The sequence below is a fragment of the Anomaloglossus baeobatrachus genome, chromosome 1 (genome assembly GCF_048569485.1).
Source record: "Anomaloglossus baeobatrachus isolate aAnoBae1 chromosome 1, aAnoBae1.hap1, whole genome shotgun sequence".
NCBI classification, from domain to species: domain Eukaryota; kingdom Metazoa; phylum Chordata; class Amphibia; order Anura; family Aromobatidae; genus Anomaloglossus; species Anomaloglossus baeobatrachus.
The window spans coordinates 694,686,331-694,758,419 of record NC_134353.1 but is presented as its reverse complement, the minus strand read 5'-3'; the positions used below and the strand labels follow the sequence as shown (position 1 = coordinate 694,758,419).

The 72,089-nt window shown below is 45.1% G+C and overlaps 1 protein-coding gene across 6 annotated transcripts; it reads left to right on the top strand.

Moving 5' to 3' along the window:
* Positions 1 to 36,880: 36,880 nt before the first annotated feature.
* On the top strand, positions 36,881 to 69,997 carry MSI1 (musashi RNA binding protein 1). 6 transcript variants are annotated; one of them, XM_075320421.1, is made up of 16 exons: positions 36,885 to 36,987; positions 38,258 to 38,298; positions 38,570 to 38,651; positions 38,744 to 38,828; positions 45,831 to 45,872; positions 46,477 to 46,569; positions 47,874 to 47,922; positions 56,955 to 57,037; positions 57,723 to 57,840; positions 59,472 to 59,552; positions 59,817 to 59,873; positions 61,258 to 61,314; positions 61,423 to 61,490; positions 61,580 to 61,734; positions 63,072 to 63,133; positions 68,783 to 69,997. In XM_075320421.1, exons 1-15 carry the CDS (start codon positions 36,929 to 36,931, stop codon positions 63,079 to 63,081), a joined length of 1,080 nt encoding a protein of 359 aa, XP_075176536.1. In that variant the 5' UTR covers positions 36,885 to 36,928; the 3' UTR covers positions 63,082 to 63,133; positions 68,783 to 69,997. The 6 variants fall into 6 exon arrangements, with proteins under 6 accessions (XP_075176574.1, XP_075176536.1, XP_075176554.1 ...); XM_075320459.1 differs by lacking the exon at positions 61,423 to 61,490 and having other exon boundaries at positions 36,881 to 36,987; XM_075320439.1 differs by lacking the exon at positions 59,817 to 59,873.
* The last annotated feature ends 2,092 nt before the right edge of the window (positions 69,998 to 72,089 follow it).

Below are 72,089 nucleotides of genomic sequence, written 5' to 3'. Positions count from 1 at the left end.
GCAGCGGTACTCACTCAGCCTGAGACGGGGACACAGTTCTCGGTAAAACACACGGCTGGAAAGACGGTTCCCACGGACGGCTGCAGTTGCTTTTCCCCAGTAGTTGACGGTGACGGTCCCTTTTCCTGCACCTAAGATGATGATGGTAGCGATCGGTTCCCACCGGTAACCCGCTCCCCGACTTGGTTATGGGCCGGAGGAGCCCTACTTTGCCCGCAGGCGCTGGCACTGAGAAACTGGTGCCCTGGCGGTGGCGGTGTCTCTCTCTAACGGTCGGACTGTTGCCTTCAATCGGGACTTGGTTGTTGGGAGACCCAGAGGTCCCCTTCACTGACGGATTTGGCAAATTCACGGCGACTCCTAGCCTTGCCGGGATCCGAAAGGCCCCTGCCAATGGTGCTGACTGCTCTTCGTATACCGCTCCGGTACCGCCGGGCCACCACCCGTCCACGGTCCTTTCAGCAACCTCCAAGCAGCCTCTCCTGCAGACAGTCACCGCCGTCTGCTAACCTTGCTGTCTCAGTCCGGGGCACACACCCGGACCAACTTCAGGCTTTCTCAACTGTCACTTTCTCTTCCACTTTTACTCCTCTCTCTTGCTCCTCTACCACTTCCTTTCACTTCCTAAACTCATCTCTCCCTAAACTGAAGTGCCTGGTTCTCCCGCCTCCAGGGCTGTGAACTCCTCGGTGGGCGGAGCCCACCGCCTGGCCCACCCCCTGGTGTGGATATCAGCCCCTGGAGGAAGGCAACAAGGATTTTTGATTATCTTTGGTGTACCTATCTGGGGTGTAGGGTGTGGTGGTGTTGTGACCTGTGACCCCTGGCTTGCCCAGGGCGTCACATTCCCCCTTAGCAAAATGCAGACCGTCCGCGGGCTGCCGGTCCAACACCGTTTTTTTCTGGAAAGATATAAAAGGTAAACATACACATAAAATAACTTCATCCCACATCTGGAGGTTCATTTCTTAAACGTTACCAACATTTTAAACGGTTGCGGCTGCTGCTCTCTCCCACCCAAGTAACCTGGCCCTGATGCTGCCCCTAAAACCCAGGCAGCACCCCTTGACCCCAGTCCTGAACCAGTTACCCGAGCGGGATCTGTCCTTCCCCTCCAGAGGGTAGCCACCGGTTCCTGTGGTGGCTGGGCCCCAGCCTGCTCCACTGCGGGCCCTCCCTCCGACCTGCCTCTCTGGAGGCGGTAACGGTTAGCTGCAACAACACATTTTATTTACAAGCCACTAATGTTTGTGGTTGCCCTGCAAGTTCACGGGCTTGTCCATAGAGAGTTCCCTATGCAATTTTTTGAAGGGTCCCCACGGGGACAACAGTGCCGGCAACGGCCGGTTCAAATCACGGTTGACAATCAGCTGAGGCTTCGGTTGATTACTTTCATTTTATCTCAAAACTTTTCAAAACTTTCAAACGCACACAGACTTCCTTTCCCAACGGGGACTGTGCAACGGTGCTCCGCTGCCCTACTCAGAGTCCTCAGCATCACCTGAGGGAAGGGGCTCAGCGCTCACACGGGACTCCTGGCTGCCCCTTAACTTGGCATCCAGCGCGAACCATCCCCTCTCCCCACAGTGCTGGGTGTACTGGACCAAGTCGCCCGGCATCAAGTTCCGACCAGGGTGCTCCTCTGGCAGGTGAGCATTCACATCCCGCCGGGCTATAAACACTTCGGCCTCCAGGCCCGGTTCATAAATAAATCCATAGCCCCGGCGGACATCAAACCGCCTCACCTGCCCTTCATACAACGGGCCCCGGACACGGAAAGTTGCCTGACGGAGGTTCTCTTTTTCCCGGATCGCACGGGCCACCAACTCCGCCTTCTTCCTTTCCCTCTCTTCAATCTCCAGGCCCAACGGTACCGGCTCCCTATCCCAGTACGGCGCTGCTGCGAGCTCCGGCGCACGGGTCGGGCCCCGCGGGACATTTTGGACAATGCCCACTGTTAGGGCTCTGGGCGGCAGGTTCCGCGGCTTCTTGGCCTTCGACGCCGCCTTGCAGCGGCAACCCGGCGCAACCTTAGCCGAGGTGTGGGGGATGGGCACAGGGGCTTTCCGCGGTTGGGCCTTCGGCACGGAACGGGTTATCAGCTCCGGCTCGGGGGACTTCTCAGGGGATGCCTCCGGTTCGGACTTCGGGGCCTTCCATGGCAGCACCTCCGGTTTGCTACGGGCTCCGGCTACAGGTCGGCCCGCCGGGGAGGGCATGCTGGGTATCGCTACCGGTTGTGGTGGCAGCGGGCCTAGTGGCGGGGTCACGGCTTCCGAGACGGGTGGCGAGGGAGGTAACAGGGCGAGAGGGTTTAGACCGGGTCCCGCAGCCGCGATGACCGGCCCTTCAAGGGCATCGGGGCGTGGGTCACTCACCCTCCCTTCCTCAGCTTCCTCCTCGCGTCTCCGCACGGTTGCTATCACGTCTGCCATGTCGGTCTCCCACTCCTCCATGAGGAGCTGCATTTTGACCTGCAGCCTCTGGTAGAGTTGCGCGGTCCGGATCTCCACCCACGACGTGGTTCCCGGCGCGGGGGCTACGGTGCTGCGGGACGGCATCCACATGTTGCTGGCGGCTTCTCACAGGAACAAGATGGCTGCAGAGTCCTGGCGTCCCTGCTTTTATAGCCGCAGCTACATGCACTCAGTCGCCATTTCGTCCCCCTTAGCCTCTTTCCGGCCCCTCCTCTATCGGGGTGGGGTTTTGGCCTTCGCGCCTCTGCTACTCGAGAAGACGCTCGAGCGGGAACTTTTCGCGCCAAAGATGGCGGCTTCTGAAATTTTCCGGCCGGACACCTCCGGCGGTAACAAGGCGCACCTCTACCCAACGGCAGAGCGGTAAGATCCTGTTCATGACGCCAAGTTGTCGCGGGCGGAGGAGGGGACGCCGTGCTCTCCCACTGCTCGGGTCCGGCTGCCGCTGCTGCGGCCTGCTGCTGCTCGGTGGCTCGAGTGATGGGCCGGATCCCGGGGACTCGAGCGGCGCTCCTCGCGCGTGAGTGAAAGGGGTTTGGTTGTTGGGATAGTTTATTGTCCGTGACGCCACCCACGGTTGTGGTGATTGTATGGACACCACCGCTGCTCTGTATGGGGATCCCGGGAGCGGTTACAGGGAGCAGCAAAGTTGTTAGTTCTCCCCTCCGTGGGTAGGGGGTGGTTGTCCCGGGGCCCAGTGATGGGGTGGGGGATGCTGGATGGCAGGGCCGGTGCAGGGCTTGGTGGGATGCAGGGACGCGGGGGCAGCGCTGTGCCTCACGGCACTGTGGTACTCACTCAGCCTGAGACGGGGACACAGTTCTCGGTAAAACACACGGCTGGAAAGACGATTCCCAGGGATGGCTGCAGTTGCTTTTCCCCAGTAGTTGACGGTGACGGTCCCTTTTCCTGCACCTAAGATGATGATGGTAGCGATGGGTTCCCACCGGTAACCCTCTCCCCGACTTGGTTATGGGCCGGAGGAGCCCTACTTTGCCCGCAGGCGCTGGCCCTGAGAAACTGGTGCCCTGGCGGTGGCGGTGTCTCTCTCTAACGGTCGGACTGTTGCCTTCAATCGGGACTTGGTTGTTGGGAGACCCAGAGGTCCCCTTCACTGATGGATTTGGCAAATTCACGGCGACTCCTAGCCTTGCCGGGATCCGAAAGGCCCCTGCCAATGGTGCTGACTGCTCTTCGTATACCGCTCCGGTACCGCCGGGCCACCACCCGTCCACGGTCCTTTCGGCAACCTCCAAGCAGCCTCTCCTGCAGACAGTCACCGCCGTCTGCTAACCTTGCTGTCTCAGTCCGGGGCACACACCCGGACCAACTTCAGGCTTTCTCAGCTGTCACTTTCTCTTCCACTTTTACTCCTCTCTCTTGCTCCTCTACCACTTCCTTTCACTTCCTAAACTCATCTCTCCCTAAACTGAACTGCCTGGTTCTCCCGCCTCCAGGGCTGTGAACTCCTCGGTGGGCGGAGCCAACCGCCTGGCCCACCCCCTGGTGTGGACATCAGCCCCTGGAGGAAGGCAACAAGGATTTTTGATTAGCTTTGGTGTACCTATCTGGGGTGTAGGGTGTGGTGGTGTTGTGACCTGTGACCCCTGGCTTGCCCAGGGCGTCACAGTTGCTTATGGCAACAGTGTTCTACGCACGCGGGAAAACAAAATGGCGGAGTCTAATGTGATATTCACAGCAACTGAGAGCAGAGGAGGGATAAAATTCTTGTTTCTGCAAGGAAAGTCCGTGAAGGATATTCATGGTGATATGTCGCAGACATCGGGGGATCAATGCCCTTCATATTCCACAGTTAAGAACTGGGTTGCCAAATGTAAAACGGATCACTTCAGCACCAATGATGAGGAACATCCTGGACGACCGAGAGTGGTTGTTGTTCCGGTGATAATCGATGCTGTGCACAACCTCATACTGGAGAATCAACGAATTTCAGCTAAAGCAATAGCAGACATCATGGGGATTTCCCGTGAACATGTTTGTGTCATTATCCATGAACATTTGGACATGAGGAAGCTATCTGCAAAGTGGGTCCCCAAATGTTTGACAACAGATCAGAGAAGCATGCGAGTGAAAACTTCCCGGTCCATTTGTCAGCGTTTCTGGACTGATAAGAGCTTCCTGGATTGATTGGTCACTATGGATGAGACCTGGATTTATTTGTATGACCCTGAAAACAAGGAGCAGTCAAAAGAGTGCAGGCACAGTGGTTCTCCTCGTCCAAAGACATTCAGGGTGCAAAAATCAGTCACTAAGGTGATGGCGTCTGTGTTCTGGGATAAGGATGGTGTGCTGCTAGTGGACTACCTTAAAAGGGTTTCACCATCAATGCAAGGTATTACATTAAACTTTTGGACCAATTGAAGGCAGCTCTGAAGGCCAAAAGGGACTGCAAGCTGTCGAAAGAAATTATTTCTAAGAATAAATGTGACATACAAATTGTCCTCATGATTGACCCGAATAGTAAGTCTTAGGGGTACTTTACACGTTGCGACATCGCTAGCAATTGCTAGCGATGTCGCATGCGATAACTCCCTCCCCCGTCGGTGGCACGATATGTAGTGATCGCTGCCGTAGCAAACATTATCGCTACGGCAGCGTCACACGCACATACCTGCTCTGCGACGTCGCTGTGACCGGCGAACCGCCTCCTTTCTAAGGGGGCGGTTCGTTCAGGCGTCACAGCGACGTCACAGCAGCGTCACTGAACCGCCGCCCAATAGAAAAGGAGGGGAGGAGATGAGCGGCCGAAACATTCCGCCCACCTCCTTCCTTCCTCCTTTTCCGGTGGACGCAGGTAAGGAGATGTTTGTCGTCACACACAGCAACGTGTGCTGCTGCAGTAACGACAAACAACATTGTACCTGCAGCAACAACGTTATTATGGAAATGAATGACGTGTCAACAAGCAACGATTTTGCACGTTTTTGTGCTCGTTGATCGTCACTCATTTGTGTCACACGCTGTGATGTCGCTACTAACGACGTGACCCCGACGATATATCGGCAGCGATGTCGCAGCGTGTAAAGTACCCCTTATACTTATTTGTTGTTGCATACAGCTGTCTATAACCCCTTGTTTATTTGTATTTTTTCACTCTTTTTTTCTTAGTTATCAATCTTTTTTTTTGGTCTTACAGTCTGTTATTTGTAGCTGTGACATATTCACCTTTACGTATTTGTCCCCTTACTGTTATCTGCACCTGCTTGCATCTTTCACTCATTGCTGTGCAATCTGGTTCTTCAGGTACCTGCCTCCTGCTGCCTTGTCATCTGCACCTGCCGGCCGTCACCCTTTCATTATTTACCTCCTAATGTCCCTCTGTTACTGTTGTCTCTACAATTGTCACTGTCCGCACATGAATTATCCCTTATGGTCTTGCATGTTTCCTGTGCTGTGATTATGATATTTAATTAGTCTCTTTAGTCGCTCTTTCTTCCAAAAAGTTTATGTTATTATTTATTTATTTTATTCCAAACTTTTATATACAGTGAGTAATGGGCGGATGTTGTGACTGTCATAGGGCAGCCCCTCTCCTTGCTAGCCACATCTGGGTGCAGTGCCCATGGGGATCCCCTGGCTCACATGGAGCTGGCTCCTAACAGATGGGCGCTTGGATCAGCTTTCCAAATCCTGAATAATTTATTAGGAACAAAATAGTTGAGTCTGTGAACAGGTCCCTCCTTCCTCTACTCTTTGTCTCTATAAAGTGCCATTGAGTGGCAGAGTTTCTAATTACAGGTCAGACAGGACAGGCCCTCCTCCCCGTCACAGTGAGTTATTTATACACCTGAATTACAGTGACGTAGCTTCTGTTGGTAGAAGCAGATTTATTTCACCTTTTAGAAAAGGCTGTATTCACTCAAACCTCATGACCCAGTTTAGATTCAGAGAGAGCCAGACCTATGGGGAGGAGCAACACTGTGGGGGGAAAGGACAGAAACTGAGGAGGAGGAGGATAGTCCGGGGAGAACTCTACTGTACTTCATTGAAAACTAATATTAGATAGTCATTGATCCATTAGTGCATACCAATAAGTGGTAGTTGCAACCAAATCATGTCTTCGCTCTCCATAAATATATGTACGTGCATGTGTTGTATTTTGAGTGTGAGGGTATATATCTATCTATTATTATTGTTATTTATTATTATAGTGCCATTTATTCCATTATCTATCAATCTATATCATCCATATCCCCCGGCAGTGTTGCAGTCATAATAATAAGGCATCAAGATATGCACATAATGCAAATATTTGTATTAATGAATGGAAGAATATGACATCATCGATATGACAACCATAGACTTCTCAGCCTGGTTAAGACATGGAATGTAAGTGCTTGAGACTAAGCATCGCCTCTGGAGGTTGGATGGGTGAAAGATTTGGACAAACTGGGTTTTAAGAGTTCCCTGGAAGTGGCCTCTGCAGTTTGTACCAAGTGAGTGATAGATGGGAGGCGCTGGGCTATGCCTGTGGGTCTCTTTCCCAGCTCCTGTTTGCTCTCCGCTCCCATTGATCAGGCATGTGGAAACATTCCGCCTCCTGTACTCCCATTGTCAGAATCATGTTGCCAAGCTGCAGCTGCCCTCAATAACTTCACCACAACCCCCACCTTTTGGGCACCGACCTGTGCCATTTACCCACTGTCCAGTTGCAGACATACTAGCATATTTAGAATGTAGACTGTTACTATTTCATGATCATAAATTGCCTGCTGAAGGCTAACACCCCATAATGCAAGATGAAGGCTAGTATATGGGAAAAACACATTCAAGTTGTACTGGGCAGTTGTGTTGCCAACAACGCTGATGTGGGTCTTTCTTTTCGAGTTCCTAATGAGATGTAATGTGATGTTCTAAGATTGGGGTCTTTGTAGGGAGGCTTTCTGGGGGGCTCCAGTATGTTCCCTGAGCTTGAAGGACACTGGAAGTGCTGAGCTCAGCTGATTAGCATAACAATCCCTGCAGATCCTCTTCATCCTGCACTAACGCTGGGCTTTTCAATCCAATTTCCAGCCTCCTTCTTTAGCTGATTACATCAACTGGGAGGAGGGGACTGACCTTAAATCGATGCAGCATCTCCACAAACAGAGTATATAGGTCACCGTGAGATGGATGGAAACAGCTTGTAACAGAGGGGACCAAGAACAGTACATAGTGATACAGAGATACAGTGTGAGAGGGAGGACAATGTGGGAGGGAAGGAGGAGTGGGAGAACATCACTGCTTGACCAGGTGATCTTGCAGGTAGAAACTCCTTAGTCCTTGAGCTGCTGCCATCCTCTAGTGCAGCTCATATAAAAAAAACACATCCTTAATCTGGGAAAATAGTCATAGACTATAGCTAAAATGTCAACACTGATGTCCTATAATTTGTCACTTCTACCAAGCTACTTAGAAAGGAATATTCTAAGTGTGTAAGTTTTGTTCGCTCAAGAGAAAATCCTAATTCCTGATACTTTAGACCCAGCTCCCCCACCTGTGAGTCAATGAATTCTTATGAATGCGCCTCTGCTTCCCACATGAGCTCACAAAGCCCTCCCTGCTCTTGTTGTCTGGAATAAAAGCTTCTATTGAGGCCCTCCCTGTAATCTCGGCAGGTCCTTCTTACCCTCTGGAATTCTTATGCGAGGCACGAGTTAAATTCAGTTTGCTAAGCTAAGAGGGAACCGGGAAGGGACCTGTGTAGCAGGACACATAGTAAAGTGTTCAAGTGTCCAACCATAAAGTCTCAACACATAGACATCTGGGTGTAGTAGGCGAATGAGCCTCCTCGTAAGATGGCAGGTGACTTAAGGCCCTGTCACACACAGAGATAAATCTGCGGCAGATCTGTGGTTGCAGTGAAATTGTGGACAATCAGTGCCAGGTTTGTGGCTGTGTACAAATGGAACAATATGTCCATGATTTCACTGCAACCACAGATCTGCCGAAGATTTATCTCTGTGTGTGACAGGGCCTTTATACTCTGTAGGACCTATTACGTCCTTTCTACAATATGGTAATAGAGATAAAACCTATAAACCCTTCAGCTGGGGATTACTATAGATATTGACTTCACATACTTTGTGGTTTCTTCAAACAATCCAATGGTATAATAATAAACTCTAAAGGCCCTGTCACACACAGAGATAAATCTGCGGCAGATCTGTGGTTGCCGTGAAATTGTGGACAATCAGTGCCAGGTTTGTGGCTGTGTACAAATGGAACAATATGTCCATGATTTCACTGCAACCACAGATCTGCCAAAGATTTATCTCTGTGTGTGACAGGGCTTTTAGTATTATTATCAATATTTAATATTAGTTGTATGTGTTTATATACAGAACTATGCTTATTATATAAGAACAAGATTATGCCGCTATAAGGTTGTGTGCACACATTGCGTAATTTCATGCGTTTATGCTGCATATTGCACTGCAACGTAAATGCATGCGTCCTGCGTCCCCAGCACAATCTTTGTAGATGGTGTATAATCCATGCGCACATTGCATTTGAGAGTGCAGTGATTTGCATGCTGAAATTTTTATCCAAATCGCTGCACTCAAAAAATCAACATGTCACTTCTTTCGTGCGCTTTGGATGCAGCTCCCACTCTGTCTATGGGCGAGGCAGCATCCAGTGCGCATGAAATCGGCATCTATTCTGCAGGCACACTGCATCCATTACGCAGTGTTTCTGCAGCGATTTGAAGCGCACATGCACTGCCAAATCGCTGCAGAATATTTGTCATGGCAGTACGCAACATGCGCACACAGCCTAAGAGATACTGTATATAGATTATACCTAATGGTGACAATGCATCATGAATCTCTCAAAATATACATGTAAAGAAGTCTATTGAAAGACCAAGTACAACTAAATAAAGAAAATAGTCAACAATGGTTAAATTATATAAATTTGATTAATCCGAAAAATGTATTAAACAGTTAAAAAAAAAAGGAAAAGGTGAAAGTGATAAAAAAAAGTGCATGGAGCACCACAAACGGACCAGCAGTGACAATACGAGCAGTTAAAAAATGCTATGAAGATACACAAAAAAGGTATATACAGTATGTGGCAATATCCAAGTATGACTATAGAAATTGTCCCTAAATAGGTATACAAAAAAACTTCATAAAATGCAAAAAGTGCATGGAGATATAATAGTTGTATATATACACACACCTCAAAAGTATATCGAAATCTGCAGGAATACATATGTTAAACAGGTCACACCAAAAAATATATAAGGGCAAATATCCGATGTGAATATGGATGACAACTGTATTATATAACAGGCATATCAAAAGTATATAAAAAAAGCATGTAAAAAACTGCTCATATAACATGCATGGCTAAAGGAACAGGCAAAGCACGTATAGCATATATAAAGAATGATTTTCCAAGTCAAAGGTGCATACCTGAAGCCATTACCTGCCGCTGCTGTGCTTCACCAGGACCCTACACATGTTTCGGCGTGTAGCCTTCTTCAGGCAGGTTATTATATAAGAAGTATGGACAAGCTTTCTTGAAAGTCAAATTCATCTAGGCCTGAATCGTTAATAAAGTCAGCAGTATGCCGCCTTTTCATGTATCGTATTGTCTGCTTTTGCTTTAGCAAGTTGTAGCTCGAGACGAAGAGAAAAATGCTCAAAGAGGGAAAAGTGCGATTCTGCTGATGGTTATTTCTCCTTTTATTTCACCCTTAGAGATTCATTACTTTTTACCTACTGAAATTATCTGCTATATACTTTAATGGCTTTACAATGTTTGTTCAGTTGAGGCAAATGCTTATATTGCTAGCTGCTGTGAGGTGCCTAAAGCCAATAAATGGAAACAGCAAGAAAAGCTTTAATTTGGGCAAAATAGTGTTGTGGGTAATAGCACCCAATAATATTTCACACACACGTTAAACCTCAATTGCCATACCAGTAAAAGTAATGTGCCTTAATTACATTATTTCATGGTCTTTCTTTCTTTCTTTCTTTCTTTCTTTCTTTCTTTCTTTCTTTCTTTCTTTCTATACAGAAAAAGCTTGGCACACCAGAATGAATATAAGGACTTTATAATAAAGGCAATCCAAAATGTAATGTTTCGACCCCTATATTTGGGTCTTCATCAGACACAATAGATTCTTGAGTAGGAATATGCGCTGTTCTATATAGATATAATGGCGCAGTATAGCAGGGCATCTTACATTTTATCTATACAGAACAGCAATCTGATTTTTCTATAGATCTCACAGTGATTTTTACCGTGTCACCATCTTAAAGCATATTCCTACTCAAGATTCTGTTGTGTCTGATGAAGACCCAAATATAGGGGTCGAAACATTACATTTTGGATTTTTTGGATTGCCTGTATAATAAAGTCCTTATATTCATTTTGGTGTGCCAAGCTTTTTTTTGTATCTAATGACAGGTTTGAACCCTTCTTGAGCACCTCAAATTCCAAGTGTGCCATAAACCTTACTCTACTAATATATCTATCTAGTTATCTGTCAATCTATCTACTCATTATTTTGCAACAGGAGATTGTATTACTTTAAGATCTGCATTTATTTTTATTTTGTTTTGTGAGCTGTCATCCCTAGACAGCTTTGTAGATGGTAGAACATTTCCTCATGCAGCGGGTGGTCCACCTTCTATTCCAGCCCTAAATTGCGCTGTCAGAATGGCCCAGGCAGCTTGTTGCCCAAGCTCCAACCCAGTCTACACCATGTTCCAAATTATTATGCAAATTGGATTTAAGTGTCATAGTGATTATTTTTTTTTTTTTTTTTCAATGAAACTCATTCAGGGTATTGTGTCTCAGGGTTCTTTGGATCACTGAAATCAATCTCAGATACCTGTGATAATTAGTTTGCCAGGTGAACCCAATGAAAGGAAAACTGGATGTTCCCCAATATTAAGCAGGTCACAGTTTTCAAGTAACATGGGAAAGAAAAAGGATCTCTCTGCTGCCGAAAAGCATCAAATAGTGCAATGCCTTGGACAAGGGATGAAAACATTGGATATTTCACGAAAAGTTAAGCGTGATGATCGTACTGTGAAGAGATTTGTGGATGATTCTGAACACATACGTGTTCGTGCTGATAAAGGCAGAATGAGGAAGGTTTTCTGCCAGGCAAGTCCATCGGTTTAAGGCTATGTGCGCACTTTGCGTCGAGGTAGTTGCAGTACTAAACGCATTCTGTGGCAGAAATTGTCTTTGGTTTTGACCACAAAAATGCTATAAATACGCTTATGTTTTTACCGCGTTTTTACCGCGATTTACATGTTTTTTCATTGCTTAAAGTCAGATGCGTTTTGAATACAAATACACTGCTAAATAAAGTTTAAACATTCAAACACTATGAAAAAAACGTAAAAAAATGATAACAAATATGATTAAAATCATACACAAAATAACAAATTTTATTAAAATTATAACTGTTATAATAATTATGCATAAAATAACGTTAATTTATGGATTTTCAATATTTTAATTGTCTGACTATGTGTGTGTGTAAAGGGACATATTATTCCCTTATTATAAAGTCAAAAACGCATGCATTTATTTTGCCAATAAAGCATGTTTTTGGCATCAAAAAAGCATGTAAAACGCTGGGATTTTGATTTAGGTTGCGTTTTGAAAGTTCTCATTGACTCTAATGTTAGCAAAACGCTGCCAAAATGGCAAAACAATTGACATGCTGCTTCTTTAAACGCTGATTTTTTGACAAATTTTCTGCAACTGAAACGCTGAGTTTTTAACAGCATTGTGCGCACAAGAAATCCCAATTTCCCATAGACTTTGCTTGAAAATCAAATTGCATGCATTTTGGCATTAAAACGCTGCAGTTCAAAAAGGTGCGGAAACGCATGAAAAAAACGCAAAGTGCGCACATAACCTTAGAGTGCAGCTGCTAAAAAGCCATTACAAACCAGCAAACAGAAATTTGAAGCTTCTGGAGTCCCTCCAACTTCAAGGTGTAGGATCCTTCAAAGGCTTGTTGTGGTGCATAAACCTACTATTTGGCCACCCGTAACCAGTGCTCACAAGCAGAAATGGTTGCAGTGGGCCCAGACATACATGAAGACTAATTTTCAAACAGTCTTGTTTACTGATGAGTGTCGAGCAACCCTGGATGATCCAGATGGAAGGAGTAGTGGATGGTTGGTGGATGGCCACCATGTCCCAACAAGGTTGCGACATCAGCAAGGAGGTGGAGGAGTCATGTTTTGGGCCGGAATCATGGGGAGACATCTGGTAGGCCCCTTTAGGGTTCCTGAAGGTGCAAAAATGACCTCTGCAAAGTATATAGAGTTTCTGATTGATAAGTTTCTTCCATAGTACAAAAAGCAGAAACGTGCCTTCAGGAGCAAAATCATCTTCATGCATGCCAATGCATCATCTCATGCTGCAAAGAATACCTCTGTGTCATTGGCTGCTATGGGCATGGTGTGGCCACCATCTTCCCCTGACCTCAACCCTTAAGGCCGCTTTACCCGCTACGATTTATCTAACGATCTCATGAGCGACGTGACACGCCCAGATCGTAGTTACGATTTGCCGAGATCGCACATAGGTCGTTTATTAGCGGTCACACGTAACGATCGCACAAGCGACGCAAAATCGTTCAGCGATATATTGGTTGACCAAGGCGGTCGTGTGGGTGTTGTTCGTCATTTGCAGGGTGTCAAACGTACCAATATGTCTGCTGTGTTCCAAACGATGAACAATATTTTGAAAGTGAACGACGTGTCAACGATCAACGATTTTCAACCTATTTGCGTTCGGAGTCGCACGTAGGTGTCACACGCAACGTCGTCGCTAACGATGCCAGATGTGCGTCACGGAATCCGTGACCCCGACGACATATCGTCAGATAAATTGTAGCGTGTAACGGGGCCTTTAGAGAACCTTTGGAGTATCATCAAGCAAAAGATCTATGAGGCTGTGAGGCAGTTCACATCAAAACAGCAGCTCTGGGAGGCTATACTGACATCATGCAAAGAAATTCAAGCAGAAAGTCTCCAAAAACTCACAAGTTCAATGGCTGCAAGAATTGTGAAGGTGATATCAAAGAAGGGTTCCTATGTTAACATGTAACTTGGCCTGTTAGGATGTTTTGGATTTAAATAGCTTTTTATTTCAGTGAATGTGACCTTCTAATGCTGCAAATTCCACAAATGAGCATTTTCAGTTCTTTAAAACATATGAAATGTTTAGAAACTCTACTGTGGCTAATAATTTGGAACAGTGCACTTTGAGTTTATATTAATTTTAAAGATTATACTGTTATCATTGGGAGGTTTCTTCAATAAGGCCCCATTCACATTGCGTTTCACTGCCTCCGTTGGGGCATACGTCCGCAAATCCCGCCCCTACCCCCCACAAAACGAGTTTCGGACGTATGCGCCGACAGGGCTGATGGGTATAATGGAACAGATTGAGCAAGCATATGCCCTGTCTTACACCATTTTCGAGTGTATATGTGGTGCCCTGGACTAGCCAGGTAGCCACAGACAAAACACACACACACCCCCACCCCCCAGACAGTTACATTAGTCAGACAAAAACCCTTGTTGCCTCCCTCCAGGGTCTGATGTCCACACCAGGTGGGGCGGAGCCAGGCAGTTGGCCCCACCCACCGAGGAGTTCACAGGCCTGGAGGCGGGAAGAGCAGGAGATGAGTCTAGGAGTTGGAAGTGAGAGGTCACGTACTGCGAGTGTCTGGGTTGGAGCCCAGGCACTGACAGCAAGGTTGGCAGACGGTGGTGGCCGTCTGCAGGAGTGACGGATCTCCGCAGAACCGTAGGACCGGGTTGGGCGGTGGCCCACCGGTACCGAAAGGGGGACCGGAGTGAAGTTAAGCACACAGGCAGTTCCATCGGACCCCGACCAGACTTGGAGCTGCTGACAATAGTCAAATCCGAGTGTGACAGGAACCCCAGGGGTTTCCTTACTACCCAAGTCCCGTCAGAAGGCAACCGTCCGCACCGTGAGGATATACAGCCACCGCCACAGGCTAGAGATCCAAGGGCCAGCGCCTGCGGGCAAACGGGCTCCTACGGCACCTATACGCCGGGGAGCGGACTACCGTTGGGAAGCCATCGGAGTCAACACAGTACACAAAGGTGCAGGGAAAGACAGCCACCATCACCTGTCGGGGAGAGACACTGCAGCCGGCTGCGGGACCCGTCCATCCAGCCGTTTGGTTTACCAGAGCCTTCGTGCATCTGTTGCTCAGTGAGTACACCAGTGCCATCCGGCACCGCGCTGCGCTGTCCCTGCAACCCTGCACCTCACCAACCCTGCCTCCCTGTCACACCACCGGGCCCTGGGACCACCAACCCCTACCCACGGAGGGGGAGAACAACATCCCAGCTGCTCCCTACCATCGCTCCCGGGATCCCCGTCACCAGCAGCGGTGGTGCCCATCTTCACCACAACACAACCCGTGGGTGGCGTCACGGACTAAATCCCCAAACAAACCACCCCCTTTTCACTCACGGGCGAGGAGCGCCGCTCGAGTCCCCGGATCTGGCCCACCGCTCGAGCCACCGAGCAGCAGCAGTAGCGCCGGACCCGAGCGTTAGAGAGCGCTGCGCCCTGCCGCCCGCGACAACTTGGCGTCACGAACAGGATAGAACCAGTCCACCTACTGGTAGAAGTGCGCCTTGCAGTCTCCGCTGGCGGCGTCCGGCCGAAAAATTTGAAGCGCCACCATCTTTGTCGCGAAGATTTCCCGCTCGAGCGTCTTCCCCGAGCAGGAAAGGCGCGAAAGCGAAGCCCCGCCCCCAACAAGCGGAAGTGCTAGAAAGAACCAAGGTGGGTCGGGAAAAAGATGTCTGCGCCCGACGGAGCCTTTGGAGGAGTGGCGGTCGCAGCCGCAGCAGCGCCCGTAGATGGAAACGGGGTAGCCCGTGCTCCGGCTGCAAGAGCGGGGGAGGCCGCGGGCCCAGCGGTCGCCCAGGTAATGCCGTTCTCCTGCCCTATGTGCCCGGTGCTACCTGGCTGCCGCAGTAAGATGGGAAGCCTGATGCTTTGCAGGTGTCCCGGAAAAAGATTAGCCCGGTCCTCGATTTATATCCCTTGACTGACAGGCATCGGGCAGCGGTAGTGCTAGGGCAGCTAACCGGCGCAGCTGAGCAGGAGACGGAGACCTGGACCGACGCAGACCGGACCTCAGTGACTACCATTTTTGAGAAACTCCAAATCGCTTTTGAGACCCGCACGGAAGCGGAATTGTGGATGCAGTTCTATCAGTGTTGACAGCGGCCTGCGGATAATATAAGAGACTATCCCCTGCGCCTGCAAACAGCCCTCCGTACGCTGAAGCGGGTGGACACTATTAATGATGCGGACAGCAATAAAATGCTAGTGGAACAATTCCTGCAAGGGCTGGGGTCTGCGGAAGACCGCAAGCAGCTACGGCTGTGGGCCCTAGAACACCCCAATCTGGACTTTGCAGTGTTGAAGGAGTGGGCCATCAAGGCCCTGCAGGCCCCAACGCCAGACGCTCCTGAGGCGGCCCCATGGCCGGCTGAAACCGCTCCCATCATGGTGGCACCTCCTCTCCCGGCTCTACCGGCCCCTGCAGCACCTGTCGTGATGATGGAGGAGCTAGCTGCCCAGGTCCGCCGCATGGATGGAGACCTAGCCAAGATCCTCGCCGCACTCCAGCTTCCGACGAGAGTCAAGCCCCCAGGGAGGATCCAGCTCACCGACAGCCCGGAGGACATCCCCTGGATGCAGCGGAGAAGGACCAATGACTCACGGTATGGGCCTCCTATTTGTTACAGGTGCAGCAAGCCTGGCCACTACTCTAGGCGGTGCCCGTTAAACGAGCAACCCCTGGGGCCAAGGGCCAATCCTCAGGAGTAGACACCAACGGCCTCCCCGATTGGCGAGACCGGTACGTCGGAGCTCGCCCCATCATCCCCCTGGCAGTGGACGGCATCCCGCTCATGGCCCTCTTGGACACAGGATCACAGGTAATCACTATACCATATACACTGTACCAGCAGTATTGGGGTACTGACAAACTTGCTCCCTGTGATGATAGCTTGACCCTTCTTGCAGCCAATGGACTCCCTCTAACCCAAGTGGGATACAAACAAGTGACCCTGACCGTGGGACGTGCGGAGTTAAAGAATCAAGGGATGATTGTGGTGATGAATGAACCCAGTGACCATAACCCAAAAGTAATCCTAGGGACCAATGTGATGGAGCATTGTATGAGTGAGGTGCTGAGTCTGTTGCAGTAGTTGGCCGCCACAGCAGGAGGAGGCCGACAGAGGGCTGTGCAGCGTGAGATCCGGGCCCTCCTATATCAGCAACAAGTGAATTCAACTGGTGGAGAGATTGGTGGAGTAAGGGTGATGGATGTAGCCCCCTTGGTAGTGCCACCTCGAAGCGAGATGATGATTTGGGCAGGGCAGCAGTAGGCCCCCAGGGGCGCGATTACCCGGCGATGGTGGAACCCACGCCTTCTGAACACTGGCCCACGGTGATGGCGGCCAGAGGGGTGGTTGACGTCCAAAAGGGGAGAGTGCCTGTAAGAGTGCTGAATTGTGGAGAGGAGGAAGTTAGGCTTCCCCGTTACGCTACCCTTGCCAAGTTGCTTACCCTAGACCCTCACACCATTCACGAAGCCGCCCCTCCTACCTCAGCATCCCCTGCCAGTAATCATATACCCCCTGAACAGTTAGGGGAGTGGTGCCAGGAACTACACGTAGGCACTGAAACCACACCCACGCATCACAAAGAAGGGGTATACAGGGTAGTGCAAGAGTATGAACAGGTTTTCAGCAAGCACCCATTAGATTTCGGGAGGATTAAAGGGGTTCAACACCATATCCCTACAGGCATACATCCACCCATCAAAGAAAGATATAGGCCGATCCCGCCAGCACATTATCAATGCGCCAAAGACATGTTGAGGAACATGAAGGAGGCAGGGGTCATTCGGGATAGTTGTAGTCCCTGGGCAGCCCCACTGGTGCTGGTGAAGAAGAAGGATGGCACCATGAGAATGTGTGTGGATTACCGGAAGATCAACCAGATAACGCATAAAGATGCCTATCCTCTCCCCCGTATCGAAGAGTCGCTAGCTGCACTGAGAACTGCTAATTTCTTCTTTACCCTTGACCTTACCAGCGGATACTGGCAGGTGGCGGTCGCACCAGAGGACCGTGAGAAGACTGCATTCGCCACTCCCATGGGAATCTGCGAGTTTAACAGCATGCCTTTCGGGCTGTGCACTGCACCTGGAACCTTCCAACGGCTCATGGAGTGTTGCCTGGGACATCTCAATTTCAAAACGGTCCTGCTGTATCTAGATGATGTGATCGTATACTCCCAGATGTACGAGGCCCACCTGGAACATCTGGCTGAAGTGTTTGCGTCCCTAGCCAAGTATGGGATGAAACTGAAGCCCTCCAAGTGCCACCTACTGAAGCCTAGGGTACAGTACCTCGGACACGTGGTGAGCGCAGAAGGTGTCAACCCAGATCCCGAGAAGATCACTGCTATCCAGGACTGGCCGAGACCGACCACAGTGAGAGAGGTGAGGCAGTTCCTGGGCCTGGTGGGCTACTACCGTCGCTTCATCAAGGGGTACACGAAGATGGCCGCCCCCATGCAAGACCTCCTCGTGGGACAGACCAAAGGCGGCAGAGCCCCAGGATCCCCGTTGGTGTGGGAAGAGAAGCATGAAGAATCCTTCCACCAGCTGAAGACGGCCTTGACCGGGGAAGAAATCCTGGCATACCCCGACTATAGCCTCCCATTCATCCTCTACACCGATGCCAGTAATGTGGGCTTGGGAGCAGTCCTATCCCAGGTCCAGAACGGAAGAGAAAAGGTGATCACCTACGCCAGCAGAAAACTCCGGCCCACAGAAAGGAACCCTGAGAATTACAGCTCCTTCAAGCTTGAGTTCCTAGCGCTGGTGTGGGCCATTACCGAACGGTTCCGCCATTACCTCGCAGCAGCAAAGTTCACCGCCTATACGGACAATAATCCGTTAACCCATCTGGACACGGCCAAGCTGGGCGCGTTGGAGCAGCGGTGGGTGACCAGGCTGTCTAACTATGACTTCACTATCAAGTACCGAGCCGGCCGCAAGAACACCAACGCGGACGCGCTATCCCGGATGCCCCACCTGCCGGATGAGGGGTCGGAAGACGATGACCTCGAAGAAATCGAGTTGCCCGCGTTCCACCGGCCACCAGTCGAGAAGTTGCATGTCAAGCAGCAACAGGTGAGCTTGGACCCGCTACCCAGTCAGGGATGGTGAGAAGCCCAAGACCAAGCGCTTGCCGTCCAATTGGTCAAGACCATGATTGAACAAGGCTCTGCTGGAATGGACCCTGCCGCTCCTCCCAAGGCCCAACAGCTGTGGAAGGAACGAGTCCGGCTGCACCTGTGCCAGGGGAAACTGTATCGGGAACTGAGCAACCCGAAGACTCATGAGAAGGTTCGCCAGCTGGTGGTTCCTCAGGCTAACGTGCCCACAGTTCTACAAGCTTACCATGACGGTGCCGGGCACTTTGGGTGGAAGAAGCCGGAGATGCTGTTGAGAGAGCGGTTCTATAGGAGTGGGATGCGGGAGTCTGTAGAGGCTTGGTGCTGAGAGTGTGGTCCCTGTGCACTGAGAAGAAGGGACGAAGCCACGTCAAGCTCACCCCTAGCCGAAGTGGGTACACCTACGCCCTGACCATCGTAGATCACTATTCAAGATTCATGGTGGTTGTCCCAGTCAAAGATCTGACCGGCCGTACCGCAGCTAGAGCATTCCAGGCCTTTTGCCGACTGCACGGGTACCCGGAGAGGGTGCTTACCGATCAGGGCCCGGCTTTCGAAGCGGAGGTGTTTCAAGTATTCTGCCAGTTATACGGCTGCAAGAAGATTCGGACCACACCATACCATGCCCAGACTAATGGCATGTGTGAGAAGATGAACCATCTGGTCCTGGATCTCCTTAAGACACTACCGTTAGAAGAGCGGAACCTGTAGCCAGAAAAGTTGCCTGACCTGGTAGACATGTACAATAACATTCCCTGTAGCTCTACCAAATGCACACCAGCGTATCTGATGAGAGCCCGACCGGGCCGGTTGCCGGTGGACCTGGAAATGGACTTGGAAGCTCCAGAGGCTCTTCCTTCGACTGCTGACTGGGACACCCGGCGGAGAGCGCAGTACCGACAGGTCCAGGAGTACGTGGAAAGGAACCTGTGTCGGAGCCGGGAACAGCAAGAACAGTGCTTCAACAGGCGGGCTCCAGCTGGTCCCTTTAAGCCTGGGGATGTAGTGCTAAAACGGAAAAGGAGAACCCATAAGCTTGATGACCAGTGGGAGAAAACCCCGTATGTCGTACAACCCACTGAATGGGAGAACGAGAAGGCCTATCAGATTAGTCGTGACCAGGGGAAGACTTCTGCCACAGTTTCCAGGGACCACCTGAAGAGGTGCCCACCTCCATTGAGGGCGGCAGCTGAAGTCCCGGCCCCCAGACCAACCGGGGAGAAAGAAAAAGAGGTGATCCACACAGTGATGGGTGATTTCCCAGCGGACTGGCCTACGCAGAACGGCGCGGTGATTATTCCGGTAATAATGTTCCCACAACCCGTAGAGGAAAAGGAGACGGAAGTAACCGCCAGTGAACCAGTGCCCAGGGCTGCACCTATACCTAGTCCCCCTAGGTCTCCGCCTGCCCCACACGATATACGGGAAGAGGAACTGGTTGTCTCCTCTGTCCCCTCGCCTGTTACTACTGACATTGGGCCCAGAAGGTCCACACACTCCAACCTAGGTAGGCCCCCGCTTAGGTATAGGGAAACCGACATTTAGGGGTGCAACCTGTTGATTGTGTAAATATGTGAGTGAATGAAAATTAATCAATCCGAAAAATCACCAGATTACCGTCCGAGAAGAGAACCGTCCCCGTTGGGACTGGAGTTGCCCCTGTTGTTAAGTTAACTCCCCATACTCACATGAGAAACTCCTCATAGACATGGCCGAGAATTTGCAGGCCACCCACGAACTTGTGGGCTTGTAAATAATGTTGTGGGATGGATACCGTTGCCGCCTCCGGAGAGGATGGGCCTGGAGGAAAGTGATGGCCCAGGCCCGCCACTACCGTAACCAGTGGCGATCCTACGGGGGTCAGGGGTTCCCCCTTGGACGTGGGGTCCCCTGAAGTGACAGTAGCGTGCGAGTTACCGTACCCGTTCCCGCTCGGGCAGCCTGAACCTGGACTGGGGTAAAGGGGTGCTACCCACTTCTTAGGGGCAGCATCAGGGCTAGGTTGATGGGGTGGGAGAGCGGAAGACATCCGTCCGTCCGTTATTAAAAATGTTTATATGTGTTGTAATGTTTAAGAGGACCTAAAGTATGCTTATGTTTCATGTTTTACCGTTTTTCCCATGTTATTTATATTTTTGCAGTTTGAAAAATAAAACCGGTGATGGACGGGCAGCCCGCGGACAGTCTGCATTTTACCAAGGGGAATGTGGCGCCCTGGAATAGCCGGGTAGCCACAGACAAAACACACACACACCCCCACCCCCAGAGACAGTTACATTAGTCAGACAAAAACCCTTGTTGCCTCCCTCCAGGGTCTGATGTCCACAATAGGTGGGGCGGAGCCAGGCAGTTGGCCCCACCCACCGAGGAGTTCACAGGCCTGGAGGCGGGAAGAGCAGGAGATGAGTCTAGGAGTTGGAAGTGAGAGGTCACGTACTGCGAGTGTCTGGGTTGGAGCCCAGGCACTGACAGCAATGTTGGCAGACGGTGGTGGCCGTCTGCAGGAGTGACGGATCTCCGCAGAACCGCAGGACCGGGGTTGGGTGGTGGCCCACCGGTACCGAACCGGGGACCGGAGTGAAGTTAAGCACAAAGGCAGGGCCATCGGACCCCGACCAGGCTTGGAGCCGCCAACAATAGTCAAATCCGAGTGTGACAAGAACCCCAGGAGTTTCCTAACTACCCAAGTCCCGTCAGAAGGCAACCGTCCGCACCGTGAGGATATACAGCCACCGCCACAGGCTAGAGATCCAAGGGCCAGCGCCTGCGGGCAAACAAGCTCCTACGGCACCTATACGCCGGGGAGCGGACTACCGTTGGGAAGCTATCGGCGTCAACACAGTACACAAAGGTGCAGGGAAAGACAGCCACCATCACCTGTCCGGGGAGAGACACTGCAGCCGGCTGCGGGACCCGTCCATCCAGCCGTTTGGTTTACTGGAGCCTTCGTGCATCTGTTGCTGAGTGAGTACACCAGTGCCATCCGGCACCGCGCCACGCTGTCCCTGCAACCCTGCACCTCACCAACCCTGCCTCCCCGTCACGCCACCGGGCCCCGGGACCACCAACCCCTACCCACGGATGGGGAGAACAACATCCCAGCTGCTCCCTACCATCGCTCCCGGGATCCCCATCACCAGCAGCGGTGGTGCCCATCTTCACCACAACCCGTGGGTGGCGTCACGGACTAAATCCCCAAACAAACCACCCCCTTTTCACTCACGGGCGAGGAGCGCCACTCGAGTCCCCGGATCCGGCCCACCGCTCGAGCCACCGAGCAGCAGCGCCGAACCCGAGCGTTAGCGAGCGCAGCGCCCCGCTGCCCGCGACATATACATTTTCTGCAGGCGAACACCCGAACGTAGTCTGCTACGTCTGGGCATCCGCCTGCAGAAAGCGTATACACCCGAAAATGGTGCAAGACAGAGCATATGCTTGCTCTATCTGCTCCATTATACTTAATGATCCTGTCGGCGCATACATCTGAAACTTGTTTTGTGGGGGGAGGGGCGGGATTTCAGATGTATACCCCGACAGAGCCACTGAAACACAATGTGAAAGGGGCCTAAAATTCGATGTATACACTAACGGGTGATGACTTTTATTAGACTGCACCGACCATTTAGGAAAATCAGAGAAATATCATTTGCAAAATAATTTGGAACATGGTGTACATGGTCAGGTGTGTTTATTTGTGCACACTCTTATCTACTACATCAAGTACTGTTTCTGTATATACTATAGATTCATGGGTTCCTTCTTTCCTCATTGATGTTTTACATTTTATAACCCATCCTGCACCCTTGACTCACCAGTTGATTTATATTTATGGAGGTATAATCTATTTTGGGACACATAGCAATAGAAAGATACACAAATTGGAATGATGGATGTACTCCCGAGGGATTAGTAAAGATGAGTCAATTGCAGAGATTGATGTAAGATATATATGTTTTTCTGATGGGGGATGGGGTGTAAAAAATACTGTTCTTCCTTTATTATGAAAGCAATCCTGAGTATTCCTGTTAAAATCTAACAGAATGTGCACTCTTAAATGTATTTTCCATCAGATTTGAGTTTTCCTTGGAAATCCCAGATGGTTTGGTGGCTTCTGATACTTATGAAAAGGTGTATGGAAAACTACAACTTCCATCACTACCGGAGTAAATAGTCATTCCCTCAAGGGGCTTAACTTGGTGATGGAATAAAGGATACGGCTTAACATTCTATTGAAAGCAACGTGTTATTACAGAAGCCAGTTCACCATCATTTTATAAATGATTCAGTCACATAGTGATCAAACAATGAATTAGATCTAGCAAGACAACGAAGGCGAGATGGAGGGCAATTATATCAGTAGCAACAACAGCATTAAGCATTGTATCATGCAGGGACACAATGAACGCCAGGTTCTGGGTGTTTAGGTTACCAGCATTTGGTACTTGAGATGTTATAGTTCTGTATGGAAATTATTTGCTTTGTTATTTATATTACACCATCATATTCTGAAACTCCATACACAAACTAGTCAATCATATTAGGCTCTGTCACCACTAGTGGCCATAATCTACACAAAAAATCTAGGTATAAGTGGAAAATGTTCAGGTGAAATGTAAAAAGTATACGGCTCTGTTCACATCTGTATTGCATCTACCTTTAATAACAAAATCATATCAAAGTGCCTTATATGACTGATATCACTTATACCATTAGTGCCCGATGGCCTCAGTTGACCTTTTAGTCAATAATTGTTGATTTTCTTCTGCCCTGATGAAGGAGACTTATGTTCTCCGAAACGCGTAGACCTGAATAAGAATGAACTGATATAATCAGCATTTTTGTCATATTAACGACAGTGCGGATTAACCCTGTTCTCTCCAGTATCAAATTTAAACCTCTTGGGGTGCGGCAGCCGCCATTTTTCAGGCTCTCTCAGGGGTTGTGACTGGCACAAGCCCAATAGGTGACTTTTTCTTTAAGATTAATTCCCTATACTTATCTAATAAGACCCTCTCTGTGCTTTTTATTCTCACCCTCACTATAAGGACAGGAATCTATAACGCCTGGCTTGGGTTTCAAGAGAGCTGATCCTGCGCCTGTTCCCTACGTGTATTTTTCCTATATCAGAAGACCATTTTTACTAATGGAGCTCACAGTATGGTGAACCTGTTATGTCAGCGTAATTAGCAGAATATACCTTATTCTAAATATAAAATATCAATTTTATTGAATTCTTATTAAAAGCTACCCCAATCGGGCACAACACAAATAAACACATAAATAACAATTAAAAGTACAAGCTGAGGGGCGCGAAGGATATCAATATATCCACAACTAACCACTTGGAGGGAGGAAAGTACCGGGACAGATATTGATATTCCCTCAAAAAGTTCTGTCCCTGCCTATCAATGGAGTATAACACCTTGATTTATATGGTGCCCCCAATCCTCGACAGCTATCCCTTATCCTCTCCCTGCTCTCCCTATGTTTAAAGGGAACCTGTGAACCATGAGCAGTTCTGGGTGCATATTACTAATCCCTGCCTAGCAGTCCCAACCTATAGTAGCATACATAAAGCAATGTTTAGAAAAAGTATTTCTAGAGATTCCATATGCTATACTAATGAGGCTAGCGACTAGTCGCAAGGGCATTACTTCCCCTGGCTAGTCGGCCCCCTTGCCATGTTAGTACGCCCCCATAAGTGTGTTAACATGCTAATGAATGCGCAGCATCGGAGAATGGTTGCACTCACCTCTCCGCTGCCATCGCGTCCGAGTCCTGAATTTTGGATCAGGGCGCATGATCCTGGACTTTCAGTCATGCACACTATGAAGCCGGGTGTACAAGTCCTGGCTTCAAACCCATGTAGTGGGCATGGGCAGGGTTTTTCAATTTTTTTGTTTGTTTGGTGCACACTACATCCGATCACACTGTTTTTACCCCCAGTGTGAGCCATTCAAACACAACAAGCAGCTCGAATTGAGCACCGAGCGTAACCAGTGCACATGAAAAGCACCCGAACGCCGAACCCAAACTGTTTTCTTTGTACAGTACACCAAGCCTCAGGTTTGCTCATCTCTACTCACAAGATCTGTTAAAATGTCACTCAATAAACTTCCTCTAAATGGTTCCAGTGGGAAGCCTTCCTCTCTGGCCTAAAGTTTCTAGCCCTCGTTATCTCCCAGTAAACAGGATCCTTGGCATGCATCACCCTCAGAAACCATCTATTTTCCCCTTTCAGGTTCAAGCTCAACAGACGAGTCATCAGTCCCGGCCATCACACTCCCTTCCGCGTCTTTCTCCCTACTGATCCTGCCCCCCGTCCCTCCCCTCTTCCATGATCTGCCCCCCTCCCTGTTTACTTTTCTTTACTTTTGTCTTGTTCTTAAGGCCCAGTCACACTAAACAACTTACCAGCGATCCCAACAACGATACAACCTGATAGGCATCGCTGGTAAGTTGCTAGGAGGTCGCTGGTGAGATGTCACACTAAGCGACGCTCCAGAGATCCCACCAGCAACCTGACCTGGCAGGGATCGTTGGAGCGTCGCTACACGTGGAAGCATGCTGCACTTGGTAACTAAGGTAAATATCGGGTAACCAACCCGATATTTACCTTGGTTACCAGCGCACACCGCTTAGCACTGGCTCCCTGCACACCTAGCCCCAGTACACATCGGGTTAATTACCCGATGTGTACTCTGCTACGTGTGCAGACAGCAGGGAGCCAGCTTCTGCGGATGCAGGTAACCACTGTAAACAGCGGGTAACCAAGAAGCCCTTCCCTTGGTTACCCGATATTTACCTTCATTACCAGCGTCCACCGCTCTCACGCTGCCAGTGCCGGCTCCCTGTTCCCTGCACACATAGCCACAGTACACATCGGGTTAATTACCCGATGTGTACTCCAGCTACGTGTGCAGAGAGCAGGGAGCCGGCACTGACAGCTGAGAGCGGCGGACGCTGGTAACGAAGGTAAATATCGGGTAACCAAGGTAAGGGCTTCTTGGTTACCCGCTGTTTACCGTGGTTACCAGCGTTCGCAGACGCTGGCTCCTGGTGCCTGCACATTTAGTTGTTGCTCTGTCGCTGTCACACACAGCGATGTGTGCTTTACAATGGGACAGCAACAACTAAAAAATGGTCCAGGACATTCAGCAACAACCAGCGACCTCACAGCAGGGGCCAGGTTGTTGCTGGATGTCACACTAAGCAACATCGCTAGCAACATCGCTGCTACGTCACAAAAGTCGTGCCTCAGCAGCGATGTTGCTAGCGATGTTGCTTAGTGTGACGGTACCTTTACTCTTGGTAAGACTCGTTGTCCAAATATTTCTTATTTACGGTTGTAAAGTTGTTGAGCCTGAGGCTTTGATCCGTCGTAAAGGCTCCTTGTATATCAGTATTTTAATATGATGGACAGTGATACTGTTTGTATTCCTTTCTTTTGAAACCAATAAAAATTTAAATTGGAAAAAAAAAATGTCATGCAATTGTAACAATTGCACCAAAATATTGTAACTTTTTAAAAAGCCGCAAAAAAAGTATGCCGCAAACTTCTACATGACAAAAACCAGGTGCACAATGGCTAACAATGAAAAAACTACAGATGAACATATAGAAAATAGACTTACAAAATTGTAAGTGGGAGATAAGGAGGGTACAGTCTGACCCTAAGACTGGTGTCCCTGTGATGTCCCTTATCCCGAAGGTAGACCTAAAGGTAGTCAGGGTCGAGCCTCCATCGTGGCTCTGTCTCCTGTCCTGGCCCTGAGGACTATTTCCCCACCACCCACGGGACAAACCACAATGGAGATCCTAAGAACCCACCAACAAGGAATGACTAACAGGGGTAAAACAAAACTCATACACACCTAAAACCTGCACCAGGGGACAACCAAAGGTGTACAAATAAGGGCTGTTTCACACATCCGGCTTTTCGCCGGATCCGTCGCAATCCAGTACAGTGTGATACAGTACAATGGCAGCGCGACAAGCTCCGGTCACATGCTGTCATGTGACAGGAGCATGTGACCCGGAAGTTGCCGCGCTGCCATTGTACTGTATCACACTGTACTGGCGTGCACCGGATCCGCCAATCCGGCTAAAAGCCGGATGTGTGAAACGGCCCTAAGGGTACAAAGGAAAGCGGGTATTAGAATAATTCATAGCAATTACAGATGATATTAGCAGCAATAAGAACACGTCCTCTTTGCTCCTTGGCTAGCTCCTAACTGAATAGAATAACCAGCAACTTCTCCAGGAAGCAGAGGGATTAAATACAGCCCGGAAGTGCTAAGGCTATGTTCACATTTCCGTTTTTTTGCATCAGTCACCTACGTTGCTTGATGCTTGTGACTGATGCATTGTACAAGAATTGTTATGAGAAAGCAGATTCCATTGGTGAAATGCTTTCTGTATAAAAACGAAAGCTCAAAAGCCGGCCGCCGGGAAATTGTCTGATCTCTCTCAAAAGCCAGTGGCCGGCTTTTGAGAGCAATCAACTGATCTCTCGGCGGCCGGCTTTTGAGAGCGATCAGCTGATCTCCCGGTGGCCGGCTTTTGAGAGCGATCAGCTGATCTCCCGGCGGCCGGCTTTTGAAAGCGATCAGCTGATCTCCCGGCAGCCGGCTTTTATGAGAGCGATCGTTCACAATAGCCGGCCGCCGGGCAATCAGCTGATCGCTCACAAAAGCCGGCCGCCGGCCGATCAGCTGATCGTTCACAGAAGCCGGCCGATCAGCTGATCGTTCATAGAAGCCGGCCGATCAGCTGATTGTTCACAGAAACCGGCCGCTGGGCAATTAGCTGATCGTTCTGCCGCTGAGAGAGAGAGACATTGATTTGAATGATTAAACACAAGATCTGAGCATGCGCAGTGAAAACAAAAGGATTCCGCTGCTCAATTAAAAGGTTACATGCTGCGTTCCTGCCGCCCAACGGTCAGTGGTTCCACGACTGATCAGTCGGGTGGCGGATGCAACGCAAGGGCATCAGTCGCAATCCGATGCTCATACAAGTCTATGGGAACAACAGAATCTGCTAAACGGATTGCGTTGTTTATCAGAGCGGCGGATTGTGACTGATCATAAACAACGGAAATGTGAACATAGCCTTAACTGAAGACAGCTGAGTAAGTCTACTGCTGCACCAGGGAAGAAATTAACCCTTAAATGCCCAAGAGAAAAAGCAACGATTAAATGTGCATGGTCTAAGATGGTAAATGAGAACGCTAACCCTGAGTTTGTCCTTATACACATGAGAAAAATAGGCACAATTTAAAAGAAGAATTTGTCTCAAAACAAAAAACAGCCTCAAAACTTGAAAAATTAGACAAAAAACAAGTGCAAGTGCAATAACGAATTGGTACCATAGTGTCAATAGACAGATTGACGGAATTTGTCAGGCTGGAAAGTGAGGTGACTTGTTTCCTTTAATATTGACTGAAATTGAATACACTTAGGCTATGTGTCCACGGTAGAATGTTGCTGCGGATTTTTCTGCATGAAAATCCGCGGCTTTCCCGCAAAATCCGCACCTTTTCAAAGGTGCGGATTTGCCGCGGATTTACCGCGGATTTACCGCGGAATTGCTGTGGATTTTGGTGCGGATTTTTTTTTTTTTCCCAATTCTGAAGCCAAAATCCGGATCAAAATCCGCAACAATAATTGACATGTTGCAGATTTTTCCGGATCAAACTCCGCACCAAATCCGCCGCGGAAAAATCCGCAGCATGGGCACAGCATTTCCAAAAAGCCATAGAAATGGCTGGGAAGTGCCGCTGCTGCAGATTTTTGGGAAATCCGCGGCTTTTCTGCGAGAAATCCGCGGCAAAATCCGCGCATTTTCCGCAGAGTGGACACATAGCCTAAAGAATACCACAGTCTGGGAAATATCTGGGTTTAATTTTACTAAAAAAGGGAACAATTCTTTCTTATAAATCTTGCTCCCATCCTAAAAATATACACTCATCCACATTGAAATCACAACACCAAAACGGGAAATTCATGGAGCTATAGAAATCGCAGGAGCTAGAGACATGTTAGTGATTTATGAGTATGAAAGTGTTCTGGTGTAAAACACCTTAAAAAGTTGTAATTTTTGGTGTTCACGCTAGTCGGGGCCAGCATTTCCCAAATAGACGGAGTATGGGCAGGTCTGGGCGTGACTTCACCTGCCCATCTAATTTATGAAATGATATGTCACAGTCCCTGACTGGAGTGCCGATCTGATGGAGGCTTATGACACTTAAAATATGCACCTAATTCGTTAAGTGGCCTCCTAATGAGTTATGTGCTGCATCCCCCTTCAGTAAGACTAGCATGTACTGTATGACATCAGTCTTAAGGCCCCGTCACACACAGAGATAAATCTTTGGCAGATCTGTGGTTGCAGTGAAATCATGGACATATTGTTCCATTTGTACACGGCCACAAACCTGGCACTGATTGTCCACAATTTCACTGCAACCACAGATCTGCCGCAGATTTATCTCTATGTCTGACAGGGCCTTTAATGAATCAGCCCCCAAATTTTTGAAAAATCACAATTTATTCAGTGCCAAGTATGAGTGCTATGCGCAGAAATACACACACACGTGCCTTTGTATGATATCAATGAGTTTCCTAATGGTTGTTTGAGGAGTGTACTGCCTCACTAAATGTGGTTGGGCATGGAAATCATCAAGATCTGCTGCTGGCAGCTCCCTGTGCAATTGCCGAGCAATGACAGCCCAGATGGGCTCTTGTTGATTTTCGTGCCCTAGTGCATTCAGTGTGGCAGAACATTCCTCAGACAACCAATAATATCCTCATTAATATCATGCTAAGGCATGAAAGTACTTGTATTTCTGTATGTGGCGATATTCGATATTGAATATGTTGAGATGTTTTGAATATTTTGTTTCCATCTCTTCATCATTTACATATCATTAACTGTCTATCCATCCTGTGATTATCATAGTCTAAGACTTTTCCTTATTGCTGTTGTAATTTCAATATTGAGACGTGTGAAATTGTTCGACACAGACCATCGTTCTAATAGAACCTAAACTATATAGACAAACTAGCTGTAGTACCTGGCGTTGCCCAGGATAATAACTGTCTCTCTCCCAGCCTCTGTCTATCTGTCTCTGTCTGTCTCTCTATCTCTTTGTCTGTCTCTGTCTCTTTACCTGTCTGTCTGTCTGTCTCTCTATCGCTCAGTCTGTCTGTCTCTCTATCTCTTTTTCTGTCTGTGTCTGTCTGTCTGTCTCTGTCTGTCTATCTCTTTCCCTGTCTGTCTCTTTCTCTGTCTCTTTCCTTGTCTGTCTCTGTCTGTCTCTTTCCATTTCTGTCTCTTTCCCTGTCTGTGTCTGTCTCTTTGTCTGTCTCTCTGTGTCTGTCTGTATTTTTCCCTGTCTCTTTCCCTGTCAGTCTCTTTCCCTGTCAGTCTCTTTCCCTGTCTGTCTCTTTCCCTGTCTGTGTCTGTCTCTTTGTCTGTCTCTCTGTGTCTGTCTGTCTGTATCTTTCCCTGTCTGTCTCTTTCCCTGTCAGTTTCTTTCCCTGTCTGTCTGTCTGTGTTTGTCTCTTTTCCTATCTGTCTGTCTCTGTCTGTTTGTCTCTGTCTCTCTCCCTGTCTGCCTCTTTCTCTGTCTGTCTGTGCTTATGTCTGTCTGTGCCTATGTCTATCTGTGCCTATGTCTGTCTGTCTCTTTCTCTCTATACATCTCTCCACCGATATCATATTACCTCACACATAAGTTTCTTATACTAAGAATGTCCTTCGCTGCCTATCGCAACCAATCACAGCTGCTATTAATGACCTGTAGCTCCCAGCTCCATTGACTTTAATGTAAGCAGGTTTTTTGTAGAATAACTGTAAAGTGCGGGGTTAATTTTTCCCCTCAAAACATAGTCTATGACGTTCCCTGAGTCAAATGAGGCGGCTGTGCAAAATTTTGTGATTGTAAATGCGATGGTGAGGATTCCTTTAGCGTTCACAGACACATACACTCACACGCACACACACACACATAGACACACACACATACACACAGCTTTATATATTAGATGTTTGTAGAGCGATAATGTACAATCATTACTTGATTGTCATTTTTTTCTTCTGTGTCTTGTAAGTTTTGTTATACAAGAGCATTAAAGGGGTTGTCTAGTCTTAGAGTGACTGCACACTTTTCTTCTATGTAATTGCACACTGACGAATCATGGGAGTGTGCAATGTGCACACTGATACGATTCCCCTGTATTTTCTGCACAGGTCACAGTCATGTGACCACATAAGTGTGATATGCATACTTGCTGTCACATGCCGACTATACTTCTACATTTCTTTCACTATTCTTCTCTTGAGAAGACCCAAGTAAGACTAGTCAGCATATGACTGAAAGTATCAAAATCGTGCTTGTGCTCATGTGATGCCCACCTGTGCACAGAATACAGGGGAATCATAAACAGTTTGGGTTTCAGTTCAGCAGTTTTCATTTCAGTAGAATTACTGCAAACTTTTCTTCTGGGTCTGGACAACCCTATTACCTGGTCCGTTGCTTTCTCAATTATTGTAGCGGATAAAATCATAAAGTGTGTAAATCACATAAGCAAAAACATGATTTCTGGTGATTTTTAGGATCCTTCAGGATTTTCCCTACACTGACAAGCAAAAGGGTAACAATGTTGGGAACTTTTGACTTTCAGGCTCCATATCTCACAATCCACCACAGCTTTGAGCATGACACTACTTTTATTTTATAGACAATCATCTTGACTATCTCATACATAAATTTGACTTGCAACTATTTAGTCTGTGATCAGTTATGCAGATTCTTGTCATGTCACTGCATTGTTACTGTTTTGCTCCTAAAAATCAAAATTTTAATTTCTATTATTTTGTAAGTATTTTGTAAATACACCTTTGGCTTTCAACACTGCCTGAATCCTTCTGGGCATGATCTCGATCAGATTCAAACATGTCTCCACCGAAATCTGGTCTCTTCTACACCTTTCCAATATTGGTGTATACTGGTTGACTCACTTGTGTATGTATACATCTTTCTTCACCTCTACCCACAAGTGATTGATTGGGTTGAGTTCTGGGGCCTGTGGAGGACGATCCAGAACCTCTACTTCATTGTCATTGAACCATTTCTTTGCCAATCTTGACATTTGCTTCAGGTTGTTGTCTTGCTGGAACACTGTATTATTCTTTTCATATCCATAGTACTCAAGTGTAGGAAGTGACCCTTCATGTAGGATACCTATATATAACGCACCATTTAGACCACCATTGATCCTGATCAAGTATCCAACACCTTTGTCTGTGAAACAACCCCATATCATAAGGCCTCTCCAATGAACGTCACAGTTCCTTCAATTTCTCGAACAGATAGCTGTTTTTTCACTTGTATCTTCCAGATCCATTTGCACCCATCAGAGCCTAGTCTATTGACTTTCATCTCATTGCTCCAAATCTGTTTCCAATCTTCTACCTTTTTGGGCCACTATTCCAGACTTGTGTAACCTACATTGCAGTGTTTGCATTGACATCTGTGATCTCACTATTACAAAGCATACGAGCCGCCTCTACTGCAGTGTTTGTAGCACCAGAACCAATAGACCTTGTTGACTCTGATATTTTGCCAGAACGTCCACCTCTTGGCTTTTCAATGGTTGAACGGACTTCATTTCATATTCTTCCAACTGTCAAGCCACCCATGAGGCAGTTTGGTAATTTTCTTGGCCAAGACACTGCAATCGATTGTAGCGTTTCTCTTTTCATGGCTTCTCCTCGAATCAAACCAGTGACCTTTCTCTTGCAAATAAACCTAATAACACACTGAGCTAGTAAGCAATGTGAGAACAGGTTGTAATTTATAGTATACAGGAAGAAAAAGATTTTTCAAACACCAGGAGCAAAACAGTAACAATGCAGAGACATCACAAGAATCTGCATAATTGATCATATGATAAATAGTTGCAAGACAAACTTATGTATGAGACAGGCACATGTTGCACACAGTTAAGGGTGCTTTACACGCTGCGACATCGCTAACGATATATCGTCGTGGTTACGTCGTTAGTGACGCACATCCGGCGCTGTTAGCGACATCGCAGCGTGTGACACCAAGGAGCGATGATCATCGATTGCAAAAAAGTCAAAAATCGTTGATCGTTGACACGTCACTCCTTTTCATAATATCGTTGTTGGTGCATGCTGCTGGTTGTTTGTCATTCCGTCGGCACCACACATCACTATGTGTGACACCGTAGGAACGAGGAACATCTCCTTACCTGCGTCCACCGGCAATGAGGAAAGAAGGAGGTGGGCGGCATGTTCCGGCTGCTCATCTCCGCCCCCCCTCTGCTATTGGGCGACCGCTTAGTGACGCCGCAGTGACGTTGCTATGACGCCGAACTCACCTCCCCCTTGAAGGAGGGATTGTTTGGCAGTCACAGCAACGTCGCTGAAAAGGTATGTGCGTGTGATACTGCCGTAGCGATAATGTTGGCTACGGCAGCGATCACCAAATGTCGCACGAACGACGGGTGCGGGTGCTATCGCTAGCGATGTCGCAGCGTGTAAACCACCCTTTACTGTTCAGCTCTCTAAGACACCATTCAGACATCCGCTTTGTACATACAGTAGGAGACTGTTCACATGTCTGTGCTTTTTTGTGGACCGTCTAGAAAAAAAAAAAAATGGAAGACGTCCATTTTTGATCCGAGTCATGAATCAAAATTACTGACATATGTCTATGGGTCCTTGAAAACAAAGGTCAGCACATTAATTAAATCCATGTGTCGGTTAAGTTCTGTTTTTTTATTAGAATTTTTTTTTCGTAAGAGGTTAACAGACGCTTCATTGAAGGTAATAATGGACATACGGACAAAACACTGATGGTAATAATGGACACACTTACAAAACACTGATGGTAATAAGGGACACACGGACCAAACACTGATGGTAATAATGGACACACGGACCAAACACTGATGGTAATAATGGACACACGGACCAAACACTGATGGTAATAATGGACACACGGACCAAACACTGATGGTAATAATGGACACACGGACCAAACACTGATGGTAATAATGGACACACGGACAAAACACTGATGGTAATAATGGACACACGGACCAAACACTGATGGTAATAATGGACACACGGACCAAACACTGATGGTAATAATGGACATACGGACAAAACACTGATGGTAATAATGGACACACGGACCAAACACTGATGGTAATAATGGACACACGGACCAAACACTGATGGTAATAATGGACACACGGACCAAACACTGATGGTAATAATGGACACACGGACCAAACACTGATGGTAATAATGGACACACGGACCAAACACTGATGGTAATAATGGACACACGGACAAAACACTGATGGTAATAATGGACACACGGACCAAACACTGATGGTAATAATGGACACACGGACCAAACACTGATGGTAATAATGGACACACGGACCAAACACTGATGGTAATAATGGACACACGGACCAAACACTGATGGTAATAATGGACATACGGACAAAACACTGATGGTAATAATGGACACACGGACCAAACACTGATGGTAATAATGGACACACGGACCAAACACTGATGGTAATAATGGACACACGGACCAAACACTGATGGTAATAATGGACACACGGACCAAACACTGATGGTAATGATGGACACACGGACCAAACACTGATGGTAATGATGGACACACGGACCAAACACTGATGGTAATAATGGAGAAACGGACCAAACACTGATGGTAATAATGGACACACGGACCAAACACTGATGGTAATGATGGACACACGGACCAAACACTGATGGTAATGATGGACACACGGACCAAACACTGATGGTAATAATGGAGAAACGGACCAAACACTGATGGTAATAATGGACACACGGACCAAACACTGATGGTAATGATGGACACACGGACCAAACACTGATGGTAATGATGGACACACGGACCAAACACTGATGGTAATGATGGACACACGGACCAAACACTGATGGTAATGATGGACACACGGACCAAACACTGATGGTAATAATGGACACACGGACCAAACACTGATGGTAATAATGGACACACGGACCAAACACTGATGTAATAATGGACACACGGACCAAATACTGATGGTAATAATGGACACACGGACCAAACACTGATGGTAATAATGGAGACACGGACCAAACACTGATGGTAATAATGGACACACGGACCAAACACTGATGTAATAATGGACACACGGACCAAACACTGATGTAATAATGGACACACGGACCAAACACTGATGGTAATAATGGACACACGGACCAAACACTGATGGTAATAATGGACACACGGACCAAACACTGATGGTAATAATGGACACACGGACCAAACACTGATGGTAATAATGGACACACGGACCAAACACTGATGGTAATAATGGACACACGGACCAAACACTGATGGTAATAATGGACACACGGACCAAACACTGATGGTAATAATGGACACACGGACAAAACACTGATGGTAATAATGGACACACGGACCAAACACTGATGGTAATAATGGACACACGGACCAAACACTGATGGTAATAATGGACACACGGACCAAACACTGATGGTAATAATGGACACACGGACCAAACACTGATGGTAATAATGGACATACGGACAAAACACTGATGGTAATAATGGACACACGGACCAAACACTGATGGTAATAATGGACACACGGACCAAACACTGATGGTAATAATGGACACACGGACCAAACACTGATGGTAATAATGGACACACGGACCAAACACTGATGGTAATGATGGACACACGGACCAAACACTGATGGTAATGATGGACACACGGACCAAACACTGATGGTAATAATGGAGAAACGGACCAAACACTGATGGTAATAATGGACACACGGACCAAACACTGATGGTAATGATGGACACACGGACCAAACACTGATGGTAATGATGGACACACGGACCAAACACTGATGGTAATAATGGAGAAACGGACCAAACACTGATGGTAATAATGGACACACGGACCAAACACTGATGGTAATGATGGACACACGGACCAAACACTGATGGTAATGATGGACACACGGACCAAACACTGATGGTAATGATGGACACACGGACCAAACACTGATGGTAATAATGGACACACGGACCAAACACTGATGGTAATAATGGACACACGGACCAAACACTGATGTAATAATGGACACACGGACCAAATACTGATGGTAATAATGGACACACGGACCAAACACTGATGGTAATAATGGAGACACGGACCAAACACTGATGGTAATAATGGACACACGGACCAAACACTGATGTAATAATGGACACACGGACCAAACTCTGATGTAATAATGGACACACGGACCAAACTCTGATGGTAATAATGGACACACGAACCAAATACTGATGGTAATAATGGACACACGGACAAGACATTGATGGTAATAGGTCCATTTATTTATTGTATACATGAAAAATCGCTGAGGTGTGAATGAGAGCCAATGCTTGGCACGTCTGAACAGGTCACAATCTCCTGCCTCGTCCATGTGTGCTCAGCTCATGCCCAGGCTCTGCCTCTGCCAGGGTAATGTGCTGAGTGCAGGCAGAGGGGAAACTTCACACTACTGAATGATGATGCGGATGATGGGGGTTGTTCCTACTGTTGGACACATCAGGACTTCTTCTTACCATGCTGCACATGGCAGCAGCACAGGTGGGCAGTGAGGGGTGACAGGGCTGGATGCCACTGTTTATACGGCTGATGGTCACTCTTCATGCTGTATATGTCCGGGTGGAATGTCGTCCCCACCCCCAACACTTTTCCAGTGGCTTTAGGGACAGTCAATGGCAAGCTGGCTCAGTAGGGGGGTGGGGGCAGGTGTCAGGGAGGGCTCCAGGTCAGGGGGCGGGGCATAGCGGTACAGAGGAGGCGGGGTCTACTGTGCAGCGCCGCTTCCTTTTTGGATAAACCGCTAGGTTCTGTCCCAGAGGGGGTGTGGCTGTATTGTGGTGGGCGGGGTCGCCACGCCCCCTTCCATCCTCTTGTCCCGGGAGCTGCCTCCGTTCTCAGGAGCCGCCAGAGACCGAATGGAGACAGAAGCGCCCCAGCCCGGACTGTCGCCCCCGGACTCTGCGCACGACCCTTGGTAAGGAGCTCGGCTCACCTCCGTGCCAGGAGCCGCCGTGTGACCTCCGAGCTCTGCGCTGTGCTGGCCGCAGGAGGGCATCTTCCGAGGGGAGGTACCTGGGTACATGAGGACCTAATGTGCAGGGACAGGAGTACAGAGGCCACACCGGTGATCGCATGGGAGTTGTGGTGTCACCCTATGGGGCTGCAGGAGGGGTGTACAGGGCAGGACGACGGCTGCGGCTCCTGGAGCCCCCTGTGCAGCCAAAGTTAAGTGGCACTTTGATGGGTGTACCTAAGACTGGCATGTGCCCTCGATGATGGGTATCCTCTGGCCTGTCCCTGTAATCCTGTGTATAAGGGAGCACCAGCCCTGACCCAACCTCTGTACCCCGCATCTTATACTGTACAGGATCATCCAAGACGAATGGGGGACATCCTCCTGTAGTGGAATAACTCGGGATCAGGGCGAAGAAGGGGTTAATGTCGCCTCTAAAGTTTCCTAATGGTCCCAAAAGTCACATCTATAAGTACAGGAGTTTCTACAGGCTTGTAATGATATTTGTTTTCATTCACATTCACTATATACTGTATATATATATATGAATAAATGTGTGTGTATGTGTGTATGTATATATGCATGTGTATGTATGTGTGTATGTATATATGCATGTGTATGTATGTGTGTATGTATATATGCATGTGTATGTATGTGTGTATGTATATATGCATGTGTATGTATGTGTGTTTATATGTGTATATGCATGTGTATATATATTTGTATGTGTCTTTATATGTGAATGTATATATATATATATATATATATATATATGTGTGTGTGTCTCGCTGGGTGTCGGAAGTCTGGCGGTCATTGCAGAATTTAGGAATGTTTTAGGACAGCGGTGTCGTTGGAGACTATTATACCACGTCTTATTTAGAAACTTTGGAAGGTTACTTAGAATGGAGCTTTATTGTGATCATGTAGTGCACTTTGCGGTATGATTAATATATGACTGTTTGTTCCTTCAGCCGGTCGTCGCGGCGGTGGGCGCTCTGAGGCCCTCTCTTTTTATCTCCAGCCCTTGCCCCCGGTTTACATTTTTACCGCTATTCCTTATTCAGGTATTTTTGCAGTGTCCTAACGTTATTGAAGACCAGATCCAGCGAGACGTCCCTGCTGATGTCCTTGTCGTGTGATCTACACGTTCGCACAAATAAGTTCTGACTTAGCGCCTGCCTTTTGTTCATCTTTCCTGACGCTTCTTCGTGTTCCTTTTTTGTCCTTCCAGCAAAATGTTCATCGGGGGACTGAGCTGGCAGACGACACAAGGTGAGCGGAATCACGGCACATCGTGTGTTCGGAGTATGGGGCGGGCAGAATGTTCGGGTTCTGAAGTGTTAGCACCCCTGTACTTTTTCACCCCTTTTTTTTCTTCCCTGTGTTCTCCACCCTTTTCTTTCTTTCTCCCTCATATGTGCACCCTCCCTCCATCGCGTTCTCCCTCTCCCTTTTGCTTGGACACGATGTGATTGGATTTTCTGTTGCATTCTGGGATCCGTCTGCCTCGCTTGGTTGTGATAGGCTGCTCTTGTGTTTCTAGAGGGCCTGCGGGAGTATTTCAGTCAATTCGGGGATGTGAAGGAGTGTCTTGTCATGAGAGATCCATTAACCAAGAGATCCAGGTGAGGTTCGGTATAACTATTGATATGGTGCGCTATTTTCTAAGGTCACGTAGGTCATTGGTCTCATTCTTCCTCACGTTGCTGTTCCTTAGGGGTTTTGGATTCGTCACTTTTATGGACCAGGCCGGAGTGGACAAAGTCCTTGCTCAATCAAGACATGAACTGGACTCAAAGACGGTATGGGAATCATTTCAGCACTTAAGACTGTAAGATGTTCTGAGACGTGTTTTATTTGGATGTTTACATAACATTATTGTGGTGTTTGTCATTACAAGTATATTTGATGTATATAAGATGGTGTCGGAGTGGATAATCACCGAGGCCTACAGTCCGCTAGCCAATAAGTTGGCACAAAGGTTTACGCTTTGCACAGGCTTTAGCCGATTTACCGCCGGTGCAAAGTTCATAGGTGATCTCCAGCTTTAGTGGCGCGGTGGCGTCAACCGCTGTCGATGATACGGACTTGCTCGTCATTTGTGTGAAAAGTAAAGTATCTTTTTTGTTTAGCAGGCAAGCAATTTAGACAGCATGTGGGGGAAAGCAGGTATGATACTGTGTTGTATAGGTTGTGTCATTCCCATTAGTGATGCCACATACTAGATCACTAAAAAGAACCTAGTTAGACTGCTGTGTTCAGTACTGGAGACCAGATCTTAGAAGGTCGTCAGTTCGTACAACTGCTTTCCTATCACATATCCATTAATGTCTCTTAGCTTTTTAGTTATTTATTCTATCATTTTTTTCCTTCTAAGATATACATGTTTGTGTGTTCGCCATATGATTCTTTTTTATGACATGAAATGAATTGTTAGAAATCTGTAGTTACCGATAGTAGTTTACTACACTGTTGTTTTGCTGTTTGTATCCTACGCTAGATGTAGACATCCATGATTTCATTGCCATCGTATTTGATGAAGAAGGTTGTACGCTTAGTTACTTTTCACAATAGAAAACGACTGGTTTACTTAAAGGCTCTAACTTCCAAGATACTTAGAAATGTTTCCAAGCATCATCTGGGGTACAGGAGACCTGTCATAAGCCGATACCCATTTGGCTCATATAAAGTAATTATACACTGTAACGCAGGAGACTTATTTATTTATTTATTATTTGTGTTTAATCAAAAAGTAAACAACAAAACAAAAATACCAAAACAAATAAAACAAAAAAATATAGGTATACATTAACAGTAACTATACTAACATGGGTGGGGGGGGTCGATAAATGTCGTCTGATGAGGCAAGCTCTAATTTTCAGGGATGCAGAGAATTTCGCCATGCAATTCTTCCAGAACATTTCAGGTGGCAGGAGGAGCTTTCATCAGGTTGTCATTATCCTTAGCACTTCTCCCCAGTGAATTTACAGCAGGTAGAAATCCGTGCACGGGGATCAGTAAGCCTGGCTTACATCAGTATATGCATTGCCTGTTTACATCATGTTGTTATTACTTATTTCCTGCTATAGCACCAACTTATACTGCAGCGCTGTACAATATCCAAGTGATGCCACTCTAGTTGGGGCGAAAAAAGAAAATCACAGGTCTCGTTCTTCTGATATGTTATATACCTGATCTCTTTTTTTGGGGGGTGATATTCTTTTTTTTTTTTTTTTCTCTCCTTGCTAGTGATGGATGATTTTTTGGAACTAGTGCAGTCATTCCATCAACTCCCTGGCACTTTCCATTCAGCCCAGTGCAGCGTGTCCCAGTCGGTGGGCTCTTGTTTATCACCAGAGCGGTGGGGCTCAGGGGACTGTGTCTCTGCAGACTCAGGGGGAGGGGGAGAAGTGCAGCTCATGCTGCTGTCCCCAGCTTCTTGGATGGGAAGTTTCTTTTGTTACCTGGGAGGGGACAAGTGTGTGTTTCATACAAAGAACAGTTGGAAACAGAAGAGATGCAAATGTAGACACTTTATAATATAGCTGCGGTTGGAGGAGTAGAGGGCTTGGTTGGAGCTGCGGAGGGTTACGTCAGCAAAATCAGGGGAGGATGGTTATTTTAAATAATGGGACTGCGATATAAAAGTGTTCATCGTGACTTGATAAGTCAAGACTACTAAACATGGTGAATTTTTTGAAATATACATTGTTTTTACTATATTGGTTGTATACATTGCAGAAAATTTAGGGTTTATGTTATACGGTGGTTTTAAAAAAAAAAATCAAATAAATCTTTATTTTTATATAGCACTAACATATTCCACAGCGCTTCACATACATCAGGAATGCTGTCCCCATTGGGGCTCACAATCTAAATTCCCTATCTGTATGTCTTTGGAGTGTGGGAGGAAACCGGAGAACCCAGAGAAAACCCATGCAAACACAGGGAGAACATACAAACTCCTTGCAGATAGTGTTCTTGGTGGGATTCGAACCCAGGACCCCAGCGCTGCAAGACTGCAGTGCTAACCACTGAGCCACCATGCTGCCCTGGTTATACAGCACTGAGCTCCTGGGTTCAAAACCCACCAAGATCAAAGTTCACGTTTTCCCTTTTTCTTTCGCATGAGTTTCCAACCACAATCCAAAGACATAGTGATGGAGAATTTAAGTTGTGAGCCCCAATGAGGAAAATGTCTGTAAAATGCTACAGTATATGTTGGTGATATATAAACAGTCATAATAAAATCATAATAAATGCAAAAGTTAGCCATTAGTAAGTTGACCATAAATCGTACATTAGTGTGAATTCCTTCCGATCAGATTTTAGTTTCCAATTAATAATATATCAGTTTTATTAAGAACAACTAATAAACTTCTTTAGGCCTTGTGCACACGCTGCGGATTTACCGTGGATTTGCCGCGGAATTGCTGCAGAAAATGTGTCTAACATTGCTGCAGTCATTCCCCAGCAAATCCTATGGGTTTTTAAAAATGCTGTGCGCACACTGCGTTTTTTTTATACCCGCGGATTTTCCGCTGCGGAATTATTGTGCTTGTCACTTCTTTTCCGCGATTTTTGCCACAGATAATGGTAAAAATTGCGGAAAATCGCGGCAAAATCGCGGATGCAAGATTCTTTCAGAGGGTTCGTTTTTTTAAGAAAATGTCACTTTCTAGTGCGCACATAGCCTTAACCCTTTAACACCTTTTCACCATACGACGCTTTTTAAAACATTTTAGGGAATTATTCTGCTATTTTTAGCATATAAAAGAAGTGTAGAGTACAATTAGTGACAATGGACCATCGGTATAAACGTCTTACTTTGTATACTTGTATCACTGTATACCTGTTTTGCGGACAGAGTATCTCAGTACACAACTGCTCCAGTGTTCACTGTATATAATTGTGCCGTAATTATCTGTGGATTTGATATTGGTAGATAGAGTTATCTGGAGGCCGATGCTTTGGTAAATTGTACTTTTTCGTTTTTTGAAGCTGCATGTAGGTCATTACCTTCTATGTGCCTGTAACTGGACCCATGTGGGAATGAAGCCTTTTTTAAGTTCAGAATGCCCTGTAATGCCGTCTCTGTCTGTCTGTACTCTTCCTGTCTCTTCTCCTGCTACTGAATGCTACAGGTGTCTGTGCCATTTACCTGTAACAATAGTGACTTGTGTTTAGTGATGTGAAATTGGTGCATTCCCTCCTGCGCTGAGTTGCAGCTTTCTCAGTTAATAGCATCTTCCTGGCCTTTGCTGACATAGCACAGAGGAATGTCATGACAAAGGGGTATTGTTGGGATATTCTATCTCCTGTTTTGATTTCTCTCCCCTGATGCCCAGAAGCACAAACATTCCCCAGTTCATGACGACTCGGTGAGGGCTGCAGAGTCCACGCCGAATCTGACCCTGGTCTGATATGCCCCTACTGTCCTTCCAGATCTGGTGTTGTGGTAATAATCATTTCTTATAAGGCTGCGTTCCCACGATGAGCCTTTGATGCTGCGTCAAACGCAGCGTCTTAGGCTATGTGTCCACGGGAGAATGTAGCTGCGGATTTTTCTGCATCAAAATCCGCAGCTTTCCCGCAAAATCCGCACCTTTTCAAAGGTGCGGATTTACTGCGGAATTGCCGCGGATTTTGGTGCAGATTTTTTTTCCCCCAATTTTAAAGCAAAAATCCGGATGAAAATCCGCAACAATAATTGACATGTTGCAGATTTTTCCGGATCAAAATCCGCACGAAATCCGCTGCGGAAAAATCTACAGCGTGGGCACAGCATTTCCAAAATGCCATAGAAATGGCTGGGAAGTACCTGATCTGCAGATTTTCGGGAGATCCGCGGCTTTTCCGCAGCGTGGGCACATAGCCTAATAGTACCAGCAAAGTGAGTGTAGGATTTCTAATAATTTTATACTCATTATGGTTGATTTCTACCTCTTCCAATCCGCAGCACATCAGTTTTTTTGTGGGTGCGTTGAGTTGTCTGTGCAGATTTTCCCCATAGACTTACATTAGATGCAGAAAATCTGTAGGAAAAAAACGTATATGTGTTTTTTGGTGTGTAATATGCACCTAAGTATGTCAGTAACATTTCGTCAAAGCCAAAAATCAGAAATAAAGCAGGTTTATTTAAAACATGAAACACCAACAAAAATGCAATAAAAACACAATAATAATAATAATTTTTATTTCTATAGCGCCAACAAATTCCGCTCTTTAGGCTATGTGTACACGCTGCAGATTTGATTCCGAAATTTTCTGCACACTGTGGCAAAAAAACACATCAAAAACGGATGCGGTTTCGGTGCGTTTTTTGATGCGGTTTTTTTGGGCCATCAGGAAAGTCAATGAATTGAAGTCAATGGGTGAAAAAATGCTGCTAAACCTGACCAATAACTGACATGAAGATTTTTTCTGCATAAAAATCTGCACCAAAAAAATGACTGTGTGCACGGCAAATCTAAAATCCCGTAGCCTTTCCTGGCTTCAGGAGAGGGATGCAGATTTTGATGCAGATTTCAGAAAAACTGCGTCAAAAACAGCAGCGTGTGAACAGGGCCTTGAAGTTAAAAAAAAAAACACACAAAAAAATGTAAAAACGTAAGTAAACCTAATTTAAATAATAGGTGCAGAAATTCTGCAACATCAAAAGCTCATGGTGTGAACGTAGCGTAAGAAGAGGCTGCACACACAACTTTACAAAGACTTTCCTCGTTTTTCGCCATTATTCCGGTAGTAGTGTGTATACTGACCAATATGTTACTAATTACAATGACAGGACATGAAAACTCTATGACACCAGCTTTCTGTTCTTTGGGGAAAAAAGTAATATGCAATGAGCAGCGCTCCTGGAGTGACTGTTTACAGTAACCATGGCAACCAGGGTGTCACTACATTGATATAGGATCCGCACAAAGCATGTTTCCCAGGGCACATATACTTCACAGGAACCCGTGTCATCAATGAGGAACAGTTTGTCAATTATTTTGATTCTTTTGCTTTAAATTATTGCCTTATCATAGACTCTGACCTAATCATTGCAATAGACGTAGTGACTAGTAGTAAGAAATACTAATACCTTGAAAAATTGTCCGAAAAATAACATTATAATAATTATTTCATTATAAATGCTATATCACATATTGATATGAAGTGTCATCCATGTCAGACATGTATAGACTACGTGCAGGATATGCCATATACCTCTGAATAGCGGTAGCTTCTGACCACAATTCTTGGTTCTGTACTTTTTTATGTATTTCAGTAGAATTCTGCGACACATCGTCTTCTTGCTGTATTTGCACAAGGTTTTTTAGGGGTTTTTTTTGTAAATTGTTGGTGATTTTTGAGTTCTGATTTTTTTCTATGATCTTCTATTGGTTTGGTTGGTGGTTGTGATGCGTTATTCTCTTGTATGTACTTGGTAAATGCCATTATTGAATAATGAATTAGGTGGCTTCTCACAGATTTCAGTTTGATTTAAATGAAGGCACACAAAGCTCATACAAATAGAAATGCTGATTTCCAATTCCAGCCCAAACACGGTTTACATAGTGGAGATTACGTCAGTGTGCTAATAGGGTGTCTACTGCATGGAGCTATACACCACATAGTACCCCATTCATTGGATTGGGAGGTTTTTTGTAAATTTGTAAACATAAAATGCTAAAATAATTACAAATATTCCGGTTAGGCCTCATTCAGACATAAGGGATTTCTCTTGTACACAGAAAAACGGAATGATTTTAATCAGTATTTTGGATCAGATTTTATCAGTATTTGGCCAGGGTCCATTTCTGACATCAGTAACTTTCACAGAAACACACATTATATATGTGTGTATATATATATGTATATATATATATATATATATATATATATAAAAATAAAAATCTATCCATTTACGATATTAAAACTGTGGGGCTGTTCACATGTTCGTGTTTTATCTGAGTCACAATGAGAATTACCCATACAAGTTTATGAGTCTGTGAAAAATCCCTGACAGCGCTCATTGCCATCCAGGTACAGTACTTGCGCTGTCAGTGATTTTTCACAGACCCATAGACTTGTATAAGTAATTCTGACCCATGGACACGCTGTTCACAGAAAAATATGGTCATGTGAACAACCCCATAGATTTATTATGATACGTGTTCTATCTGATAGAACATGTATGGGAAAAAATGGTGATGTGACTGAGGCCTTAAAGGTACGTTGTGTGAATTTATGCCTCAGGTGGTGTATTTCTGGTTGCGTGGTATATTTTTTGCTAGTTAGACATACACACATATACTTTTTATAGCATTACTTATATATTCATTGATGCATTGGCGGACACAGACAGAAAAGGGCCTCTGAACAATATAATGGCCCTTGCAGCCCAAGAGTTCATCAAAATGCCCAATTCCACCTGCTTTGGTGGTCAAAATGGGCACCTAACCCCTTGGGTCCCTGTGCGGCCGCACCAATGATATGTCTGCCCCTGCTTTGGTGTACCCTTGCAGACTATATCTGCGTGATTGGTTTACTTTCTGTGATGTCTGTATTAAGGTGGACATAAGTAGGTACTTCTCAGATTATCCCGTCAACTTTACGAGGATCTGCTGGCAATCTAATGTCTGAGGTGATCCATCTTGTATTTCTATGTGTTACTCAGTAGGTTTTAATATCTTTACGTCCTGATTTACAGTTTTTTAGACATTAGTCACCTTTATATATTACGTTGCAGTAGCTTATGTTCTTCGTACGTCCTGTGGTTGTCCAAAAGTATAACATTTCCATTTTGTCATTTTCAGATTGACCCAAAAGTAGCTTTTCCTCGCAGAGCTCAGCCCAAGGTAGGTTTAGGATCATGGTTATGTGCGTTTCGCTAGGCACAAATTATTAGTTTCTTTCAGAATTCCTGGAAGCACTGTGGTGGAGATAGTTGGGGACAATCGGTTAAAGCAGCAGGGGAGAGGGCTAGGAGGGAGATGTAACTATTGGAAGGAAATCGGCTTATGTCCAATAACTAGCAGGTGGATCAGAATTGGGTCCTGCAAACACCGGCAGAACTGGGTTAATTCCCTTAAGTAGTTTGTTGACAGACGGCATCTTGGTGTCAGAGCCAGGAAGCTTAGCGCCAGGGTAATTAGGGGCAGCTGGGAGACCCTCGAACAAGGCTCATTTTATTAGAGGCTGTGATTGTTTTTGTCTGACGGTTTTATGTGATGTATGTCTTTATATAGTTTCTGGCAAGTGCCTTACGCGATTCACTTCACTTCGCTCTCCCTATGGCGGAGACTGAGGTTTACATAACAAGTAGAGCACTTTCCCTCACACGACAAGAAAAAATCTGTCTTCCGTCATGTACAGAAGCAACACCTGTGCTCATGCCCGCCACTCGTCCCCTGGTCGGTCACTTATCTGCACACGTCACCTAACTACTCTTAATTGTTACAGATGGTGACAAGGACAAAGAAGATTTTTGTGGGCGGATTGTCTGTGAATACAACTGTGGAGGATGTAAAACAATATTTCGAGCAGTTTGGAAAGGTGAGTCTGGATTGTAAGTTTCAGTCACAAGTTATTGGCAGGGCTGTCTGCTAATTAGCCGAATATCCATCGTGATGATGAAGCATGATGTTAATGGAGGCCTGTGGTCTCTATGACAGCTGGGGAAGCATCCTCATCCTCGTCAGTAAGTCTCTGGTCAGCACGTGGGGAGATTTCAGAAGAAGCCTGTAGATTTGGGGATTAAGTGAATACAGCAATACACATTACATACCCATTAGATAAAACAAGTATATTAAAAGTTACATTCATAATCAGATTTTATAGAATATGGTTTCTCCTCTGTGTCCATGATACCTGCGGACGGCCCTCCCCCATTATAAAACCCTCACAGACACTGACGAACAAGCCTCGTTATAAGGCGATTAGATCCCCATTTAATTAGGAGGTTGGAGAGATCACTGGATGACTCGGATTTCTCTCCCATCGGCTGCAGATTATCTCCACAGTGTAGTGGGGGTGGTGATGGACATTACATACATATGACAGGCACACTTTGCCGCAGTTAGACCCTCCACCCTGTAAATCGGGAGTTCACCTGTTCGGACACAAACTAAAGTGAAGCGCGGCATCTTCGGCTGTAAAGTGAAACCTCGGAATCATGTTTTGCCTCTTGTTTTGTAATTCTTTCCACTTTTTTTTTTTATGTACCCACTTTTGTCTTTGTTTCTTTTTCTACATCTCTGTCCTTCCCTGCATCTCATACTCCCTCTCCCCCTGATATCTGGTGGGGCCCTCCCCCCTCCCCCCATCTTTTCAGTTGCACACAAAAGCTTTCGCCTCTTTCCCTCTCCCCTGCGGCTCAGGACATACTAAGCTGCAGTCATAGTAACAGGACAGGGCTCCCAGAGCCGCTGATTCTCCAGGGAACCAAACGGTTTTCTTTGAAAGGCAAGAAACTGTTTGACCTGATGAGTAAATAAATATCTCATAGACCTTAGAAGTTGGAAGTAGCAGGACACACAGAATCCTGTTTCGCTTCCATTTTCTCCCTTGCGTACCTCATGCATGTTTTCCTCTCTGTTCCCCCTTCATTCTGAAGTCCCTGTGTGGCCTCCCTCTCCTTTTCTTGTGGCTGCTCCCTGCCCTTCGCTGTAGGCCCCTTTACCCCCTATTCTTTTCACATTGCAGAGTTTCAATGCCCCCCTTTTCCTCCATGCTTCCTATGGGATCCACCTGTGTCATTTTCAATCCTCTGAACTGTAATTCTTACTTTTCTTCCACATGTGCCATATCGTAGCGTGCTTGCATGGGACTGATTAACCCCCCTCCCTCTTCCCGTACAGGTTGATGATGCCATGTTAATGTTTGATAAAACAACCAACAGGCACAGAGGTAAGTCTCCTTGCTTTCGACATGTAACAGAAATGTCTCCCCAGATCTGCTTCTTGTGATGTGATAATCCTCTTTACAGAGGCTTGTGCGTCTGTGTATAAAAATGGTAAAGTTCCTGGGGATGAGTGTTCAGCATGTGGTCTGTGCTGAGCTGGACACAGCCTCTTTGTTCTTCCCCTTCCTGACTCTGAATACCTGTCCGTCCTCTTTCTGCTGCCTGCAGCCTCTGCTGCACAGGGTCAGATCTCTGATTTTCTGGGGACACAATTCCATTTGGTGGTTCTGCTGACAAAGCCTGGATAGAGCCACTGCTGTGGCCAGATTATACAGATCTTTATCTGATCACTTGATAAGGTCATCAGGCAGTCATCACATTTACATGGATCCCTCAGGGCACAGCATGAATTAGGGGCACTTATGTTACTATTGTCTGCCCCAACGCATAAAGGTCAGTTAAAAATGCAGATAGGACAGGAAGGTGACTCCTCTACAGTGCAATTATACTGTAGTGTAGATGGAAGCACTGTTACAGGCTAAAATCTACAGTCATAGAATTATAATTTACTTTTCTCCTTATAAGTTCCAATGTCAGTCCAAGGCCTCATTCAGACATCCGTGTCGCACATATCTGTCCCATCCGTGTCGCACATATCTGTCCCATCCGTGTCGCACATATCTGTCCCATCCGTGTCGCACATATCCGTCCCATCCGTGTCGCACATATCCGTCCCATCCGTGTCGCACATATCTGTCCCATCCGTGTCGCACATATCCGTCCCATCCGTGTCGCACATATCCGTCCCATCCGTGTCGCACATATCTGTCCCATCCGTGTCGCACATATCCGTCCCATCCGTGTCGCACATATCTGTCCCATCCGTGTCGCACATATCCGTCCCATCCGTGTCGCACATATCCGTCCCATCCGTGTCGCACATATCTGTCCCATCCGTGTCGCACATATCCGTCCCATCCGTGTCGCACATATCTGTCCCATCCGTGTCGCACATATCTGTCCCATCCGTGTCGCACATATCCGTCCCATCCGTGTCGCACATATCTGTCCCATCCGTGTCTTACACAGATACAACACGTACCCTTTATCGTTTATGGGGGGTGTACACATGTCCATGTTTTTTTTGACCGAATATCTGTAAAAAATTCATGGGGACATGCGTTTTCCCATAAAAGTACCATTACAAGTTACATAGGTTGAAAAAAGACCACCTAGTTCAACCTTCCTCCACCAATTATATATTTTATCACTAAGTCATTTACAACTGACAATGTAGTGTGTATGGAGGAAATCATCCAGCCCTTTTTTAAAAGCTGTTAGGCTATATGCGCACGTTGTGTAGTGTCCATGCTGAAAAATCTGCAGCGATTTGACAGTACGTGTGCGCGTCAAATCGCTGCAGAAACACTGCGTAATGGATGCGGTGTGCCTGCAGAATAGATGCCGATTTCATGCGCTCTGGATCCTGCCTCTCCCATAGGCCTCCGACACACATCCGTGCCGCCGGTACGTGTTTGGCAGTTTTTTCACGTACCGGCGGCACGGAGACACGTGGACCTATGTTTTCACTATTGTATGGACACACGTAAGTATTTTGGAACGGAACGTGTGTCCGTTCCGTACTTACGTGCGTCCGTGATTTTTGCACTCTGACATGTCCACGTATTCTCCGGCAGCACGGGTGTCACACGTCCCGCACACGTACCACATGGATGTAGTGTAGATGCGGGCCCGTGTGACACGTGCCGGAGAACATGTGTCATTAATTTTAAAATAAAAAAAACACATACTCACCTCCACCAGCCCCGCAGATTCTGCTGCTGCAAACTGTTCCTGCCGGCCGCCGCTCGTTATGAGTGTGTAAAGGAGGTGGGCGTGATGTCCCGGGCGCTGATCTCCGCCTCTCCGCTCGGCCGGAAGCAGTGTCAGCGGGGAGTGGGCGGGGCTGGAGCTGAAGATCAAGACCCTGGACAGCAGCGCGGACCACGTGTGTATGTAAATACCTGTTCTCCGTGTGCTATCGCGGATAGCACACGGAGAACACACGTGAACCGCACATACCTGAGACACGTACTTACCTCACGCAACACGCAGGGAAAATACGTGTCTCGCGGCACGTGCGTGTTTTTAACGGATGTGTGTTTCAGGCCATAGACAGAGTGGGAGCAGCATCCAAAGCGCACAAAAGAAGTGACATGTTGCTTTTTTAAGCGCAGCGATTTGGATCAAAATTTCAGCATGCAAATTGCTGCGCTCAAAAAAGCAACGTGCGGATGGATTATACACAATCTTCATAGATTGTGCTGGGGACGCAGGACGCATACGTTAACGCTGCAGTGCAATACGCAGCGTAAAGGCATGAAAAACGCACACGTGTGCACATAGCCTTATAGTATCTGCCATTACTACCTCTTGTGGTAGGGCATTCCACAGTCTGACTGCTCTAACTGTAAAGAACCCTTTACTATTTAGCTGCCGGATTCGCTTGTCTTCCACTTGCAGTGAGTTCCCCCTGGTCCTTAGTATTGTCTTTGGAAGGAAGAAGTCATGTGCCAGTCCTTTATAGGGACCACACGTGTATTTATACATATAAATGAGATCACCTCTGAGATCTCTTTTTTCTAAGCTACACAAATCCAACTTTTATGTCTATGGGTCCATGAAAAACACGTACAGCAGACAGATGACATCCTCGTACACCTGGTGTAATGGATATCCGTACATGAAAAACACTGATTGACCAAACACTGACTCACTGATCCAAAACACTGATGACACCGGTTCCATTGCTTTTCACGTGCAGGAAAAAAACCCTGACATCTAAATGAGGCTTAAGACTGGTCTTTATAATACGTTCCAATATAGTGGATTTGCTGGCGGAAAATCCTCCATGATTAGAGTGGAACTTTGGCAGTTGTACTGTCAGAAAAAAATCTGTGTGAATTCACATAGTTACCATAATATTCACCCCAAATATGTATGCAATCTGTACGTCATCTGTATGCAATGTGTACGGCATTCATTTTTATACATCACCAGTAAATAAAATTTACTGACTTTTAAGACTAAAATCAGTCATGTATCCAAAAAAATCCGATGCTATATTGTTGATCAATATGGGATCCAATTTCTTTTTTTCTTTTTTCCCACCCATAAATTTGAATAGATGGGTTATTTTTGAAATACAGAAGAAACTAGAGCATGCTGGGTTTTTTTTTTGTTTTTTTTATGCCGACATTTGGTCTCTATGAAAGGAAGGTCATCTGAACAGCCCAAATGAATTACATTGGTCCACCTGTTGTTAGTTTTTTCCATGGACAGCACTAAGACAGAAAATACCAAGTGCTCCCCTAAGATGCGCCAAATTTAACAAGGGGCGCACACCTCTTAATTAACTTGGGGCATCTTTGGGATGGCCATGCATCAGAAACTGAAATTCGCCGTAGTTTTTGGATTTTTACTTGGATTTATGCCAAATTCTGATAGAAATGATAATTAATCTGTTGGTCCGCAGATAGCTGGCTCCACCGCTCCTGCTAAGCCTTGCCATCGTTTCCCTTTAGAATGATTGGCGGCACAAGCTGAAAAAGAGGCAAAGCTTTTAAGCGACTGCCAGTTGCTCAAATACCAGAAAACTAATATATATTATTTGATGAGTGTCTCTACGTTTTGTACATTTTCAAGCCTGATTAATAATGATCAGTTCCATCTGAAAGCAACACTGTTGTTCCGCGCTCACAAGTGGAAAAATATTGGACACTCGCCCAGAATCGATCGCAGTAGAGTAACATGTAGAGGGATCTTAAAGGGTTTGTGAAGAAGCCCCTTTGCATGTGCCCTATGACGGCTTACTGACGTCAATAGAGTTTCTAAGTGAGCCTGCAAGGGGTTGGCTATGTCTTTTACGCTTTCCTTCTTTATCCATTTACTATAAAGTGGTTTATCAGCACGTCCTAGAATAATTGGGTAGTTGGTCCATATTAATCCAAGTTTTAGTTGATTTTGCACAATTCATTTTGTTCAGACCACTAGAAAGATCAGGCCAGACTCCGAAAGAGCGATTTTTTTTTACTGGGCAAATTGCATGAGCTTAAAAAAAGGTTCTTCTTTTTTGCCCTCCGAAAAGGCTCTTGTGGCAAAAAATAAAAGCCATTCCCATTCTGAAGCTTACTGGGCATCTGCTTCATGATCCTATATTGATAGGAAATGCCAAGTTGAGATCAGAAAGTAGAGAGCAGGGACTCAGCGGTGGTGAGTTATTTTTCTTATATACCACAGCACTTTAGACACACATTATGATTAGTGATGAGCGATTGTGCTCGTCAAGGCTCGTTACTCGATCAAGCTTCAAAGTTTCAAAATGCTTGAGTTTCCAATTGACTTCCATTATACTCTGTACTCGAGTCGCGTCGGAGCAATCCGATTCTTGATCGAGTAATGAGTAGTAGCGAGCACGCTCACTCATCACTAATTATGATCACTGTCCCCATTGGGGCTCAAAGTCAAAATTTCCTATCCCTATGATTTGGAGTGTGAGAGATAACCAAAATACTCAAATACCCATAATGCATTGGTAATCTGATCTTGTGTTGGTAATGGCTGTTTTTATCTGTGCTGTTTTGTTTGTTTGTTTTTCTTTTACTCTATGTGCAATGTAAGCCAGGAGAACATGCAAACTCCTTGCAAATTTTGTCCTTGGTGGGATTTGAACCCAGGACCCCAGTGCTGCAAAACAGTGCTAAGCACTGAGCCACTGAGTCTTTAAAAAATGACTAGTTGGACATTCCCTCCTTGGCGGCTTCCTCCCGTTCACTGCCCCGGACTGAGAGATCTCTGCCTATATATGCACATAGACAGAGACTTTTCAGTCACTGTCAACTGGTAAGAGAAGCGGCAGAGGACCCGCTTGTCCGACTAGTCTGCCATGTGACTCGGTACCCAGCCTGCTATTTCAGTGTGTTTTCTCTGAAACGCCGCAGCATTTCAGAGTCAAACATACCTGCCATTGTCATCATCCATCCCATGAAAACTACCTGCTCAATATTGTGTAGGTCAACTTTGTGCCACCAAAATAACTTTGGTCACTCAAGGCATGGACTTCACAAGACCTCTGAAGGTGCCCAGCACGTTGTAAATTTCTTTAAGTGTAGCTTTTCCATGGGATTTGGCCAGGTAGGTTAGCCTTCACTTTCCTGGTGTTTCCATGTGCCTAGGATGACTTTGACCCTTTTCACAGAGTTGTCCTTGCTTTGACCACTTTTTGTCCTCGCGGGCAGGGTCCTCTCTCCTTTATACCAGTCTGTTTTGTACTGTTAATGATTGTTGTACGTATACCCCCTTTCACTTGTAAAGCGCCATGGAATAAATGGCGCTACAATAATAATAATAATAATAATTACATGCTGCTGCAGAAGACCCCAATAGACATATTTGTTTGGTGAAGACCCCCACAAGGCTTGCTACTTTTTCTGATCTGTTCATCCATCCATCACAATTTGGTCTTGTCAAAGTCAATCAGATACTTATGTTTGCCTATTTTTACTACTGCCAACACATCAACTAGGTACTATCTTTACTGTCTAATGTATCCATTTTCACTACTGTCAATAACCTCACTTGTTTTAATCTTATGGCTGATCGGTGCATAATAAAGCCCCCCACACGCATTTGACTCGTGTTGGCCACACCTGCTGGTGTCCACGAGTTTGGCTGACACTCTAATGTATATGGGGGCACCGGCCAACTGACTATCGGATAAGATGTTGATCACGCATGTCCGATTTCAGACTGCCGATTGTATTGTTCCGCTGGAGATAAGCTGCTGGCAGAGATCTCTACGGCGGCTTTCTCATAGAGAACACAGAACCAATCAGCCAAACAATTGCTCCTGTGTGTGGGAGTGATGGCCAAGATAGTGGTCAGCCAAACGATGAGCCACCAGCCATCTAATGTGTATGGTGGCCTTAACACTCCTAACCTGATGAAGAAGCGTAATGAGATGAATCCCCCATTCATTCATGGCTTCTGCTGACATTCCATATTTGCTGTGTACTAATGTATCAGTGATCGGATTGCATTCATTCACGGAGATATATGAATTTATAAAACAGGACTGCTAAAGTTAGGGATTTAGAATTCGCCAGTATTGAGAGTTGATTCATGAATTGTGTTTGTGAGCCATGTCTCATGTTGAGGTAGCAAATAGTTGAAAAGTTTGAAATCCTCTTTCGGATGTAGGAATGTATAAAATGTTCCAAGATAAAATATTCAGCACTGGACCTGAGCGCTGGGCACTGCTCTGAATTCAGTGAGAGTTGTCTCCACCAAAGCGTATAATAGTGCCATTGTTTGCTTCAGCAGAAGGTTCTGACACAGTCCCATATGCTGGGCGCTTGTCACAATGACCAATCTGCATGGCGGCGACTGATCTATATGATACTTGTGCTCATGTTGCAGACTTTAATCAAGGTGTATAGAAGAAAAAGAGCGGGAAATAACTGAAATCATAATTAAGATTATGAAAATCGGGTAAATTATAACTCTTAGACAAGAAAATCCAAAAGATACCTTTACATAGTACAGTGCCCAAATAATACCACCATACCAGGTCTAAATATTATATTCATCCATAGGTAATATGTGTTCATTATGGGGACAACCCTTTAACAGCACCCAATAGGAAGCAGAGTGCAGTGCAGCATAAGTTAGGACGCTGATCTACAGCGGAATTAACCCATGTGACTACCTAAATCACCAACTGTTTGTATATATTACTGCTAGGTAAATCCCTGGTGATTGAGTGCAGTGAGGGGGTTAATTCCCCTGTGGATTGTTATCCTTATTACATACTGTTCCCTACCAAATGTTGAAAGGCAGTGTTCACATTTAGCGTTAATGCTGCTTTTATCCGTACCAAAACACACAAGAACAGTCTTCACTGGTTATTGCATTTTAGCTACTTTTTTCCTTGGTTTTAAGCAGCGTTTTTGCTCTTAAAATTGTAACATCCTTTTTTTACATGCATTTTTTCAGGCTCACTAAACAGCACCTTTAGGCTTTGTGCGCACTAGAACTGTGAAGTTTCTCAAAAAAAATTTCTTGAGAAACTTCTGGGAGTGGAATATTTCCGGACCTCCGGAAAAAATCCGCGGTAAATCCGCATGCGGATTAGCCGCGAATTTGCCGCGATTTTCCCGCAGGTTGTCCCCTGCGGATTTTGCAGGCTGTACTGCAGAAATCCGCAGGTACCTGCGGAAAAGAATTGACATGCTCATTTTCTCAAGAAATTTTCTCAAGAAATTCTTCTCAAGGAAATTTCTTGAGAAAAATCCGCAGTGTGCGCACAGCTATTTTTTTTCACATGGGATTTGCTGGGAAATGTCTGCACAAAGATTGCAGACATTTCTCAAGAAATTTCCACGGTAAATCCGCGGGTAAAACGCACTAGTGCGCACATAGCCTAAAACACACAGTGCTCAAGAGTTTTCATGAAATCACATCCACTTTGCTTGAAACTCTGCCCCCCCCCCCCCCCCCCCAAAGTATTTACACTACTTGGGAACACAGTCTCAAATAGAAAACTTATCACCTATGAACAGGACAGGTGATAAGTGTCTGATCTCTGGGGAACCCACTTATAGGACCCCCTAAATATCTTAGTAAAACTGCAACAAAGGGTATGAATAAAGAAGCTGTGGAGTGTGCTACCTGACCGGTGCCATGGGCTTTGCCTGTCTCCAGCAGTCCCATGGTGGGGCCTTCTGGTCAGTGGTGGTCCCAGAAATCAGTCAAATTGATCAGATAAAAATGTATTGTTGGATGAATAAAGTCCAGGAGGACTGCAACATCACTTATTTATGGCATTATAATTATTGTGTTTCAGCCACTAGACAATGGCATAAATGGATCCTACTGTGATATTTCTCACTGGATAAAGGTGCCCACAATTAAATAGATAAAATATAACCTTTTTAGTTATGCATTAAAAATGTGTGATGAGGATATAGTGCTCAGTGTTTCGTCAATCATTTAGTAGATCGCGGCCTTGGTTGGATGTAGATTAGGGAAACGTTAATGCAGCCGGTTGCATGCACAGTCAGTTAAATGGTGCAAAGTCTATATGTACCCTCACTATGGCCCAGTTTAAGGGGCTCTGTAATGTGCCCTAAAATATCCTTCCATTCCACAAAAGTCAAATCTGAACACAAATTCTCCAGCATATGTTGCTCATTGTGAGCCCTTCGGAGTCAGGTTGTGTTGGCTACAGTATATGTACAGGAGTGGGCCGTGGCCACAACTTTATGGCGGATTTCACCGTTTTTTGGTTATGTATTAATGTGAAAATAAAAAAATGCTGCAGCGTATTGAAAGGAGCCGTGAATTTATTTCTACCCATATGAGGCAGCGAAGTAGTTAAGAAATGGGGCCCTGACAAATTGCCCAGTTTGTCGCCCCCTAAAGCCATCTCTGAAAATCGCTTCATAACTTAGGCTTCTGCATTTGTAGATTTACATGTGAACAGTTGCTAACAGTGTCATTTTCTGCTTTCATTGTGACGCTTTCACCTAATATGTATATAAATATATATTGTATATCCTGCAGTATTCCAGGTCTTTGCTAATGTCTCTGTAGTAGAAGCACATCTCGGATTTCCGTAATTCCTCTATTGTTCTTCTATCCTGATGTAGACGATCTATAATGTGTGCCTACGTCTGGAAATATTGAGTTATGGATTATACTAGTGTCAGTGTCATTTTTACAAGACCCTGCTGTTTTGCAATGATTGTACAAAAATCACTGTAAAAACCTCTATGTATGTGAAAATATTCCAAGTTCAACAGAAGCAGGAACATAAAACTCCACATTGGGCAGAATCGGTGACGCACGGGTCCACTACCTATTGTAATTGATTTCTAATTTATTGTGCTTGTTTTGCCTTTGTATTTTACGATCAACCTTGTTTTTGCCTTCTAGTTTCTTTCAATGAAGGTAATAGTCTGTTTGATTTTGTCTGCAGGTTTTGGGTTTGTGACCTTTGAAGGGGAAGATATTGTTGAGAAAGTCTGTGAGATTCACTTCCATGAGATTAACAATAAAATGGTAAGCGGGGATCCCTTATAGTATTATAGTCGCTCGGGTTGGCCTATTATTGACTTATTGATATGCAGAAATTAGGATTGATCATTTAATATGTTCATGACGTCTTCTAGTTTTTTGTTAGAACATGCTAACGTCTTAAGTGTACTTTTTTGCATCTTTTCTCTAGCGCTTTTTGAGACATCTTTGGCCACTGACGTATTTTTTTCTTGCTTGTCTATTGTGTAAACTATTGAGCAGCTTCCAAGCAGAAGCCGCCTGAAGAATGATCAGGTCCACTTCTATTAACCCCCTCGCGTCTTAGGAACCCAGAACCGTTTACAAGCTCAAAAGACTCAAATTCTTCTTACAGATAAATGCATGTTCATTCATTTTAGCCTTTTTTTACTGATTTTTAAGGCGAAAAAAGATGTTATATGCACATGCAAGTAAATAGGCAGATTCTTCATTCAGGATTCTGGAAAAGCTGGGGGGCAACTCTTGTGTTAGCTATAATGATGATCGTTATGATTGTCACTCAGCTTGCACAGACACCACTTTAAATGAAAAATGGCTGGTTTATTTTTATATATATATATATATATATATATATATATATATATATATATATATACATAAAATATCTCTTGTTGTCATATGTATCTGATTTATATAATTTGTTATGCCATATTACCAAATTAATTTTAAGGTTGAATGTAAGAAGGCACAGCCGAAGGAGGTGATGTCACCAACAGGCTCTGTACGGGGACGATCTCGAGTGATGCCATATGGAATGGACGCCTTCATGCTGGGAATCGGCATGCTAGGTAATTGTAGAGATTGCAGCAGATACAACTGTGTAGCTGATGATCAAATTTTCCCTCTACTGGCCACAAATGATTACTGCACCTCAAGAAGTAGACCGTTTTGCTGCTTGTTCTGTAAGGTTTTCCTATGTATCTTGTGTATAGAAACAGTTTATAATAGGCTTCTAAGAATCTGGTTAGGTCATTGAAATAACAAAATAACTCATTGATATTCCCTACCACTCCAGCAATGCCGTCCGATGGTCCCGCCAATTGTAGCTTACTGTTATTTGGTGATGATGTACCCACACAAGACCACTGCAGCCAATCACTGGCCTCACAGGTCATATGCTAATTGTGCTGCCATCACTACCGAGGCTAGTACTTGGCTGCATCAGTCATATGAGGGTAGTTACCGTAGTTGGCACATCATCACTGTAGTACACAAAGTTGGGCAGGAAAACAACAGCGGTGGCACTTGGGTGGCAGAGGATTTACCAGGAAAATCCAGGTTATTTTGTTTCTTTAATGCATTTCTTGTGTTCTGGCAAGTTTTAAAAAAATCTTTAACAACTCATTTAAAAACAGGAAAAACTGTCCTCAAAACATAAAAAATGTGAAGCTCCAACTTTAGAGCCACGCGGCAGTGCAAGTGTTGTCTGTCGACAGACTTCTGACTGCACAAATAACATTCTACTATTAAGAGGGCATCCGCCAGCAATATGCCCTCAATGTACAAATGAGTTGTCAACTATTTGTACAACCCCTTCTTAAATTCCCAAGCCGCCTGAGGAAATAAGAGAATTTTATACTTGCCTCTGCGCCAGCTCTGGATATTTACATCAGGACTCCTGGTGCTCGCATGGTATGTCACGTTACCACTGCAGACAATCTTTAACTGCTGATTGGCTGCTGTCATCGGTGTTCTGTCAGAATGGACATACATTATGACAAAGTAGTAAAGGCTACAGCCAGCCAAAGTTTATTGGTGCCCTCACAAGACATAACAATGCCACTTAAGCGCCAGTATACCTGGAACCGATATGGTACAGCGCTGATGAAGGTGGTGAGTGTAAGCTTTTCTTATTTATTTGAGGGAATCGGGCATTGAAGAAGTTGTTGTCCAAGTAGTGTGACTATAAGGCTGGATTCACACAATAGTATGGCATCTGATGTGATATGCTAATCACCCTCCCACTGTGCTGCGAGTGTGAGCCTAGTGTCATGCAACTGTGATCCGATCCTGCGATCAGATCACAGCTGTGGAGGAGAGGGAGGGATTACTCCCCCCATCTCCTCCATTATCAGCTGATGCGATTATCGCACTGCGATCGGATGTCATCCAAGTGCAGTCCGATGTTTCACTCACACCCATAGACTTGTATGGGTGCAAGTGACACGGCCCTCGCTGACAATCACAATATGTTGCGACTTTTCTCTCATCTAGAATCTGGATGAGAAAAAAGCTAACCATTTGCTTTCCCTCATTGAATAACATTGGTCCGAATGCAATGTGAGATTTTCTCGCATTACACTGCTCCAAGTCATACGCTTATGTGAGCATACCCTAAATGTAAAACTGCACTCATGCTGATGACACCATAATGCCTTTTAGAGAACTCTTCTATTTTTCTATTTTGCTTGTTATTTAGGTTATCCTGGTTTTCAAGCAGCTACTTATGCCAGTCGCAGCTACACGGGCATTGCACCAGGGTATACTTACCAGTTTCCAGGTAAGTCAAATACATCATTATATAGAGATAATTTGTCATTAATGTGTTTCCCTGCTTGCTAAGGACTATGTAGACTAATGGTGGCGGAATGATGTTCACTAGTTCATGTGTCCATTCAAGGATTGCGAATGTCAACAATAATTTACATTTACTGGTTTTTCATTGGCACTGGGTGGTTTTGGTGAACTATTCCATACTCAATGCCAGTCACCTCTGTGGGCTGGGCTTCTAGCCATTCCTAAGCTGTTTCACGTTTCGTTTTAGAATTTCGTGTAGAGAGAACCCCTCTCCCGGGCACCCCCGTCCTCCCAGAACTAACAGGTCAGTCCCATTAACTTCCTAAACCTCACAAATGAGGAGAACAGCGTAATCAGAGTGGCCCTGCTTTGAGGGTAATGTGGACTGCATCTGGCACTTCACTGATGGCATTTTGGCAGGAAGAGGTGTCATCTTGTCCAGGACATTTCATATTAGATGTTCCATGTAACATATAGGTATTCTCGTTGTTGGGTGAATTAGTGTTGTGGTTCATTACCGTTGACATACTGCATGACATCCCATTTACAGGTGTGGGGAGAAATTCCGAGCAGATTTTTCCTCTTATATTCATTCTGAACAAGGAGACGTTCTCATTGTGACCTTGTATCAGCCAGTGGTCACAGATTCTCTGGCGGGAGATGGCTTGTGCACATATTTGTAGGTGTCGCCTGCTACAATATAGCAAAACATTTCTTGTGCTTGATATGTAGAGTACAATCTCATGGGAATTCTACCATTTCTACATAATACTGTGTATACATTATTGTTTTGGGGTTAACATATAAGGTCACAGATAAAGTGGCTTTCCCTCTAAGTAAATGTATATGACTGCTGGGGATTTGACCTGTGAAGCAGTAATGTATGTGCGTTACCATCACCCTATTCACGTCTATGGGACTGACCCAGAAAATTATTGTTACGGTTGTCCGATAACAAAGATAACAGTTAACAGAGTGGTGGCCACACATGCGCACTACTGCTCCATTCACAGGGAGACTTTTAGACTCTAATTCATGGGATCAGATGGGATTCCAGTTCTTGCACACTAGGAATCATACCTTCCTGTGGATGGGTATTAAATGTATTTAGTGGGAAAACTCCTTAAATAATTATATATTGCTGATAGTATAAAAAATATGCTGAAATTCTGCTTCGTTGGCACTTTTGAATCTAACTTTCTCAACTCGGTCTCAATGTTTGCACCAGCTCCTTTGACTCTCATTTCTTCAAGTACAGAGGGTAAGCCAATGGTACAACAAATCAGGTCCCCAGAACAACCCAATGGTGACCCCCTCCTATGTAGGAGCTGTGAGGCTGCAAGAACTATATACAAAACTGATTTCTTTTATTTTGGCTAGTATAATCCTTAATTGTATATTAATTGACGTGTGTTACCATATATTTGCTCCTATTGCACTTTAGATTACATAACTCCAGGGCCAGCGCGTCAGCTTTCAGAGCTGAAATCTGTGTAGTGTAGGTGTGTGTTGTGCATTGTGCTGCATGTTCCATGACTATGTACTGTGTTCATTAGTTTGGTGGTAATCATACTTTCATGCATGCTCTTAAGAAGAAATCTATATCGTATGATGTCGGTTCGAGCGTTCCGGATCTTCTATTACGCACCACGTTCATACTCTAAGTGTAGCTGTCTTGTGTTTTTCAGCAATTCCATTGACTGCGTACGGACCAGTAGCGGCAGCGGCTGCAGCAGTCGTGAGAGGTAACCATATTATTGTCCTCATATTTAGAACAGTTATGTTATAGAAAATGCCAGGTCAGTCATATAAAGTGCTATTAATAATATAGTCTGAAATACTGTCTCCGGTAGAGAAGAAGTGCCTTTATAAATGGGGTGAAGAATGTGGAGGGACACAGAACATGTCTAGCTTGTTTGGGGTGTGTATAGATTTCCAGTTGGTGGGGACGGAGCAGGGGACAGTGTAGGGGGCTGCCTGTAAGATCTACTTTTTTACTCTGTAAACAAGGCTCCACTCCAACCCGCACAGGGGGTTTTCTGGGAACCAGTAGCCCAGGACCAATGGCAGAACTATATGGAGCCGCCAATCAAGAATCTGCAGTCAGCAGTTACATCAGTGCAGCAAGTCCAGCACCAAGCACTGGCTTTGGACACAGCCTTGGGGTAAGTGAGTCTATGACAGAATTAGTAAAATTAAAATATTTTTAAAGGTATAGAATGTTTATGATGAAACTGAAATATTGTGAAAATGTTGATCTAAGGCAGAGACAAAGTTGTGGGCCAACCTAGTCATAAGCCCCACATAGTCCTCCATACAGATTAATTGGCCCCACATAGCCCCCATACAGAATAATCGGCCCCACATCATCCTCCATACAGAGTAATGGGCCCCACATCGTTCTCCATACAGAATAATGGGTCCCACATCATCCTCCATACAGAAAAATGGGCCCCACATCGTCCTCCATACAGAATAATGGGCCCCACATCGTTCTCCATACAGAATAATGGGCCCCACTTTGTCCTCCATACAGAATAATGGGCCCCACATAATCCTCCACACAGAATAATGGGCCCCACATAGTCCTCCATACAGAAAAATGGGCCCCACATAGTCCTCCATACAGAATAATGGGCCCCACATAATCCTCCACACAGAATAATGGGCCCCACATAGTCCTCCATACAGAATAATGGGCCCCACATAGTCCTTCATAAAGAATAATGGGCTCTATATAGCTCTCCATACAGAATAATGGGCCCACGTTCTCCTCCACAAAGAATATAGGCCCCACATAGTCCTCCATACAGAATAATGGGCCCCACATAGTCCTCCATACAGAATAATGGGCCCAACATAGCCCTCCATACAGAATAATGGACCCACATAGTCATGCATACAGAATAATGGGCCCCACTGAGCCCTCTATACAGAATAATGGGTGCCTAGGATCGTGGGCCAAATAAAATCAGCCTGTGAGCCAAGTTTGGCACACGGGCCAGAGTTTGACATATGTGAGCTAACATCTCATTCTGTCATAGGTGATTTTTCACATACGTGAAAACATAGTCCGATTATCATCAGTATTCTTCACCAAACTCTCACCAATGTGTCAGTTTTAACCATCAGCATTTCATCAGTGATTTTCATGTATCGAGAAATAAATAATTTAAAAAAACTTCTCATAAAAATCCCCATAAAAAACGCAGGTAAAATATGTATGAGAAAAATGTACGTCTGACTGAGACCTAATGTGTTCTTTTTTATTATCTATCCAAGGCTATATTATCACTATTTTCTGATGAGGCTCTGACAACCTCCTACTAGGCACAGTTGCATTTGTATGTTAATGTGGTGGAGCTCATCAGTTGCTTCCTTAAATTAAAAATGGAAGCAAATAGTATTGTTACATAGAGTTCTAGGATTATTATTGGCCTAGTCTGTACAAGTCTATGGCTGTATTGCTTTTTAGTAATGTTTCTTTTTTCATTTTCCTCAGGGTCCTCTGATTGCCACGGCTTTCACTAATGGATACCACTGAATTCACAGGTCACAGTGGAGGTCAGTAGAGGAACTTCATTCTAATATAAAGGCAGGCTCTTATAGTTTGATAGTTACAGAACTTTACGGTTGAAAGAAGACACTTCATGTTCAATCTTTAACCTCATGTGTTCATCCAGAGGGAAGCAAGAACCCCTCAAAACAGCTGCTTATTGTCCCATAGTAGAGAAAAATTCCTTTCCCACTTTACACATGTAAATCAGACTATTCCTATTTCTGCTAATGCATAAAAGGATTTTCCAGTGAACTATCCATAGGATAGGTGATAACCTATTGATTCATGGAAGTCTAACGCTAAGACCTGCACTTATTGACAGAATCGGTAACTTTTATCCCCATTACTATGGAATGGCAGTGCGCAATGCTCAGCCTCAACAAAATGTATTCCCTAGGGAACTTCTTAGTGCTGCGCTTTGCATTTTCCAGCAGCCCCATAGAAAATAAATGCAGGTCTAGTTGGGCACCCAACCTGCTGAACCATCATGAAATGAGTATAAACCAATCCCAGTATAAATACCATAAGTGTAAATTTAGAGATCATGAGCTGCACCATGGCCTGTAATATATAGGATGGATCACTCCGAAAATAGATATAACCCTACAGGAAAACAATGGAGATCCAGCTAAAAGGTTCACATTTTATTCAATGTTCGTTAATAGCGACAAGGTATAAAAGTAAATTAAACACAAGAAGGAGACTGAGGTAGAAAGAAAATAAGATTAGGTAAACTGGCCACAATATGAATACATAGGGGCAGTATTGTAGAGAAAGGTATTGCACCGTCCCATTGTGTTTCAATGCTCTAGGGGTAAGGATAACTCTATCTAAACTAGTAGTATTAAAAGTGTATGTTTAATCAGTGGATTTCCTAAAGAAGTGGGGTTTCACATTGAAATGCGTAGAAATAAATCACCTTTCTCACACCATCTAGTGTATTTGATTTACATTTTGTCTACAGCAGCATGGTTCTTTTTCCATGGTTCAAGTATATGCTGACATACTCCCAGGCAAAATGAAGCATAAGTGCAAATAATCCACAGCACGTACCCACTATTCATTAGCTGTTACACCTGACAACCTCCAGCCCCGACGCACGTTTTGCTTGGGCTTTTTCGGGGAGCTAACCATTTTGTATTAGGAACAAAAGTTCTTCATCAGAAATAAATTCCCCGATCTGCCAATCAGTGCATAGCCTCATGACGGGACACCCACTGATTGGCGAATTATCACCTCTACCTTGTATTCACTGGATACTCCCTTTAACTAATATACTTGTCTCAAACACCCTGTATGAAATTCACGTGCACCTATGACTGACATGTCAGTCAAAAGTTTGCCATTTTAATTTCAGACTTCAGTAACTGCTGTAGAATATTAGTAGATCACATAGTCAATGAAGGCAGCTGTAACAATTTAGTTTCTTACACAGAAAGAAACAAAAAGGTGTCACCTTAGCTTCTTTATTCACTACATGCAGTTTTTAAATCAAACATAGCACAGAATTTGCCAAAAAAGCTCTTGGTGCGTACACCGAATGTATCCCTAGGGCTCTGTTTACTCGATGGCTGCCAGATGCGTCCTACTGGCATCTACTGGGCAGCTATATGTTGGCATAACCTTTTTTAGGCCATGTGTGCACTTTGCGTTTTTTCCTGCGTTTCCGCAGCGTTTTGAACTCCAGTGTTTTAATGCAAAAATGCATGCGTTTTGATTTTCAAGCAAAGTCTATGGGAAATAGAGATTTATTGTGTGCACAATGCTGTTAAAAACACTGCGTTTCAGTTGCAGAAAATTTGGCAAAAACTCAGTGTTCAAAGAAGCAACATATCAATTGTTTTTGCCATTTTGGCAGCGTTTTGCTAACATTAGAGTCAATGAGAAGTTTCTAAACGCATCCTAATCAAAATTCTAGCGTTTAACATGCTTTTTTGATGCAGCATGCATGCTTTTTTGACAAATTAAATGCATGCGTTTTTGACATTATATTAAGCGCATGATATGTCCCTTTACACACACACACATAGTCTGACAATTAAATTTCTGAAAATCAATAAAATAACGTTATTTTATGCATAAATATTTGCACACAGTTATCATTTTACTAAAATAAGCTATTTTTTGTACGATTTTAATTATGATATTTGTTATCTTTTTTTACCTTTTTTCATAGTGTTTGAATGTTTAAACTTTATTTAGCAGTGTATTTGTCTTCAAAACGCATCTGACTTTAAACAATGAAAAAGCATGTAAATCGCGGAAAAAACGCAAGCATATTTATAGCGTTTTTGTGGTCAAAACCAAATTTGACAAAGACAATTTCTGCCAGAGGATGCGTTTAGAACTGCAACTACCTCAACGCAAAGTGCGCACATGGCCTTATGGTATAGAAAAGCATAATCTTCTGCAGTTTTCTATACTGAGATAGAAAGTAAGAATTTATCTGGATGACATGCGTCGGTATCTTGCTATTTGCGCTGAAGGTATACATTAGGAAATACTCCTAATGCGTACTCTCAAGTAGAAGCATAAACAATATCTGGACAAAGCCTATGAGCAGTATATAAAACCTGTCGCACTTTACTGTTTGGTTCCCTCACCAGGATTTTCGTATATAACCTACAGCCAGTGCTATACTGGCACTATCAGGCTGAGGCTATACATACCTGTAGTAGTCAGCTCCGATGTTTAGGTTTAGAAAACCAAAAAAGTAAAGTTTATAAAATTAGCTGCAATTGCAATTGCAGATAATATATTCATAGTTATCCCCTCCCTCTGGTAGAATTAGCATAAATATTATACAAACGATTCACTTTGTTGCAGGACCTGTGTGAGGTCATACCCATGTGACGTGGTATCCAGCTTTGTTGGCTGAGGCCCCGCCCCTTCTGGTCACATGGGTATGACCTCACACAGGTCCTGCAACAGACAAAGTGAATCGTTTGTATAATACTTATGCTAATTCTAACGGGGATAACTATGAATATGTTATCTGCTTTTTTGCAACTGTCACTCAACAAGCAGCTAATTTTATAAACTTTACTTTTTTGGATTTCAAAACCTAAACATCCGAGCTGACCACTAATGGTATGTATAGACTCAGCCTGATAGTGCCAGTATAGCACTGGATTTACCTTATATACGAAAATCCTGGTGACTGGTTCCCTTTAACAGGACACTGAGTTCTGTAGGCTCACTGCGTTTCACTGCATAATAATAATAGACACTACTTAATGGAGGCCCGATCCACAATTGTTAGTAATCGATAAGGAAATGGGGGGCTCAAAAATAAAAGTGTTACATTTATCCATGAATCAATCCATTTTATGCAAATGATGTTGCTACACACAAGGCCCCCTTGACACATGCATATAAAACACATATAGGAAAAACCTGTACCAATGCCATCAGTGTTTTCCATCAGTGTGTCATCTATGATTTTCTGGTATGAATAAAAAAGAATCTTGCATAGTTAAATGTTAAATATTTACGGCACACAGATGTCATCCATGTGCCATACGTGTTTTTCATGGACCCATAGACTTGTATTGGTCCTTGTTGTCCAGGCTGCCGGCAAAAACTAGACATTTCTGTGCGTGGTTCACAAGGCCACTGTTCTTGTGAAAACATGGATGTGTGAAAATCACCATAGGTTATAGTAGGTACATGTGATATCCGAGAAAAAATACGGATGCCACATGTACCGGTATTGCATACATGCATTCTTCAGTGGCTCTCATGTGTCTCGCTCTCTGCTGTGGCCATGAACAAGGTCAGATGACTGAAACAAAGGCCATTTTCTTGTACAGTATTTTGCCGCTGCACCAATAAAGAATTCTCACTTTGCATGAATTTAATGCTATTGTAATTTTCTAAAACGGTAGCATGTGAAGGAGGCCTAAAATAGCATGAGCCAGCCATTAGCAGCGAGGGAACCTGTTGAATGAAGGATAATGTTCTCAGAATTAATGGCAATACGACAGAAGCTAATTTATAAAATGTGACAGGTCTTTTTTTTAGAGCATGTGTGGATGTTGAGTAAATAAACTGATTGTCTGGGGAAGTGCATTCTAGAAAACTGGTGCAGCACATGAGCTGTGGAGATGAAAGTGGAAGATTTGAATTATGGAGGTTGATAAAACCTGTCAGTCGTTTCATGCTGTCCAAAACATTGGAAAGCATAAATTAAAGCCTGACTGCAGACAAGTATGTTTTCCTCTGAAACATTCTGGTGTAATTGACGTGCGTGTACATAGGGATTGACCTATCAATCAAATAGAGTGTTGTAAGGAGGAGCTGTCCTGGGGTGGCGCTGGACTAGTTTCATCTCTGTCTATTGTCCCCGATCATTAAACTATATTTTCTCTAAAATGCCGGAGAGAATTCGGAGGAAAACATACATAGTTGTAATTGTGCGGCCATGCTCTGATTCATGCTGCATGTGGTTTAGGCAGCTTGAATTGCCTGACAGGTTACCTTTAATATAAGATCTTCGGCAGAACATAATAGCACGGAAAGACTGGTTGACAGAGATGAGAGAAAAGATGAATGATTGTGCATCTCTGTACAGCGCTACGCAACCAGAAGTTTTAAATTGTGATCTAAAGTCAATTCCAGATAATGCACCATCGGTTGAAACACATTAGAAGTTTTTGGGTTTCTTTGTTTTTTAATTATATAAAAAAAAGCGTATAAAGTCAGAGACATACGGAAGTGCAATAAGATCCCAAAAAGTCAAAACTCCTGTAATTGTTCCCAGGATCCAGCATGTTGTCCTTTAACAAACCCTGGATCTGTGTGCGGAGGCGAAATAAAGAGTATTTAAGAAAACGGCAGGTTTTCCCAATTGCAGCTTTAGGCCCCCTTCACACGTACGTGCCTCCGGTACGTGTTTGGCAGTTTTCTCACGTACCGGAGACACGTACACACGTAAACCTAGGTATTCTTATGGTTTTGGACACACGTAAGTATTTGCGCACGGAACGTGTGTCCGTGTGGTTTTCACGCCGACATGTCCGTTTTCTCTCCGGCATTACGGGTGTCACATGAACGCAAACGTGTCACACGTAACACACACGGACCACACGGATGTGTTCCGTGTGACATGCACTGGAGAGAAGACATGTGTCTGTGAGAAAAAAAAACAAAACTTTACTCACCTTCTCCTGTCCTCCTGTCTCTGCCGCTGCTGTCACTTGCTGCCGACCGCCGCTCATTATGCTCATTGAATATTCACTTCACTGCGGCTGGAAGCAGCAGCAGCGGGGAGTCGGCATGACCGGAGACCGAAGATCAGCATCACGGACAGCGACGCCAGGGACAGGTGAGCAGAAAGTTCCCGTTCTCCGTGTGTTATCACGGAGAACACACGGAGCCCATAAACACGGGTCACGGAGGGCAAAACGCACCTCTGACACGTCCGTAAAAAACGTGCGTGGTTTTTCACGGACATGTGAAAGTGGCCTTTCATTGTCTTTGTGTTTGTAACTTGACATTTATAAATATAGTCCCATTTTCCACCGTGCTGGTTCTCCGAGGATTTTACCGTCTGGCTAATCTGTCATCATAAAGCCAATGTAATGACAATATAGACAGTCAAAAATAATTCTGCAAATAACTAATGGATTGTCTTTGTGCTTTTGTGTTTGTAGGTTCCAGTCTGGAAGCTGTTCATGTCCGTGACTCTGTCCCTCTCTTCTGAGATTGTCAGACGGCCACAAGCCACCTTGTGTTCAAGCAGAGTAACTGGTGCCTCCTGCCTAATTTTCCCTTTTCCCCAGGACGTTTTATTTATTTTTTTTTTATTTTTTTTTTATCTTTCTCTTATTTCATGTCTGTCTTGTTTTTTCTCTTCTTTTTGTTAGTTTTGTGTTTTTCATGATAGATGTCAGGAAAACATTTCTCATGACTTTAGATAGCTTTGTTCTGGTGGGATGCAGGGAAATTCTGGTACCATATGCTGAAGGGAGGGAAAGGTATTTTAAGTCCGGCTGTCTGGGAATGTGTTTTTTGTTTATTTTTAACTAAAAAAAATATTTTTTATGTAAATTTCGGCTTTTATGACATGGAGTGGACAATGCACAAGAACAAGAAATAATGTATATTTTGCTAAATGAGAAACTATTTGTAGAACAGAAATTATTTTAATTTTCTCAAAACTGGGTTGAATTTTTTTTTTTCTCTGTAAAATATGTAAATATTGCAGACTGATGGTTCTGCCACCTCCAGGTCTTCTCTGGTCCAGGCTTCTCCTTTGCCAGTTTGGGGCCGTACTTAGCAATATTTTCCCAAAGCCTGGAAGGATTGACAGGTTTTTGCTTGTTTTGGTTTTTTTTTTGGTTTTTTTTTATAAAATTTTTACTACAACTGAGTTCTGTCCACTGGAAAAGCTGGGGTGTTTTCAGTGCAGGAGAACGCTGAGCCCCAGCATTGTCCTCCGTACAAATTAACTCTTTCCGTGCCACACATCTTATCATTGCCTATTACTATGACCTAGCACGGTAGCAGGATAACAAAACACAGAAATGATTGTGCTGCTGATCTACTGTATGTTGATTGAGCCACATCATTTAGGTCGAATATTTATCCATCCTGGCCATATTCGCAGGAGCGTTTAAAATCGACTTCAGGTGTCTCCAAACACTTAAAATGTTGGTACATTCCTAAAAGCAGGAAATAAAAAACATTGCATTCCAAATTGTCGGTGGTCTCCTCCTGCAAAGATTGTGTGATTGTGCATAAAGAGTTAATTCTGGACAGGGGAAAAGTACAATGCTGTATTGCAAGTTCAAAGCAATAATGTTTGTTACTGCAACTGGAATTTTTTTTAAGATAGTTACAAAAATAAATGATGAATTTTACTGTCAGTGTTGTGTTGTTTTTCAATATTAAATGTTTCTAAAATTTTAGACCTAAGGTCTAACAAATAAAGGTTAAAAAAATAATCTAATAAACAAAGAATTTAAAAGAACAAAGTTATGAAATATAGATGTTAAATTAAGTTCCCTGAAAAGAACGCTAGCCTTCTACTTTAGGCTACATTCACATGACCGTTCCGTTTTTGCTGTCCGCAAAACACAGTCCGATTTTTTTTTTCACGGATGCATCCGTGTGGCATCCGTGTGACATCCGTTCCCTTCCATATATGGGCCGTGTGTCATCTGTGTGCCTTCCGTTTTTTTTGTGGACCGCAAAACACGGAAGCAGCTAGATAGATAAATAGATGGATAGCTAGATATAGATAGATAGATTGATAGAGGGATGGATAGACAAACAGAGAGATAAATGAATGGAGGGATAGCTAGAGAGATAGATAGATAGATAATAGATGAGAAAGACATATAATGTCCCACTTCCCAGCATTTTGTAATCTTGCACCCTTTAGTGCCTTTCATGTGGCACTAAAGGGTGCTTAGCCTTGTATTTAGGCAAAAAATAAATAATTAAAAAAACGACGTGGGGTCCCCCCCAAATTGGATCACCAGCCAAGGTAAAGCGGACAGCTGTGGTCTGGTATTCTCAGACTAGGGAGGTCTGCGGTTCTTGGACCTTCCCCGACATAAGAATAGCAGGCCGCAGCCGCCCCAGAAGTGGCGCATCCATTAGATACGCCAATCCTGGTGCTTTTCCCCAGCTCATCCCGATGCCCTGGTGCGGTGGCAAACGGGGTAATATATGGGGTTGATACCAGATGTGTAATGTCACCTGGCATCAAGACCTGGGGTTACTGATGTCACGATGTCTATCAGATACCCGACATCAGTAACCCAGTCAGTAATTAAAAAAAAAATAGACAACAAACAAATTTTTATTTGAAAAAAAAATCCCCCAACATGTTCCCTCTTTCACCAATTTATTTAAAAGGAAAAACAAATCTGGGTTTGGCGTAATCCAATAAGGGGGTCCCACAATGATCCATACTCACTGTCCCAGTAAATGAATAACAGAATGTTTCCCATTGGCTGGGAGAGCAGTTCAGTGACCTGAGCTAACATCAATAGGTCAGCCCAGGTCACTGCAGGGCATGACCAGCGCTGATTTCAGGAGGTTAGCTAGCTACATTACCTGCGGTGATGGAAGCCACTGCACTCCTGACGTCAGCGCTGTCACTGACGTCTATGCCCGCCGCGTTCTCAGATCACCTCTCGCAAGCAGCCCGTGACGGCACCGCTAGTCACAGTCTCGGGCCACCCGCGAGAGGTGATGTGAGAACGCGGCTGTTAGTGACAAGCGCTGACGTCAGGAGTGCAGGAATTCATCACCGCAGGTAATGAACTTTACTAACCTCCTGACGGCAACGCTCATCATCCCCGCGGCTACTCGCATTGCATTGCCTGCATACGCTTACATTGCAATGCGGGCATATGCGGACACACTGTAGTGTGGGCATATGCTGACATTGCAGTGCGGGCAGCCACGGCGGAGCGGGACACAAGACTGCAAAGGCACCCGACGGAGGTCACATGGAAGTGCTTCTGTGCGGCTTCTGGGGATTTTGCGGGCCCATTGACTTGTATTGATTCACAGTCCGTTATTTTGGAACAGAATAGGACATGTTCCATAATAACGGAATGGACATACGGCATCCGATGTGTTTTTTTGTAGGATCGGATGCACACGGAAGTGCTTCCGTGTGCCATCCGATCCTACACAAAAGACATTGAAAAGATGGTCCTGTCGTTGGGTCCGCAAAAAAACAGAAACTGACCAGGACAGACGGATCGGTCATGTGAATGAGCCCTTATGCAGAGTCGATCACATAAGACAGACCCCATTTCTCTTGTGTGTTTTCTAAAGGGTAGGCCTCATTCTGACATAAAGAGGTGGTTCACTACTCTGCAATAGTGGCCACATCCCTGTAAATCTGATAGGGAAGGCTTTTTCTAAATACCTTGTTCAGCCAATTCTTCCTCTGATCCCCATGAAGTGACCCATGGGCTCCGTAACCTCTGATATCCG

Coding starts and splice junctions, on each gene's coding strand:
- MSI1 (XM_075320421.1), top strand. CDS start 36,929: ATGGAGACAGAAGCGCCCCAGCCCGGACTGTCGCCCCCGGACTCTGCG. Junction 36,988..38,257: donor GACTCTGCGCACGACCCTTG/GTAAGGAGCTCG, acceptor TTGTCCTTCCAG/CAAAATGTTCATCGGGGGAC. Junction 59,874..61,257: donor CGTCCTCCCAGAACTAACAG/GTCAGTCCCATT, acceptor TGTGTTTTTCAG/CAATTCCATTGACTGCGTAC.